We start from the raw sequence: 72,089 nt of genomic DNA, 5'->3' as shown, positions 1-72,089 counted from the left end.
TAGTTCCTTTGTAGACGATCTTGCTACTCCTAAAGTGTGGTCCTTTGCAACCTCATCTGCTGCTCATAATTCTACAAAAACTTCTTTCACATTGCTGAGGGGACAAGGGGCAGGACGTCACTAACCTCTCATCTACTTGGGGAGAAATCAACTGACAGATGCCCAACGTGGTCTGGGAGAAGGTCCCAGTGCACCACCTTGCCCCTTCCTGGTCATTCATTTTCACTTGACCTAGTTTCTGTTTCCCCAAGGGAAAAGGCAAAGTTAATTATATCCCATTTCTTAAGCAGAAGAGTGGTAGCCAACCCTTCCCGCTCTCCCCCAGGCTCTTGCAGACAGTGAAGAAGCTGGAAAGATACAGTGCTCCTGTAGGGGAAACACACAAGGACACAGACCTTGCATGAAACAGAGATCGAGCCTTTTCAACAACACATCAACTAGGAGCCATTTCCCATCGTTTGCTTTATAACAGGCTTCAGATAATGGCTTCTTTGTGCTGTGGATGCAGTTCTTTCCATAAGTACCTATTGTGTGCTGGCTCAGAGATTAGAAAGCATAGCTAACATTGAAACAATATTCTTCCTATTCTGGCCCCTCCACTGGTCCAGAGGAGGAGGAAGAAAACTGTGCTGGGGACATAGTCCTCAGGATAATACTGATGGAATCACCCCTGGAAAACAGGTAGTCTTCAGGCATGGATCTGCAAGCCATGGAGGACTGTTGACCAACTGAACTATATAAGGGTAGCATTTGCATTGCTTTTCTATTGTAATAACAAAACACCATAACCATAGCAACTATAGAAGAAAGACTTTATTGGATCTTTCAGTGTTATAGGGTGAGTCCATGACTGTCCGGGCAGGGAGCACGACAGCAGGCAAGTAAGCATGACACTGACACAGTAGCTGAGAGCTAACATCTTAGTAAGCATAAGACACAGAGAGAGCGACCTGGAAATACCCTGGCTTTTGAAACCTCAAAGTCCACCCCCCAGTGACACATCTCCTCCAACAAGGCCACACTTCTTGATCCTTCCCAAACAGTTCCACCAAAAGGGAAAGTATTCAATCATAACATCATTATCATATTGGGGCCAGTGGAGGAGGCCATTCTCATTCAAACTACCAGAGGTAGGGTCATAGGGTAGAAGAGGACAGTCTGAGAAGAGAGATTAGCATCTGTACAGGCTCTGAGGCTGCCAGGGTAAAGAAGCTTCTAACTCAAGGAACTGGGCTTTTACAGCGAAGAGAACAGAGGCTCCGGAGGTACAGGGATTTCTAGTTTCATGGCAAATGCAGGGAGAGTTCAGACTCACATGTTCTGCATGCTGGGTCAGAGTTCATCTGCCCATCCACCCTCCCATCCACTTGAATGTTTTTCTACATACCAAGAGACCCTAGGAGCTCAAATTGCCAACGAAGTGCCTCTCTGCTTGATGTGTCCCATATGGCCATCTCTGGATCCTGTATGTGACAGAACTGGAAGAGATGTTGGAAGCTGCCATGGTCTTACTTTATGTCCTGATGAAACTGATCTTCTTAAGCTCGTGAGAGCTTTGGATTCTGATGTGGCTAAAGTCTCAGATAATGAGAAAAGAGTGAGAGGAACACAGACTCTTGAGTTCTTTCCTTCCCTACTCATGAGCTGCACAAGGAGGAGGCAGCATGCTCAATTTCACAGAAAAGGAGGCCAAGGTTCTCAGAGGTAAACCCAATATGTTAAATCCAAGGGAGAACTGGTCCCACTGTGACTGTGTTCTTCTTTAGAACTTAAGTTCTATATGTGTCTATGTTGAAGGGTTGGAGGAAAAAGGTTTAGTTTGACACTCCCATCATGCGAACCACATACCCTCCTCTCTTTTGGTGATTAGAACCTTCCAGGAAATTTAAGATGTGGCCACATGTCCTTTTAGAAGGGACTTGATCCTTTCTTGTATAGGGATCAAAGTCAGAAAACATTGATACTCAAGAAATCAACTTAACAATAGGACCTTAACCCATACCTTTGCTTCAAAGGCTATGGCTAGCACTCTTGTTAGAGTCCAGGAACAATGATGGTGTCATAGACTGGGGCATTTCTGGTCCTTCTGTATCAGGAAAAACAGAGGCAGATGTGTTGGTGAGAGTGTAGCCCCAAAGCTAAGGGATGCCAGTGTCCTGGCCTTGTGTGAGGACAGCTTCCCAGATGATTCAGTGCATTTATAGGTCAGTACACTGGTCCAGAGCGAGTGTGGATTTGATTTGGCTGTGCTTGATAAGGTCTTATCATTCTAGCCCATGGTATCACTATCAAGGCACAGGGGACTTAGAGGGCAGTGAGAGTGTGAAGATTCTCATGGTTGAGGCAGATGGAACAGATCATCACTCCTGTCCATCTCAACCCTGCCTTGCCAAAGAGCTGGGCTTAGCCAGGGGCTGCTTTTTTTCCCACAGGCATCATCCCATTCTAGGACAGCTCCATCCCAAGAAGAGAGGAGAGGAGGAAAATGGAGAGAGGAAAGAAGTGGGCAAGGTACTGAAGGCAAGGGGCAATGCAACCAGTACCTAGAGGGATTCTGAGATTTCATGATGAAAATATAAGCCAGACTTGAATTTAAACATCTGTCTAAATAACAGACTTAAAATCAAGCTAAGGAAGATGCACTCCGATGATTCTCAAGCCATTATCACTAAAGTAATAACCGTACATTTTGTGCTGATGGGAAATAACAATCCCACAGCCCGTGGCCAGCACAGAGCTTCATCTCTCATTGTTATCTACCTCGGGAACCCACAATTCTCTGAATGTCAGGGTAAGCGTCATCCCAGCAGCACTGATCTACGGGATCCATGCCAGGCACTGGGCATGAGGACCTTGGGGCTGGCAGTTGACACAATTGCTCCCACTTGCCCAAGGCCCAGAGAGCTTATGGGGTTCAGAGAGCTGGGAAGGAGACAAATGATACAGGGTTTAGCTTTGTATTTGCTGGCTTTTTTCATACAATTTATCAAGCATTTGGCAGGAGAGAGAGAGAGAGAGAGAGAGAGAGAGAGAGAGAGAGAGAGAGAGAGAGACTTTGAAACATCAAAACAGGAAATGATGGCAAAGCTGGAATTTCTAGAAAGCAAGCTGGAGCAATGCTGAATTCTTCCAGCCTGGGGCAGTGTCCTATTTAGGGTCTCTGTTGCTGTGACAAAACACCATGACAAAAAAAAAAAAGCAATTTGGGGAGGAAAAGGTGTATTTGGCTTACACTTACATGCCTCTGTTCATCATCAAAGGAAATCAGGAAAGGAACTCAAACTAGGTAGGCGTCTGAAGGCAAGAGCTGATACAGGCCACAGAGGGGTGCTGCTCACTGGCTTGCTCATCGTGGCTTGTTTAGTCTGCTCTCATAGAACCCAGGACGATCAGCCCAGGGATGGCACCACCCACAATGGGTTGGGCTTTTCCACATTAATCACTAATAATAAAATGCCTTACAGGTGAATCTAATAGAGGCATTTTCTCAGATGAGGTTTCCTCCTTTCTAATAACTCTAGTTTGTATCGAGCTGATGTGAGGTTACTCAGCACAGGCAGGAGAAGCTATCAGGACTGAGTCTCTGAGACATGGACTGTAATCATCCTTGGTGGATTTGGACCCATGTTGCTGGGAGTCCCAAACAGCAGGGCTAACAAAATCACAGATGACCTGCAAATGGTTTCCTAGCCCACCTTCTGCTCTTAGACTCCTGTTCTGATGTTGGTTGTCTTTGGACAAGTATCAGTCACTCTCTCAGATGCCAAAAATTACTTGTATATGTTCTATTCAACCATGATTCTGAATGGAAGACTCTTGACTTCAGTGCTACAACCTTTGGTTTTGTCATACCCCTAGTAGGCCATAGTTTGGGTACTGCAGCTAGAGTACCCTCTGCTTCCAAGGGTCCCCTTTTCCTTGTTCTTGCTGGGCTCTGGTGCCTGCAGACTGCCCCCACAGCCTCACAGCAGATCCTACCACTGCACTGGCCTCCTCCCCAGAAAACTTTTATCACTGCCCGTCCAATCCCATGAAAGGCTCCTAAAGGAGGACCCTTATTACACTCTTGGTGGCCTTAGATTGTACCCTGCACAGGTTATTGAAGGAAAAGCCTGTGGAAGTGTTACTGTCTAGGTGTCTTGATCAGATTCATTTTCTCTGCCAGTTAAAGAATGAAAGGCAGGCAGCAGAGGAGAAGTCATGGACAGGGCACACAGAATGAGCAGTTGAAGAAAGGCATTTACTGGGGTGAGGAAATGCATGCACGCAGCAGGTATGCAGAGAAAAAGACCCTCCACGAACAGGAGGGGCAACTCAGGAACCGAAAGATCCAGTCTCATAAGGGCTGGTGTTTTGTTTTTTAAGTCTCTGAAGAGCCTTTCTTTCCTAATTTAGGTGTGGTCAGTTTGAAGAAAGGCAGTATGGTTGATTGGCTCCCAACTGTATGTAACATTCCCTGGTCCCATGTGGAACTCATCCAGCTAGTTCATCAGAGGCGGATTGCTGGCAGGCCTTAGGTTTAACCTGTCAAGCTGCTTTCTGTCTCAGGTCAGAGAGAGGAGGAAGAAGTCAGAAGCCGCCATCTTTACCACTTTCATTACTTCCCATGGACCTTCTCCCTGTTGATCTGCCTTTCAGAAAATTTGTTCAACTTTTAGTCCCCCAAGAAAAGAACACTGGAAAGGGAATTATACTATGAGGTGTCTTAGTCAGGGTTCTCTAGAGTCACAGAACTTATGGAATGTCTTTCTATATTGAGGGAATTTATTGTGATGACTTACAGTCTATAATCCAACTAACCCAATAATAGGCAGCGGTGGATGGGAAGTCCAAGAATCTAGTAGTTGCTCAGTCCCGTGAAGCTAGTTGATTGAGCTGGTCTTTTCTATAAGCAGGAATCCTGAAGGAGTAGGTTCCAACAAATGTGCTGCCAAGAGCAAACATGCAAGGAAGAGTCTTTCTCCCAGTGTCCTTATGCAGGCCTCCAGCAGAAGTGTGGCCCAGATAAAAGCTGTGTACCACCACTCCTGGATCTGTGATTTGCTTTGCCTGAGGCTGACCTTGAATTCAGAAATCTCCTTGCCTCAGTCTCTTGGGATTAAAGGCATGCACTACCTTGCCAGGGCCATATACTACCTTTACGGGGCCATTATAGCTCAAGATCTCCACGTCAAGATCCAGATCAGAAGTTTGTGTCTTCAGCCTCAAGATCTGGATCACAGGTGTGCCCTCCAATTCTGGATTGTAGTTCATTCCAGATATAGTCAAGTTGACAACCAGGAATAGCCATTACAAAGAGTGAGAATGTGAGAGAACTGGGAGCAAAGCAAAGGGCCCTCTAGGAAGCTGTGCAGCTTCTCTGCTGCTGTGTGCTAATTAAACAGTACTCGATCTTAGCGGTGCTCTTAGTGGCCTTGACTTCTTTGAGGTCACAAAGCAGACACTTACATTATGACTGATAACAATAGCAAAATTACAGGTATAGAGTAGTAAGAAAACAATTTTTTGGTTGGGGGCCATCAGAACACGAGGAACTGTATTAAAGGGTTACAGTATTAGGAAGGATGAGAATCACTTCTCTAGAGTAAAATGTCAATTTATGATAAAAGACTGTTAGGTGTGGTGGTGCATGTCCTTAATTCCAGCACTGGAAAGGTAGAAATGGTACTAGCAGGAGTTCAAAGTAGTCCCTGGCTATGTGGTAAGGTTGAGTCCAAACTTGGCTATGTGAAACATTATTTCAGAAAAAAAATAAAAGAAATATCAAATGAACCCAGGCAGTGGGATCGGGAGAGAATGACAGCCCAACAATGGCTCCTTTTCTAGTGTGAATAAAATTTCCTGGAAAGAAACTGTGTGCTAGGGCCGAGGGACTGGACTGGTTCAAACGTGAACAAATGAAAGCGGTTGGGATGCTGAAGTTTCAGAACCTAATTACAATTTATCTTGGGAAATCTTCAGCTTACCCAATAGCCATTCCTGGTCCACCTCTGTGTCAGATCTAACATCCTGTAAGTAGCAGATAAAGCTGGACCTAACAGCACAACAAACAGATAAAACCCCTTGCAATGTATTTACTTAACAAAAACCCATTCTCCACTCATCAAAGGGCTAAGAATGCTATCAGATAGTGTCTGAGGCCTGGCTGCCAGGCTTTAACCTGCTTCTCTGATGTACTCACCAATGTGGTTTAAAATTGCCTTGATTTATGACTTTCTTTGTTCTGTTTCTATAAACTCCAAGTACTCTAAACTTGCTCTTTGAAAGGCATGCATGTAGGATAATCCGAATCAGTGTTCCAAGGCTGTGGTTGCTCCAGAAAAAAAAAAATTACCTCTCATTCTCTGAGTTGTGTCTTTGTGTCAGTCAGACTTTGTGTCAACTAGACCGTCTGGTCTCTGTGTGGTTCAAGACATGTACCTCCAGTGTCTAATGGCTCCAATGAGAATCCACCATATTTACCTCACCTACTGTCCTTGCTGGGCCACTGGTTACTTCCTTGTGACTCAATACATACATATGTGCAAATACACACACACACACACACACACACACACACACCGAGAGAGAGACAGAGACAGAGAGACAGAGAGATAGAGAGACAGAGACAGACAGAGACAGAGACAGATAGAAAGAGACACAGACAGACAGAGACAGACAGAAACACACAAACAGACAGAAACAGACACACAGACAGAGACAGATAGACAGAAACAGACAGAGACAGACAATTCTCTTTGGATCTCCTAGTGGCAGCTTGTTTGGAATGCCTGTAGGCCAGCACCCAAGGCACTGGAAAGCCAAGTGATCTCAGGACTGCAATAAATGTACCCAAGGCACCATAGACTCGCACATATTGCTGAAGGCATCGAAGGTCAAGAGTCTCTAAGAAGTGAACTACATTTAGTGCCCTCACCTATGGAATGGAGGGAAAGATTATCTTGCTGACACAGTTGGCAACATGTTGTGGAAGTCAGAGTACAGATAAGGTTGACTTAAAGTAGCCCTAAACCAATTTCAGCTATGTCATGATAACGTGTGTGAAGACCAGAGGAGAGACTAAAGGCAATAAACAGCATTGCGGCTCCATCTAAACCTAGTTTCTACTTATGAGGATCCTGGCCCAAGATTATTACTTCCCGTCCCTGATGCTGATTAAGTAAAGCATTCTTAGCATTTCAGGGCCTTCTCAAAAGCTGCGTTGTAGCTGAGGGATGGCTGTATTTACAGAAAGTGACATTTTTGTTGCATGGTTCTTAAACCATGGATGTCTGATGGCACTAGAGCCAAGTAAACATGTGCATGCTTTGGTTTCTGCAGAGTGCCTGGACCAAATTAAAACTTTAGCTCTCACCTACAAAGATGCTCTTTCCTCTCTGTACGGACTTCTTTTGCCAAGAGAAGATGAAGTGGAACATCCTTCCTGTCCTCCTTCCTCACATGGAGAGCCAGACATCAAGATATACAGGCTTTATGTCATTGTAGGTATTGGGAGGAATTTCTGCACCCTTATAGATTCATATAAGATGGACAGCCCTCCTCGAAGTCATAGGAGAATGGGTTTGGCCTTTTGCTCACTGCAAGAAAAGTTGACACTCTGTCTGCTGAGTCAGGCAGATGGATGATACTAGCAGGATGATGTTGTCCAAGGTTTTAGGAACAGATTCTTTATTCCCACTCATTTAAACACTAAAAAGGCTAGAAAATCAAGGTACACACAAGCACATGCAAATGTGTGGGAGCATGACTCCCAGCGTGGGCAGTTAGCCTGAAGATGATGTTCCCATCTGCTCAGAAGGCTAGGGGTTTTTTATGTTTGAGAATAAGATGAGTTTCCTTTCTTCCTAGGTGTTGGCTGTTTGGGTTTTTGTAAGAAGTTCGATATCCAGACAAAGCAAGGGATGCTGATTTAGGCAGGTCACAGCCACACTTTCCTGGGAGGTTTGAAATTGCTGCTGAGAAAAGCCCATCAAGTTTCTGTCTCAAGGAGTGGAGTGGGGTAGAGAAGCGGGGGGAGAGGGAGAGATAGAGGGAGGGAGAGTGAGGAGGAGAGGGAAGAAAAAGATAAGGGAAGAGGGGGAGGGAGGGAGGGGAGAAAGGAAGCAAGGAAGGAAGTATGCCATCTTGAATGTATCTAGAACCTCTTTGCTGTCTGTCTGCAAGGAAGAAAAAAAAAAAGGAGCCTGCTTGTACCGGACTTATCAAATATGCAGATGATGCGGGAACACTGGTCAGCACCTCATCAGGGACTGATAAGATTCAAGGGGCGAAGAGACAGGATTGTGAGATGGGAAGTGGCTGTTCCTGTTCCTCTCTCAGACTGAGCAGAGGAGTCTCTTTCCCCTTGTCTACCATGCCAGAACTCCTGAAGGGGCCACCATCCTGAACCCCAATCCTGATCTTTATCTATTGAGGCTGACAGCCCCTATTCTCAACTCCATATCACATCTCTATATCTAGGCGATCTTGAGTTCACACCTAGGGAAGATGATTTTTCTACGTAGCAACACCAGAGGCCAATGGTGGCAGGTCTCTTCTGAGTCTCTAGTGGTGACTGGCACCTAAAATATAAATAAATAAAAATAAATAAAACAGGGAGAGAACAGAGCACTAAAATCTCTTGTCTGCAATCCCCAAATCAAAAGAACCAGTACTTCCATTTTTCTTCATTATGGCTCAAAATTCATTTGGCAGCAAACATACCTCCATCTCATGTGGAGCTGTTCAAAAGCGTCCATTCATCTTTCTTAGGCTGGCTCTTTTCCAGCAGCAATATGAACATGTGTGATTGTGGGTGGCTTTCCGGGCCCCAGTGAGTATTCACAACACAAAGAGCAGGTACTCTAGAGTTCCTAGACTCAACTGCTCCTCCCAATGTGTCTGCTGCACATCAGGCAAAGCCTCCATAGAGGGCTGGGATGGTCCTCTTTGTTCTTACACAGCTGCATGTAAGCAACACAATTGCCTTATGTTTCCCAGTAAGACGATTTTTTTAAAAGTTAGCCCAAGACAAAGATTGCACAACACACAGCAAGGGAGAATGGAAAATGCACCTGACTTTAAAGGAATCAAGGTCTTTGGGAGATTGATGTGCTCCCGGATGAAGCGAGAACGCCGCTGCAGACCTCTGGCTTGACTCTTGAACGTCAGGCCAGGAGCCTCTCTGCCCCCCTGAGGGGGAAGCTCAGGCTCTGCTGGCAAGGACTGAAGCGTGGATAATTAATTGCAGCTATTGGAGGAGCAAAAGGATCAGGCAGCGGAGAAACAGCAAGAGGGAGGGTGATTGATACTAGGCTTTCAGTAGTTTAACATCAAGAACCAATTTGCTAGGGAAAAAAATTATTGGATTATGTAGAACCAGCCTACAGCTCAACTCTCAGTGAGGAGCCTTTATTCTGTACAAACATAAACCAAAGTTTCTGCGTGTTCTCAAAATTACTTGTTTGACTTACAGCTTTCAACTTGACACGTGATCTCATTCATATATATATATATATATATATATATACACACACACACACACACATATATATATATATATATATATATATATATATATATATATATATGTAATTTGAAAGGCACCAAAACCCTACAGCTCAACAGCAGGAAAGAGGTGGATCCACAAAAAAAAAAAAAAAAAAAGCCCTCACTATACTGACAGTTTGAGAAACACTGTGGGGCCGTGTGATCTGAGGTTTGGAGGCAAGGCCAGCACACCCTGAATCTCAATCCCTGGTAGTGAAGCTCAGAATGTGTTTCTGAAAAGGAGGCTTCTCAGAAAAGCCAGTTCATTAACCAGAGAAGTCACAGCTGGGAGACAAACTTGATGGCTGGATTAGAATCTGTGCTGGGTTCTATGGCCTTTGTAAAGACAAGGCATTTGAGAACAGGGCAAGGACAGGCCATCACCATAGAGACCATGGGGAACATCAAGAAAGACCCCCATGCTCCTGTGTTCTGTTTTCTTATCCTTATTCTTATCTCTGTGGTGCAAGGGAATGGTCATCAATTTAGAACCATAAAACTATTGGTAGCACTGGGCGGTGGTGGCGCACGCCTTTAATCCCAGCACTTGGGAGGCAGAGGCAGACAGATTTCTTAGTTTGAGGCCAGTCTGGTCTACAGAGTGAGTTCCAGGACAGCCAGAGCTACACAGAGAAACCCTGTCTCTAAAAAGAAAGAAAGAAAGAAAGAAAGAAAGAAAGAAAGAAAGAAAGAAAGAAAGAAAGAAAGAAAGACTGACTATTGGTAGCTTACAAATAAATTCCAGATATTCTAAGACTCTTCCTACCTCTGTGGACACATTTGTGGGGATCATTACTGAAAGACACAGTTGCTTGCCCATCCCCCTAGCTCCAGTTATCCTCTCCGATATCTCTCTGCTCTCACTCCTGCTCTGTCTACTTTGCCACCTCCTTGAGAAGACAGCTGTGCTGGGCTTGGACCACAGACCATGTGACTGCATTTCAGGCATAGCCACAACCAAGGGCAGGGAAGACAGGAGGGACTCGTGGCAGGAGAGATGGAGTCACTGTGTGGAGAGTTCTCATACAGAGCTGACTCACTAGGAGTCACGGATGGCCCAACAGAGAGACTGTGCTTGCCACCCGTCCTTGCTCTGGGGGTTAGAGGGGCTAAGCTAGAGTACTCAGAAGCCAGGTCAACCCTCAGGCGAGGTGTCCTTCTCAGCACCTGTGTTGATGACAGATCTGCTGACTTGTCCTTTCCTGTTCCAGGCACTGATAGTGTTGAGTCTTTGGAGACTTGAGTCTCAGGTCCCAAGGTTTATGTGACAGGTACATCTTGAAGAAATTTCGCCCATTTACTTCTTGGAGTAATCTAACTTCCCCCAAGATTCCACTGTACTTATTTGATAAGAAATTTAGTATCGGCCATCTCTGGGTGTCCTTCAGAGAACTGCCACCCCAGTCATAAATGTTCAACCTGGTGAGTAGGTCAACCTGAGTCACATGAAGAAGATAGTCAAGGAGAAATCTTTAGGAAGGAGGACTTCCTCCACTGGTGAGCACTGTCTTCAGAGCTCTGCCCTCATCATGTTAACTGGCTGAGACGTCACTTGATCTTCTGGATGCTCCATCAAGCCTTATTCATCCACTGCATGTGCCTTGGGCAAGGGATGAGTGGAGGGGGGGGGGTCCTGCAATTTCTACAGCCAGATTCTGGGTTTGGTAGACTACTCTTTGCACGTTCCATTCCAAGGCACTGAAGTTTGAAAGGCAACTGAGGCCCATGCAGAGAGCAGGTGACTCTCTAAGTGAGTCTTCCCCTAGACTTCTCAATATCCTGTCTCATCTACTTGTGTCTGCTGCACTCAAGAACACTGCCTGTGTTGGGGAGCTCAGGCTGTGTGGGCAAGTAGAGGTTTTTCTCACTGTCTAGCTCTACCTGAGCACGAGTAGGTGTAGCCTGCCTCTGGAAAAACTCTATGGCAGTCCTGAGGACCTGATGGGTTTCAATTCCCTACAATAATAACTCCTGGTGATTTGCCCATAGTAATGGAAAGTTTCTGTGTTTAAAGGTGAGACGGTGAGAGCAAAAATGACTCTTTGATTGACTGTTAGATTACAAAAAAAGACAAAACTCTTTTAGTGCTGTGTCATCCTGAGTGAGGCCCCTCTGAGGACTTCTAGGCTCCAGACAGCTTCAGTTTTATCAAAAGGCAAGCTCAGGAGCCCTGGAACACTGAAGCTTACTCCAAAAGAGAGGAGAAAGCCTGCAGGTCTGACTTAAGAAGGGCTTTCAGCTCGTCTACACATCAAGTAGTCTATGAGGCTATGAAGAGATACCAAGAAGCCTGAGCCAAGCCCTGCTCTGAGTCAAATGGTCCCTTGATGGGAGGCCAGAATATCAGGAAGTTTCTGATGTTCTCAGTTCATTCCCAGTTTAGTTCGGCTTTAGTACCTGGCTCAAGGACAGAACCTACCTCACTCCGAGGGGAAGCCAGGCAGAGCAGGAAGACAGTTCCTATGCACAGTCTGCACTCTTGAAGCTGGGGGCAGGCAAAGTGTAAAAGGGCTTCTCAGGAGTTACTTGGAATATTACAAGCTCCTAGAGACTGCCCAGAACAATAAGGCATGTATAAAGTGTTCTAAGATAGTGAAGACACACTTCAGGCAGAAATGACTTCTCATCTGGCCAGGCTAGGAAGAGAGGGCTGCTGGATGTCAACTGATACTGACATAAACTGGGCAAATGTGGCAGACTGACCATTGCTTGCACCGAAGAGAAAAGGTATGGGAGAGAGAAGGAGGGACCCTTGAGACCCTGGCCATTCAGTGTCTGGGATCCATGAGAAGCTCAGCTAGCTGCAATCAGATGATTCCCTGACCTGGGAGAGATGCTGGCCCAGGTCTCTCTCATGGGTTCTAATTCCTTGGTCTGCCATGGCTTAGGCTATGGTTTTGCACAATGAAGTTGAACAGTAGGGCCTTATATGGCTGAATTACTAGGTACAGTATCATTGAGCATCTTCTCTGAGACACTGTTATAGCTGTCCTGGAAGCCATCATAATACCAAAAGTGGGCCTATCCTCATAAAAGGTCAAAGGCCAGAGACTGAATCACAGTTTATGGATGATGTCTAGGCTCCCAATCTATGGCATTGATACAACAGAAGTTGGCCAGCCTGTTTTTTTGTGTGGTGTAATTGACCATTGACTTAAGAATGGTCACAATTGGGACCAGAACAAGCCAATTGCATTTCTTCCCATTTTTCTGTTCTTAACTTCTCAAGGTATGAGTTCATGTTTCTGTCTCAGAACTCAGCTCAAAGCTTCCACACTTTTGTTGTGATTCTGTCCATCTACCACCATCTTTGGGACCTTCCCTCACCATGTGGCTTACTTGGTAGGCTTACTTGTCACTCATGCTCCCTGGGTTCCACACTGGGTGAACCTCACCCCATGTGCTGCCCATGCAGAACCCAGCTACTTTGTTAGAAATCCAGAAAGAAGTGTGCTATGTCATCCTTGACCCCAGGCTGAGATTTTCTGAGAACAGACTCATTTTGGCACTTAACCAATACGGTCAAGCCAGGACCACGGGAAGATCCAGGACAATATCTCAAGATCCAGATAAAAGGACCCCTTCATCCATCTCTCACAGAGCCACTCAAGCTTCCTGGAGGGGCATTTTTGAACAAACTATTAGAACAAAGAAGAGGTGGGGAAAATCAGATGTTTTGTTTTCTTGAAGATATATTCTATTAACTGTGGGCTCAAATACTAGCCCATGAGCCAAATGAACTTACTCAGGTAAGAGGTCTCCTATGAAACCCAAGTACTGCAGATTATAAATACACTGGTTACATTGGGTTGATGGCTAGATGCCTCCTCCTCCCTAGTGCTTAAAAGCTGGAACCTATCCCACCCCAGACTTGGTAGTTAATGGCTTCCCTAGAGATCTGTCAGTGTGTGGCTTCCTCTGTGTTCCCTTATCATTGATCTCTACAGGACATCAAAGCCATTTAGGAGTGGCTGTGGCCCAACTGCTCTCACCTCTGATTTACAGTATATAAGTGAAGCTACTCTCCCATCCCTGGGAGTTGGGAAAGTGAATGTCTTCCTCCCACTGTGATGCAGGGCTATGGATCTCAGACACATATACGACTTTTAAATTCTGGGGAACTCCGGGAAGGACAGAGAGCCTTGGTAGCCTGTATGGAGCCAGCTGCTGGAGGAGGCTTGCGTTCCCCTTCTTGGCCACTCTGGGCCCCTCTTGGAGCCTCTAAGTATTTCTTACAGCTAGAAGTTCATCCAAGTCTCCTTCAGGACTTCCACCTGAGAACTGCAGATTAAGGAGGAGTCTACAGCACTTCACCATGGGCACTGCCTGAGGCTTTCCAGACCCGCAGGTCACAAAGCCACAGGGCCACAGGAAGTGATGCAATATTTACCACTGTTTTTCCTCAGCTTTAGAAATCTTTCAAGAGGTGGGGCAGAGCCTGCTGCTTTCTTGGGACGGAACTCTTAGAGCCCAGGCTGATAATCACAGCTAGGGATCCCAGGGCACCAGAGCAGGGAAGTCAGTGACCTTCTCTGGGAGAACACATCCAAGGACACAGACTGTTCACCACCAAGTCCTCACTGTCTGTTTGGAAGCTTCTGGCAAGCCTCAGCAGCTCACTGGGTAAAACCTTGACTTCTCTAGGCAACTGGAACTGTGCACACCAGGAGGAGATGCAAACACGTCATTCACAGATGACGTGTTTGTGCAGTTTTCCTGGATTGGCAAAAAGATTCAAAACAACACAGAGAACAATGCCTTAGTAATATAAGGAATGCAGTGGGGTAGACTAAACTGTTTCCACCTTAAGTGACAGGTTCGTGACACCTGGCTTTACCAGCTGTGCCTTCTAAATGAAAACATGCTGACAGCCTCTCCTCAGGCAGAGGGAAGCATAAGCATCCCCCAGTGACCTTGGTCCCTCTCCTGTGTTATCTACTTCCCTAGCCCAGGGCTTTGATTCACTTAGGGTCTAGAATTTAGCTAGCGTTTCTCACACTTTCTCAACTCTACATGAGTCAGGAACATGTACTCCCCATCTTGAGCACCCACCGAGCCCCCAGGAGTTCTCCAAAATTAATTTAGTGTAGGATTTGTGCATCAGGAGACAGCTCTGAGGCATAACCATTGAGACGTATGTGGGCTTTACAGTCCAAAGAGCTGTTTGTCTGAGCTTGTGTCAGTGTCTGGGTTGTACATCCGTTTCCAGTCACAGGTGGGTAAGACAAACTTGTAATAGTTTCCTCTAATCCTTTAGTCAACTAAATGGGAAGGACATTTGTCTACCGAGCAAGCTTTTAAAGTGACATTTCACATAACACAACGGCTTGACTGAGCTGTCAATTTCCTTGGGTAAGAAATAATCCTGATTATTCTCTAGCCTGTCTTGGTGGCTGGGCAGAGGCCAAGACCTTTTGAGACACTGGATCTGAGACCATATGCTGGGGAGCCCAGTTTCTCCACACCTGGGCTATGCGTGTTTTACTCTTCAGATCCTATAAGCCAGGGGACGCACCCATGCCTATTCTAGAAGACTAGAGATTTATAAAACAATCAAAACTTTGTAGCAACCCAAGCAAAGAAGTCTCCCCTTTAAACCCCAGTGCTCAGTATAAGGGCCTTGTGCCAAGCATCAGAGTCAGCCAGAGTCAGCCTCCGAGGTGCCACACAGCAGCATTTGGGTCAGCACCATGGTCTTGCTCCTTTTATCCTTTGAAGTCTGACTCTGAGCTTTTATTCTTTGCTCTGATGTTGTTCAGTCCCCCAGGAAGACTTCAAGCCTTTCAGCCTAAAGCTGGGGGGAACTTTATTCTACTTCTTCAAAGCCTCAAAATAAAAAGGCCATTAATACAGGAGACAGGAGTAAAGCAGAAGTGCTGCTCTGCTCTATTCCTCCACTGCTGTCGTCTATTCCTCCACACCAGAATAGGAATAGTGGTGTCCAGCCTTGGACCAGGCATCTCTTGTACCAGCAAAACTACATCAGAGCATCTTCTGTTCAGATTCTGATGAGCTGATGGTCTGGGGTTACCGGTGCTCTGAGACAAGTAGTTCCAAGGTACCGTTTTTTGGACCCAAGTAATGTCTCCCAAGCACCTACTCACTGGTCTTTGGAGTCCATAATAGATAGTTCATGTAGACAGAGCTGCATAGATGGCACCAGTGAAATGTCTTGATGGCAGGTGACCCGCAAATAAGAATGCCCCTTGGTGTCCTAATAGAAAGAGTCTTCTGCACCCTGGTCTGGGTGCTTCTCCCACTGGCACCCACCTTTTCTCCACACAACTGAAGCATGCTTCTGTCCTCTGGCCCTGCCAAGGGAATGACGTGACTTGGTCCAGCAAGCCATTCTTCAGTGATAGACTCATGAGAAGAAGGACTGGAGATGAGCAAATAAAGAAGATAGGAAACTTGGGATCAGAAGTTGCATGAGCTGATGCCCAGTGTTAAGCAAGCTTATTAAGAAGTACAGCATCTTATACACTATTAGCAGGGGAAGAAGAGGGCAGAGTTGGACCAAAACTAATCAATCAACGTAGCAAAAGGAAACAGGATATCTCAAGTGTATCACAGACCTAGCACTCAGTGATCTGAGCCTGATAATCACAGTCCTTCTAGGCAGGGAAGGGACCGTTTGAGTTAGCAGGATCTGAAATCTCCAAAAAGGACCTGGCCCTGGGCTATTATTGGTCTTGACCAGCTGTTCTTGGTTGTAGACAAGGAACTAAGTTCTTTCCCCATATAGCATGGCCTTAGGAAAAGTCCAGGATAAGTTTGTCTCCCAACACAAACAGATTGATAGTATCTCATGCTTGTCCCCATGCTCATCTTCTTGGCTCCACAGCTCTTCACAAGGGTACCTGGCTATCTCTGCACAGGTAGGCAGAACTAAGGGATTTATACATATAAGGGACAGCCAGTTTCTGCAAGGGAACTGATCAGGATGGAGTACTCCAGCCTCCAATGCTACCCAGTCACTACACACTATACATCGGAGTATACATACATAGTCTATACATCGGAGACCAGGTGATGAGGTGGCTGACACAGCCAAATGACCCAGGTGGTTAGGTGGCTTATGTGGTCAGGTGGCTTATATGACCATGTGGCTCATGCAGTCAGGTGGCCTAGGAGATTCTAGGGGTCAGGGGCCCTTGGCTATGGAGATTGCGTAGTCAGCTGACCCATACAGCTGAGTGGGTTATGTAGTCAAGTGTGGCTAGGTGACTCTAATGACCAAGTAGCCTATTGTCTTCACAGAGTTTCATTTCTGTGAAGAGACATCATGACCACAGCAACTCTTATAAAGGAAGAACATTTACTTGGGGCTGGCTTAAAGTTTCAGAGGTTTAGTCCATTATCACCATGGAAAACGTGATAGTGTGCAGGCAGACATGGTGCTGGAGTTGCTGAGAGCTCTACATCTTGATCCACAGAGAGCAAAAGGAGACTATACCCCAAACCTCACCCTAACAGTGACATGCTTTCTCCAACAAGGCCATACCCCCGAATAGTGCCACTGCCTATGGGTCAAGCATTTACACACGTGAGTCTAGGGGAGCCATATCTATTCAAACCACCATAGTTACGTAATCATGCGGATCAGGTGGCCAGGTAGTTCTTGTGGTCAGGTGGCTTTGAGGCCAGAGGTTTGCATGACCATGTAGCTCGTGGGTCCTCATGATTCATGTGGCTAGGTAGCTCACAAGGCCAGGTGGTTTCTATGATCCAATTTCCAGGTGTCCATGTTGACCTGTGACAAAGCAGTTGGTGTAGCACTGTAGTTCCAGGCATCGGAGGACCACACTCACCAGAAACTAGGCATCTGTAAGGTTTTCTCCTTTTTCTTAGCTTGAACCTATAACCATATCCATGATTACTGAATCAGTGGTCATGCAAGGGTCTCTCCTCCCTATCCTTCTCTGAAAACTCACAATCGTCTGGAGATGATTCAAGTCGATTCCTGCTTAGTTTGGTTTCTGTTGATCTGGTAAGACACTGACCAAAACCAACTTGGTGGTGGAGTGACTATTTGGCTTGCATGTTATAGTCTATCATCGAGAGAAGCCAAGGCAGGAACTCAAGACAGGAACTGAAGCGGAGACCATGGTAGAACACTACTGGCTTGCTTCCTCTGGCTTCTTTGACTAGTTTTTTTTTTTTTTTTTTTTTTAAACACAGTCCAGGCTTACATGTCTAGGGATGGCACTGTCCATAGTGAGCCAGTCCCTTCTGTTTCAACTAACATTTGAGGATGTGCATCACAAACAGAGCCAGAGGCCAATCCAGATGAGCCAATTCTTTAGTTGAAATTTCTTCTTCTCAGGTGACTCAAGATTTGCAACAGTTAACAGCTGAAGCTAATGATGACAACCCCTCATCCCGCTCCTAAGCAGCCATACCACCTTTAGCTCAGGTCTGAATCAGGGCACCCTAACATTCCAATCCAATGGCCACAGCAGGTGTCCTAACACCCTGTTGCCTGCCACAGCTGGACTACCTCAAATGGGAAGAGAGAAGTGACCTGAAGGAACAGTCCAGAGCCGACAATAAATTCACCTCATTCTCTCCTCTCATCCTACCCCAGACTCGGTCTCTACTGTCATTCTTTGCCAGTCCTGGATGTGTCCCTTTACATACATGCAAAGCATCTTGAGCACTAAACTCATGAGTCATCCCAGCATCACTTTCATGGTCTCTGACTGAGCCTGCCCTGCCCCACATCCCTGCTTCATGGTGAGGGGCCAAGATACCCCGCTCCTTGGTCTTTGCCCTTGATTCTACACATGTTTCTAGGACACCGGTCCTATTTGTGGCAGGCTCTCCCTGGACTGGCTTTGTAAGTGAGTGAGCAATGGAATAATAAAGGGCTTTCTATGCTGTGGGCTCTTTTGCAGAACCAGGATGCTTCTCAGGGTCACCTTTACTAAGTACCTGCATCTGCCCCTGCCAGTTCTTGATAACACCTCCATGAATCACGAAAGACATACAAGTCCCAGTTGTCAGATGTCTTCGTCTTCCGGTACCATTCAGGGCAGTCTGCAAGTCCCAGCTTCAGCTGAGACCTTTAGTGGTTGAGAACATGCCCGGCAGTAGGAGTACCTTCTGCCAGGTACTCCCTGATGTCTTGCAGTAGAGGAATATGGGCTTGTCCTGTGTGGTTTAAATAAGATGAGTCCAGAGGCTGCACAGCCTATAGGATGGTCCTGGAATTCCTTTCTCTCACCTTCTTTGGCTCAGAAGAATAAGATTGTGAAATTTTAAAAAGCATCAAAAATTGGGGAGATACAGACCAAGCCTAAGCCTTTCCCATTTGGTGCATACCTTGGAGCAGGTTACCTCAGATCCCCGAGTGAGCTTTCTCACCTGTTCAAATGAACAAAGTTGTATCTCAGGTCTTGCAGTTTCCTGAATATTGGCTGAGATGAAATGCCCAAACCTAGCATCTTAGTGTGCCGACTAAGTGCTGAACTGAGTGAATTCCATCTCTGCCCTTCAAATGCGGTGGTGATGGGAAGCTGGTGCTCAAAGAACCCAGCCTGCAGGCACATCTGAGGCCCACTCTGGCCTGTGGCAATTCGTGAAAGAGAGTGTTCCCTGTGCATTCCAATGAGGCTCCAAGCTCTGCACCTTTTATTTCAGGACACAGGTGCCCAGGGGCTTCTTGTGAAGTCCACCAATTTGCCTTTCTAATCAGACCCTTTTGGGTCAGCCTGCACCTCCATCAATCAGACACAGAGCCCAGGGATTTCTCCTTGGTTCACCTGGGTGGGCAGGGCACCCAACTGCAGTTCGGGAAATGAATTTTTCAGAGAGTGTGACCCTAAGACACAAGGCCAGCTTCCTCATACCTCCACCTTAACTCCCCTCTATGAGCCGTGGTTTTCTTTTGCCTGTTTGACGGAAGAAAAGAATGGTATTTTAAAGGCGATTTTATAGTGGATTTCTTGTATTTGCTTTTGTTTATCAGAGTTTCTAAGTCTTCATATTATGACATCCACCTTTTCATTAATATAATTTCTCTTAGAGTTTTACTGCTGTAAACAAACACCATGACCAGTGTATCTCTTATAAGTAAAACATTTAATTGGGACTGGCTTACAAGCTCAGAGGTTCAGTCCATTATCATCAAGGCTGGAGCATGGCAGCATCCAGACAGGCATGATGCAAGAGAACCTGAGAGCTCTACATCTTCATCTGAAAACCACTAGGAGAAGAAGACTGGCTTCCAGGCAGCTAGGATGAGACTGTTAAAGCCCATGCCCACAGTGGCACACTTCCTCCAACAAGGTCACACCTAATCTAACAAGGCCACATCTCTAAATAATGCCACTCTCTGGGCCAAGCATAGTCAAACCACCACAGCATCATTTAGTGGTATTTAATGAAATCACACTGTCATCTGACATTTTACCAGCAAAGTCATGGTCCTCCATGAGAACACCTGCAGCCTACCCCAAACCCATCACATACATTTAGTCCATCTAGTACCTGTCGCTAGAATCTTGCTTTCTGCTCCCCTAACTCCTCTCTCAAATGGCCTGTAAATAGAACCCTTGCCTGTGCAACCTTTTGTGCTTGGCTTCTTTCACATAGCAAAGCATGTTTGCAATCCACTCATGCACTGGGTGAATGGTCACCCCTTGCAACCATTGTAAGGATGAGCCTCAGTTTCTACCTGCTTGCCGGCTGGGGAGCATTTGTATTCTTTCCACCCATGGAGAACTATTATTCATGGAGTTATTATGAATGAATAACTTGGAACAAGTATTTGGTGAATATAAATCTTTATTAATCTTGAATGAAAACCCAGCAGTGCCATTTCTGGTCACATGATTAGTGTATGGTTAAATATGCTAGCAATTGCCATTAAACTTTTTCATTTCGGCATTTATACAAACATCAAATTAGATGCACACACCTAGTAACAAATACAAAAATGAATCCATAAAGTATTAAATGTGGGAAGAATAACTTGACCGACATTCAAGTTCTACCTTGAAGCTGCTTTGGACTCTGAGATCTGTCTCCCGCAGGTGACACCAACGCTTGGTGCATCCACAACTGTACTAAGATGTAGCTCAGCTCTGAGGAGTGACACGGAGTGTGCATGTCTCTTGATCATCATTCTGAATCATCAGCAACTCACCCTGACCATCTCCTGTTTCTCATCTGACCACCATAAAGAGAAAGAGAGAGAGAGAGAGAGAGAGAGAGAGAGAGAGAGAGAGAGAGAGAGAGAGAGAGAGAGTATGTATGTGTGTGAGTGTGTGTGTGTGTGTGTGTGTGTGTGTGTGTGTGTGCAAAGTTCATCATTACTGCTTTATGGGGACATAATTCCCATTATATACAATTCACTCAGAATGCTCAATCTGTTTTCTCTGTCAATCTACTTAAGGTAGGAAATATCATCATAACTTAATTTTACATTCTAGAACTTCAAGTAAAAGTGGTGCCTTCCTCATCCAGACACCTCCCCAGCCTGAACCCCATACAGTCTGGAAAGTTTGCTCATGGTTGACATTTTACCGAAGGAGTATCAAACCATGTTCTGTCTTATGACTAATCCTTTCCTACTCTGATGCCCTCGGGCTATTTGGCATTGCCCTCTATTGGTGTTTCTGCCCTCTCCACTGTGTGGAATCACATGGTTAGCACAGAGCATCTTTCATCCTCCTATCCTCAAGTGGTGGGCAGCTAGTCTGCCTTTATATTTACATAACTGCTATATATATGCAGTTATGATTAATGTTCAGTAAACACTTATGTACAAGGCCCGTGAAGTGTATTGTTATTATTATTATTGTTGTTATTAATTAAATATTATTATTATTAATTAAACATTATTATTATTTTACTCAGCTAGATCTTTAATCATGGATTTACTGAATCAAATAACTATATATTTAAACTTTAAAAGTTTTCAAAGTATCACCAAAATGAACTCATTTCACTTTATCTACCAGTTGTGGTTGTTTTCAATGGGGAGGCTCCCTCATGTTTCTCTGTACACTTTGTGGCTCTTTGTTAGTCTTGCCTTAAACCTTCCTGGGTTCCCCATCACTTACAACACCTGACCATGGGTTTGATATTTTTGCTGGCTGCATTAAATGTTCTTTGCTTCCAGGTCCCTGGGGCTCATGAACCCTGATCTGCATCTACTACGTCTGTTTTGTTTGTTTGTTTGTTTGTTGTTTGGTTTTCCTCATGCATAGCTTGGAATCTGCCCTAACAGATTCCAAGTGGAAGGTGACTTGTGGCAGGCAAACTCCATTTTGCAGGTGAGTGCAGTGGTTCTTGGCCTGTGAGCAGCACCTCATTTCCTGCTTCATACAATTAAATCTGATCTTGCTCTCCAGGCAGCCCAGAAGGACTGAAACACTGCTGGACTGGGTTTAGGGGTAATTGCATTGCAGTCTTGGGTATTCTCTCTAAATCCATATATCTATCCCACCTCTTCTTCCCATCAGAATGCAGCTTCCCTAAGGAAATGATTCATCTTTCTTGTTTCCTTAGCAACTGTCAGTATGGGACACCAGACACCATCCTCCTAGTTACACTTGAGCCTCACAGGTACCAGAGCCCAGCAGAGCAAATATAACAATATCCTCTTGTCCTTCTGTGTCTAGTCACCCTGTGGATTGGTGGTTATAGAGTTCAGCTTGGGTCTAGACCGTGAGTTGTACGATCCCCTGGTGTGTCAGTGTGGTCACCTTTCCACTAGTGACGTGTGATTAAATTTCTCACCGAGGATTTCACAGTGTAAGATCTTGGAAATTTGGTGCTTAGTTGGCTGATTCTGAATTGGGTTTCCCTTTGTTTCCATGGTATCCCTCTCTTAGCTGCCCCCTTTTCTTTCTTAGCTGCCCCCTTTCCTTGTGTATGGAAGTAGGATGAAGGCACTGCCAAGGGGCTGCTCAGCATTGTACAAGCACCACGTTTCAACACAGAAGATGAAACCCCGCAGTGTTTCCAGACATCATGGTAGCATGCCTGTGGGATTTGGCTTTGGTGAGGTTCCTCAACTCCCACTGACCATTTCCCACTGAGAAACTCAGTCACCCTCACACAGCTTCCTTTTCTCCCAGATTCCCAGGTCACGTGGAATGAAACAGAAGTGGAAGGGTTTACCCTGGATTTCTTCTGTGTTTTATCAGCACTCAGTTAAAGCATTCTTTTTTTTTCTTTTCTTTTCTTTTTTTTTTTTTTTTTTTTTTTTGCTTGATGCCAAATAATGCATTTCAGGCCCCAGTGACCCAGTGACCATAAAGACTTAGAAGTGTAGTTTTTCTCACCCTTACTCATGGCTTAGCTGTCTCACTATGCCCCCTTCCTGGTCAGTGCTCCCTACAAATTATTTCAGACACTGAAGCTGTGCACTCACTCTGTTTATGAGATGGATTCTTCCCATTCACTTCATACTTTCCCAAAGAAGTTCCCCACCCCCATCAGAAGGGTATGGTTGAGGCAAGCTTGCTCTGATGCCCTCTCCACACCAGCTCAGAGAAGCAGCTGAAGCTTAGCAATGTGCACATCAGGGCTACGAAGCCAAACAGCTACAAGATGCATGGTTGCAGAAACTGGGTGTTGTGTGTGTCTGAGCCAGGGAGGCAGAGGGTTGACAAAGCGACTTCAAATTACCTGCTGAGAATGGATGAGAAGATTTGAAACGCAAGTCTCCTTAGTAATATGGATGCTAAAACGGTCCTTATGAAATGCCCAGTGGCACAAACTGCCCAAGGGTGCACTTGCTCAGTGACCTGTGGGATCGGAGCTTGGAAAAGACACTGATGTGTAGGGTGGTGTTCTTTGATCACTCCTTCCTGAGATGGGATGGACGCCTTCAGCCCATGAGACCCTCCCTAAGTAGCTACCTCAGCCCATTCTGCTGCTGCAACAGCACACACTCAAGAGCAGTTAATTCACAAACAGCAAAGGCATGTGGCTTCGTCCTCTGGAGGCTGCAAAGCTTCACAGCAAGGCAGCTGTAGAGTTGATATCTGACGCACTGGCTTCCTACCTTGAAGGTTATATTGAGTTGTCATGTCCCCATGAGGGTGGAGTCCTTCCAACCTAATCACGCCCTAAAGCCCCATGTTTTGGTACTGTTGCCCTAGTAATTAAACATCAGTACTGATTTCGGGGGGAATGTCAAGATCAAGGCTGCAATAGGTGACGAAGCCTGAAGCCACAGAGATACTTCTGTGTTCTGTCTATGGGTAGCTCTGTGGAACGCTGTCCTCCCCGTTTCAGAAAGTACAACTGCTAGACCAAAACTTATGAAGAAAAGGTGGGACCAGATCGTGAGGAGGGTTTGTGGGTACTGCACTGCCTGTAGGTCAGCAAGCTAGGGGAAACACAAGATCCTCACTGATCCACAGGTCACTATGGTCACCAGTGTGGTCAAAACCTGTGCTGCCGATTCCCCCAGATAAGGGCTTCTCCCTCTGAGCCTTTGAGCCTGTGTAAATGGAAATTCCTAGAGAGAAAATATTCACACCTGATTTTAAAAGATTCTCCAAGGCTGGGTGATTGATTAGAGTTTCATAGCTATGTGGAGTTAAGATGTTACCAGACTTAGAGCCAAATTATCTCTAGCTTTCTTCAGCACTCTTAACCATTCATGGCCCAAGTCTTTGTCTGACCTTCTATACTTGACTATTGGATGAAAACTTTGGAATGTGTTTTTTAGGAAACTACCAGCTGTAATCCCAGGGCTAAGAGTATCATCTGGTAGCATATGGGACCTATGGCAGAGATGTCCCTGCTTTACCGTCCCCACCAATGTGTTTGGTAAATGCATTGATGCACAGCTGTTTTGTTCTATAGCTAACAGACTCTTATCTCAGAGCTTCTGCAAGGCCACCTGCATCCACACTCCTAGCCATGGCCAGTCTCATTTAGCTCAAAATAAACTCTAGTGTTCCCTTTGAAGTGAGCGTTGTGCTTTGCATTTATACTTAAATACCCTGAAAAAGCCCCTCGGGTGCTGGCCTCAAACCTCCCAGGGAAAGATGTGTGCATCCTGCCCCAGGCTCCAATGTGCCACTTCCTTTAGAGACTAAGGAAAAGTCAGCAAATCCATCAAAAACTTTTTCATTGCTTTCCCGAGCCAGACACGTGAACGGAGAGACACGATCAATGTGATTTATGGGCTGGATCGGCGATGGACCCGAGTGCTTTCCATGTAGAAAGGTCTCTTTTGATCAATTACAATGTACCTACAGCACCATAAAAATACTGTATCTCTTGTGCACCAAGACGGTTCATCAAAACGTCAGAGTTATTGCGTTTCCCACCTGTGGCAGCCCTGTCTCTGCCTTACTGATTTTTCTCCCTATTCGACATCATTTTTTACCTATCCCATTGTGGGGATGGCAGCTGCCTTAGCTCAGGGGATAAGTATGGAACCGGATCATTGTCTTTGGTCCCTTTTCTGGAATTAACCCTCTCTAGACTTGTTGCTCCAACAGTATGCCATGCCCACTTCACTCAATCCAAGGGCTAGATGGATAGTTGTCTCCTCTGTGTCCTCCATGAGACCCTGCTACCCTGCAAGGTAAGGATATATCTGTGTGGTTGATCACTCCTGTTCCTCTTAGTCCCAGACATAGAGGCCTCAGTGAATGATTGACAGCTGGACAGAGAAGTCAGAGACCTAATGCACAGGTGGAGAAGGGACTGTGGACTAGGACAGAGGAGGCTGCACAGAGGAAAGCCTAAGTTGGACACCCCAGAGTGTGACACAAACAGGCTGGGGTCCCTGAGGGGAAGATAAAGAGGGGAAATTTGCTTTGCTAATAACCCTTGGGGAAGGGCTGCAGAGCCCTCTCCAGGAACAAGGATCCTTGTTCTTGCTGCTGGCTGGAGGGAAGCTTCAGAATGCATTCCAGTGGAAGGGAGGGATTGAATGAGGATGCAGCTTGGTGGGAGAGTGCTTTCCTGGGATGTACAAGGTCTTGGGTTCAAACCCTAGCATGGCATATAAAGTAAAAACTTTTCAAATGAATGTTCAAATGGACCTAAGCTGATCGATTATTTCATCTTCAGCTCCCCAACTGATCCACGTGCACATGCACAAAGAAAGACGCCATCATCTTCAGCAGGGAACTCCTAGGTTATCACGTTGGATAACGCAGAGGTCGGCAGTTAACCCAGAATTTAACTTCCACCCATCCAGCCTGCTCCACAGGGCAGTGTGCTGCTTGTGTGCCCTTGGGGCAGACACTGGACACATGTATTATTGTGCTCAAAACCATCCAGACAGCTGGTCCCTGCTAAGTGCCAAAGAAAACATCCTATTTTCACTGACTTCGCTCCCTGGCAGACTCTATCCATGCTTCATTTTCCTTTTAGTACAAAGCCATCCAAGATGGATTGAACCCCTAATATAAGCCCACATCTGTGCAGAGTTCTTTACTTAAATTAATTCTCATACAGATGCCATAAAGCAATATTTTATAAATGAGATGAATGAAATGAGGCTTAAAATAGTTAATAACTCAGTTTTTCTACAGCTTTCCCAAGCCAAGTACAGAGCACCCCTCTTTGAGGTCTGCACCAAGAGCCACAGACAACCTCTGGCCATCCATACAGGAACTCCCTTGCTGTTGTAGCCGGGAGATGCCTTTGAATAGAGATTCAGGGAGAGGAAGTCACGGCATGAATATGGATTGAGAGCCCAGAAGGCTGATTTAGATCAGACCTGTGGTGACAAGCCAACTCCAGTCTCCTCTGTAATGCCTGCTTGAAGGTTAACAGGTGATTTTGGAGTGCACAACTCAATTCTCAACACCTGAAAGTGATGAAGGCTTGTCAATTGGAGATGAGGGGTTCGCTAATCCTGCCTCAGGATCTGATGTGGATATGAAGCTACCCAGTGATAAATGGTCCCTCTCACTTCCCCCCACAGCGAGGACAGCTGTTAGATGTGTTCCAAACAGGAAACTGGTCAGCTTTCCAGCAATTTCTCTTCCAGCAACCAGCCCATTCATTTCAGGTAGGAATCCCTTTTCCTGCAAGACGCCCAAGATGACAGTGGGCAGTGTCTCTCAGTCTGTTCCGTGTGAAGGGTAGGTAGGTACGTCACAAAAAGCAGTGCATGGTAGCTTGCAATTTGCTGACAGGCTGTGTTGCTGGTGAGAGCCACAGACTCTATTATCATGCAAGAGATGGGCAAACAGAAGCAGCCATGTGTGGAAGCACCCAGAATATTAGGATCTGCCTCAACCCTTTATGAGGGAGGCTCTTCATGATTCAAAATGACTCTTCATAGTTCCCTCTCTTCTTACCATTTGTTATGTGAGGACTGGGTGGAGCCAAACCAAACCAAACCACAGCAAGGAGTTTCAGAACTAGCTTGCTCAAGCAGAAGCAGGGTAGGAGAATCTACCTTGAATCTATCAAAGAACATCTCACAATAGCCACCCATCTAGTCCCTGTTCTTCTTGAGATGACATGAGAACATGATGCATATTCTAGAGCAAAAAGCCATGATCCCAGGAGACCCCTCTTGTTCCTTATTTCTGTTCTGAATTGATTTAAAGAATAATTTTATGTTTAAAGAAAAATTGAAAAATATTTCAGAGTACCCATGTTCCAAATATTAGTTTTCCTTAATTATGGGCATCTTGTATCATAGGATACCTTAGTTTTAGATTAGGAAAGTTTGTAAAGAGCTATTATCTGTGATGGTTAGTCTAATTTTCAACCTAAAATCAGCTGGGAGCAGAGTCGCAGTGAGGGACTTTGTAGATGGGTTTGCCGTGTAGGCATGTCTGTAGGGGATTGTCTTGATTTGTTTTAATTAATGGGGAAGACCCAGTCTGAAAGACGACAGAACATTTACAATTTGGGAGCCTTGTACTGCATAAGAGTAGACAAATTTAGCTGAGCCCTAAGTGTGAATGAGTTCATTTGTCTCTCTGCTCTTGACTGTGGATGTCAGGTGACTTGTCTGCCTTGAATTCCTTTCAATGACAATCTGTAGCCTGGAATTGTGAGCTAAAATCAACTCTGTATCCCCCAAGTTGCCTTTATCCAGGTTACTTTATCACAGAAACATGAAATGGAATTAAGATATTATCTAATACCATATTTTTCTTGGCTAGTTAGAGCCTTTATTCCATGTCCTTTCTCTGTATCAGAACGCCACTTATATTTCCACATTCCACTTAACCCCTGCATCTCTCAGGCTTCTCCTGGCTTTGGCAGTCACCCACAATTTCAGATATGTTTCATATGGGTCTATACTGCAATGTTCCTGGTACATTTTGCACGAGAAACCAGAAAACTTTGAAGAACGACCACTCCCTCTCATCCCTGACTCAGTATTTTCTCTGGTGGCTTCTTTCTTAAAGCACTGCTTATTCTTCCAAAATGGTCTGTGTGTATTAGCAGCATGAATGACTAGACCATGTAGGGCTGTTGTTACATGACCTATTTCATGATAGCTAGGGAAGTCTTCCCTTTTTTACACTCATTTCCATGTTCTTAGGGCAACATGGCATCTGGCAGAGAGTTTGGACTCACCCTACCCTCTGAAAGTTTTGAAGACTTCTAGAAACTTCTAGGCCCTGAGGTAGTACAGGAAACTCAGCTTCTACTGTTGTTCAGAACCTCAAAGCTGCTCATGCTGTGCCTATGACTGCTCTTACAGAGCTCTCTTTCCATTTGTTGCATCTTGGACACCCACACAAACATTCCTCTTTAGATGGCTACTGCCTCAGCACTGTAGACAGAAGAACTGGAAGTATAGACAGCTATCAGCTGCCTTAGTTAAGGAAGCAGGAGCTCTTTGAAGAAGGCAGCAGTGATATCATGAGGGAAGAGAGCCCAGCACATCACAGCCACTTCTGTAAGCTATGTCCTTGTCTCCAAATGGTCAGTGCTACAATGTACGTATATCACTCGCAAGGTGCAAGTGATGTAGTGCAGACTGGAAGGCATACTAGTTATGCACAGGTAAGTGGCATGAGACTATTCTAGCTGTGTCTTCTATGCATTATTTACCCACTGCCTACTTCACACAAATGTGTGTGTGTGTGTGTGTGTGCGCGCACACACACACAGACACGCGTGCACAGCTGTGAACAGCAGAATTTATCATTAATGTCTTTCTCGATCATTCTCTATTTTATTTACTAAGGCAAGGTCTCTTGTTGAACCAGGAGCTTGCTGATTCAATGAATGCAGCTAGCTAGCTTGCTCCAGGGATTCACTGTCTCTGTCTACTAATCTTTAGGATTACAGATAGATTACCAAGTCCATCTGGCTTTTAGGTGGGTGCTGGGAATCCAAAGTCCAGTCCTTATACTTGTACAAGAGATTCACCCCCTTAACAAGATACCCAACCCCAACCATTCTTTTTTTTTTTTTTTTTTTTGGAGACAAAATCTTTTATTGGCCTGGAACTCACCAATTAGAACAGCAAATATATATGAAGGATCAACTCATTTCTGCCTTCCAAGCCTCGGGGTGACAAGTATGTACCATAATACCTGGCTTTGTTACACATGTGTTGGGGGTTTAACTCAAGCTCCCATGCTTGAGTGACAAGCAGTTTACCATGGAGCCCTCTCCCTGGAGAGAAGAGCTGAATTTAAGGCAAAGGTTTTCCCTTGAAATTTCACACAAAATGCTGGCTATCAATATACATATTTTATGTAAACTTTTTCTGAACTATTCAACCATTTCACTTTCCAAGAAGCTGTGACATTTCTTGTCCCCCCAGGGAGAATGAATCTTTTCATGAAGAAGAAGAAAATACCCCTTAGTTTGTGGATCTTCCCTTTATGTTGCTTTTCAGGTTCAGGTGGTGGGATATGTTTCTTATCATCTAATTTGGCCAGTGACAATACACACTATCTTCTTTTAGCCTAAAGTGTGATGAGAGGTTACTCTAGAGTCAAGGAGACGTTACTCTAAGGTGCATATGTCCAACTACTTAACAGTTAGTTCCCATTAGTGTCAGGGAGGCTCCTGGTACAGAGGCATGCCAACAGTAAAAAAAGAAGTCTGTCCTTGGTCTACAGAGTACTCTCATCATTTGAGTCTGCGAGATTTCAACACTACACACATATAGAAACCTGCACGTAGGAAGGAAGACAAGAATAGTCAGAAAAGTTTTCTTTTTTAAAAAAAGAAATGTTCCTTGCACATTAGCAGAGTGAGGTGCTAAGGACTTCGGCCATTTGAATAGCCTGGGACACAGCAATAATCATACCCTGTGACATCAGAGGCTACAGTACTCACCAATACTCCAGGACTGATAAAGCATCAGGCATAAAATCTCGATATAAGATCCCAGAAAAATAACCAAACTTGATTTTAGAGGGCTTCTGGCATAAGCACACTCTTCAAGTTTCCAGTAATTCCAGTCTCAGCTCTTTCAGATTGTGCGTACACAGTCTCCAACAAGTCACTGAGTAAATGAGCCTCAGCCCACTCTCCTCACGTATTCTGCCCTCTGCTTGAAGTCAGTATACCTGCCATATTGTATATGGTCATCTCTCAAAGAAGGAAGGGAGTTTCCTTCATCCATTTACCTGCTGGCATGCCTTGGCTTTGTTCCTACACTTCCAACAGATTCTGGCTGGTTTGGTTAGTCTTGGGCCGAGATAGGTGTCAGAAGTTCTGAAGTAAAAGTCTGCCCTGGTTCCCAGCGGATCCTGCACCTCCAGTTCTCTGCTTTTGAGCACATTCATAACAATGTGGTCTTTCCCAAAACCTGGAGGACAGGGAGATAGCTGCAGTGTGCCTTATGTTTGACTTATGTTGGTAGAAAGCATCAAAATCTTCATGGAAAATGCAGTCATGCAACCTAAAGGTTCCTGGCCCAGGGTCACCTGCAGTATCACTCTGCTTCTCAGACATGGTACCTCTGGCCGCCCCAATCCCAAACTGTAGAAAAGTCACAGGATCCTTTTAATTCCAGTCAGTTTTCATGAAGATTCTCCATTTCTTGCCTAGATCCAAGTCCCTTTCTTCCTTTTTCCTCTGTTTATTATCAGACAGAAGTCATACTGGGATTGTGTTTATAGTTTCAAGACTCTTACTCCTCTGTGTAAAGTCTGTTCTGTGCCCTCCCTGGAAGCTGCATTTGACTGAGGAGCAGCAGTCAGTGTCAGCACCTCAGCTCACAGACTAGCCAGAGTTCAGCATAGTAGACAGTCCAGCACCACAGACAACTCACTGTTGCCCAAAGGCCAGCCTTTAGGAGCACGGACGGCACCATGGAATTTGGGCTCCCCCACCCCACCCCACCCCACCCCCGCCGGCGAATCGCCTATAGATACCCATCTGCAGTTTTGTTAGCATGGCTGAAGTTCAGGACCACAGACAGCTCCACTCATGGACTGGGGCTCAGCATGAGCCTCCTGGCTGCAGGCCGTAGGGGCAGCTCTTCTCAGAACTGGAATTGATGCTTGTCAGGTTGTTGTTTTCCAGAAAGGCTGATGTCTGATTTCCTGGCAGACTCAACACTTGTGGAAAAAGGTGTTCTTGCCTGTGAGATGGGGACCTTACTCCATTTCCAGGAATCAGAAGTACACAGCCAGGTTCACCGTATTAAGAGAGGAGGCACTGAGTAAAGATCAGCACGCTGCCTCTCCATCTGACAGGAAGTAAAAAATGTCCCATTCCTCTCTAATATACGGACAGAAGGACGCACACAGAGCAGAGCTGGGTACCCAGGTCCCAGAAGGGCTCAGTCTATCTCACTCCGATTCTGTTGCCTCAATATTTTTCTGAGAAGCAGGCTGTAGGCATGAGGCACATACAACCTATTTAATGTGTCTAAGTGAGAGGAATATACTCCCATCTGCCTCAGTGTGTGCCAGCCATGCTCCAATAGGCTTTAGTGGACATATTCAGGGAACTCAGATGTCCTCCGCTTTGCAAAAAATATCACTACACTGGAGAGAGTCTGGGAAAAATCCTAAGCCCTGGTAGAAATATCCTACCATGTTCCCACAGATCAGCTGAAGTAGGAATTTTTCTAATCCAGCCAATAACATTTTATAATATGAGGCTCACTGTCTTGTATCTATATCTATGGAAAACTACAGGAGTCATTCATTAACAATGTCTAAGAAGCTAATGAATACAGTAGTCATTCCTTCTGACACCCAGCTATGAACTTGATTTGGAAACAATACTGGGAGAACATTCAGCAAGTTCAAGGTAGCTCTTCAGTCAATATGGTTCCCCAACACAGGAGGTACTATGTGGTTGTTTGGGTGGTGTTCCAACCCGTTCCCTTCTCATCACTGAGGCGATGGCACAGCAGTATCAGGGCCACCACTATCACCTTCATTGGGTTCTGTTTTCAAGAGAAGTTTGATTTGGTCATCACTGCAGCCTTGCCAGGGTTTGAAAGCTGTAAGTCAGCTTTCTATCTCTGACAAAACACCCATGAAAAACAACTGAAAAGAGAAATGACTTCCTTTGGCCGGTAGTATCAGAAGTTACAGTCCAGTGTTAGCTGGGGCCTCATTCCTAGGTGTATGGCAAATAACAGTATGGAGGAGAACAGGAATTCAACTTACGGGAACTATGAAAAAGAAAAGGAGAAAGAGAGCGACGGTGGACCAGACAGATCCTTAAAGACAGATATCTCAAGTGATGTGGTAATCGAAATGAGAATGGCTCCCAGAGGCTCATACTGGTCTCCAGTTGGTGGAACTCTTTGGGAAGAACTAGGAGATGTGGCATTGTTGGGGGAGATGTGTCACTGGGGGCAGGCTTTGAGAGTTCAATGTCTCACACTGTTCCCAGTTAGAATTCTCTGCCTCCTGCTTGTGGATAAAAATGTGAACTATCAGTTGCTGTTCAAGGAACCTATCACCATGCTTTTGCTCCATCATCATGGACTCTAACATTCTGGAATTATAAGCTTGGTTAAACTCCTTCTTTTCTAAGATGTTTTGGTCATGATGTCTTATCACAGCAATAGAAAATATGTTTAAACAAGTGACCTATTTTCTTTATGCAGGCCTTATCTCCTAATAGACTACCTACCTTTGAAGCCATCAGTGGAGTAACTCACTGTTAAGGTCTGTACATTCATAATCAAATCAGTTTTAGAGACAAAGCCTTTATCAAATGAGCATTTGTGGGGGGCATTCCCTATAAAAACCATAACAAAAGCCCAGAACTGAGGAGATCTGAGGCTAGAGGACTGGAGGGCTGAGGCAGAATAGATGCAGACAAGCACAAAGGGAGCACATATGCTATTGCAGGTGATTATCTCAGTGTTTGCAACATATGCGTAACTTTGACCTTCACAGGAACTTCTTGAGTGGGGACGGAAAAGCCCATCCTGCATCAAACAGGAAGACAGAAGCTCCTGACATGACTGCCTTCTGGTAGCTCATAGATATGACAGGACATGTTTCTATCTTCTGAGCCCAATAACCATTCACAGTTCCAGGGAAGAGATTTCAAGATGTAGATGATTCTTATGGAACCTGAAGGGGAGGCAGTAAGGCATGACTCCACAGCACTGGGCAACTTAGAGGAGGTGTGAAGTCTGCCTAAGGGACATCATATGGCATTGATGGGGGAAGTGTATCACTGGGGGCAGCTTCCTCAAAGAGGCTTGTCCATCATGTGTACATAGATGATAACTGTGTCGACATTGACTCAACATATAAAACTGTTGCATTTTCTGTAGTTACTCTGTAACTCAGGTTTTCTGGACACAAAGATGATGCTTATGCTAGCACTCAAGTCTGCTTCACTTACTGAGCATCTGTATTTCCCAGGCATCTTCACAGTTTGCCTTGATCTATTTATACTTGTTTTTTATAGCTCTGCATGTGAAACTTCTTGGAGATGCAAAGCCCTGTACAAGATAATTGTCAGCTTCTTCACTAGAAAACGATGCTCATTTAGTTTCCAGATGTAAGGAAAGGTTCAGTAATCCAGGTCTACATGCTCTGGACAAGAGGAGCACATCAGGTTAAGAGACTGTGAGAAAGTGGATGCCAGAAATAGGGGGTAGCTTCACCTAGAAACATAAACACATGAAAGGCCAGTTTCTGAGGGCTGGAGAGATGGCTCAATGGTTAAGAGCACTGACTGGTCTTCCATAGGTCCTGAGCTCCATTCTCAGCAACTACATGCCTGAAGACAGTGACAGTGTACTCATATATATATATATATATATTTTATATATATATATATATATATATATAATTTAAATTTTTTTTAAAAAGAAAGGCCAGTTTCCACAAACAAAGCTTGGGTGGTGACTAGAGAGAGTTCTAGAGTTGATTCCTTACAACTGCCAAGCATTCCAAAAGATTTAGTGAGTTTTAGAGGTCCTGGTCTAGAAAGCAAAGCAGTATACTAGCTTTCCTAAGAGGATAGAAAGGCCCAGAAGAAAGATTTTTAACGCTAGCTCTGGAGGATAGTGCTCAAGATACAAGGGAGTCCCAAGAAATCATGAAAACCAGAAAGTTACCATCTAAATGTATATGGAAACCATGTGTACACAGATTAGGCAGTAAGAGCCTCTATCCCCAGAAGCTGCTGGCCTTTCAGAGCTGATGTGGTGTAAGCCAAGCTGCTCTGTGGTCTGAGCCTTTGTTCATGGAGCAAACATAGACTGGTCATTTGCTCTACTCCACAGCATGTCCTGTGAACTTCAGCAAAAAGACAGGACTCTAGTATGGCAATGGCCTTTTCTACTGCTCCTGAGCTTAGAGCTGGGTGCTGGCCCTTGGGACTTTTCTGTACACTGGAGCTTGGTGGAAGAGTGAGTGCCTCAGCAGCATTGGTGTATACAGGAAGGGGTTCTGTGTGATACTCTCTATTCACCTGCAGACAGATGCAATCTACTTGGAGGTAGCAGAGATTGTAGGAAGAAGGTTGCAAGGCAAAATAGTGACTTTGCTCACTGGTGTGACAGAGTGCCTGACAATAAGTAACTTAAGAAGACCAGGGTGAACTTTAGATCCCGGTTCATGGTGATGTCATCACTCATAGTGGTATCCTGCTACACAAGGGTGTGTGGTCAGGACTCGTCACTTCATGTGGAAAAGGAAATTGAGAGAATGTGGGCCTGGAAATAAGGCTGGATACACCTCTTAGGTCCCATCTCTCCAGTGACCTACTTCCTCCAGATATGCTCAACCTCCTCATGGTTCTGTAGCTCCCCACTCAGCACCACCACTCTGTGGTGTTCAAACACAAGAGCCTGAAAAACTCGTTACTTCCAAACCTTAATACAAGGCTACTTGGACTCCCAATGCTGCTTATTAGATGGCCACTTGATCAAGAAAAAGAATGTGGCATTAAGCATGTAGGGCTTGGGGTATGCTTGTCACCACATTGACCTATCTGATGATGTGGGAATTCATAAATGCACAAAGGGGAACTTTCGTTTCTTCAATTCAATTAGAACTTTACTAGAGAGCCAACTGCACAGGGAATAGTGCTGTAGCCTCCATCACTCATGATGCCAATGAGGGCCACTGTTCTCAGATTGACAGATGTGATAGATATAGGCTATACTGAATGTTAAATAGAAGTTTTAATAGACCACTGGTAAAAGTTCTAAAATCATATTTCATTTAGTGATACACTAATAAGAGAGACAGACATTAGCCAAAATTAATTTAAATGTTAATTTTAAATTAAATACAACAAAATAATTAATATTTATAGCAAAGATCAAGGAAAGGATTGTTGCCCAAACTACACCACTACACATGTCTTAGTCTATTTAGTGCTACTATAACAAGACACCTGAGGCTGGACATTTCATCAAGAAAAAAAAAAGTCTTATTTCATTATACTTCTGGAGGCTGAAAGTTCAAGATGAATTGCCCCATTGATGGGCTTCTGTTCACTGATGCTTCCATGACCAGTTCATTCCTGCAAGATCTTATCCACTTGCTATGATGATAGGAACACACACACACACACACAGTGGCACTCATGATGACTCATTAACTTCTCTAAGTCCCACATCTTTAAGGTCTTATAGCCTCTTACATTGCTTTAATAGAGACCAAATCTCCAACCTATGAACTTTGGAAACAAGCCACATACAGTACCACAGTGGCCCAAGAACAGGGCCACACCATGAAGCCAAAGGAAGCACATTGAATTATTATATAAGTTGGATAGGGGAGGACTCTGCCATGATGAGCCCAAGGCAGAGGCTCTGCCTGTGGAGCAGAATTTCCTCTGGCCTAGGATGGCTACAGAGTGTCTGTTGCTGAAAACAACCACGACTTTTAACAGCAAGGTCTTCCAAAGCCTTGACAAATGCTTACTAGCAAAATAGATTACTGTTTGCTATGCACAGAGCTGCACCTCCGGGAACACAGCTTCTTGTTGCAGTGTCTCATTTGTTATGTGATTGAAATATGGAAATCATTTTCCCTGCCTACATTGCTTCTGTATATTGATATTAACTATAAACAACAAATTCCTTCCACAGGCCAAACAAGCAGATGGGTTTTAAACACTTTAGGAATATAAAGAGGTCACTTAGTGTGTGATAACTCAGCTAAGTATTGAGGCATCGTGGAGGATCCTCCTTCCCAGCCTGCCTTCCTGGGTATAACACCTGGAGCCATCCTGTAATCTGTCACATGTGCTCTCCTGGGGCAGTGGTTTTTATACTAGACCAAGCTTTCAGCTCCTGCTGAAACAGCCTGCTGCTTTGATCTGGAGGGTCTGAACCCTCAGGTCTAGTTGGGTCCATAAAGCTAAGTTTTGTGAGGACATGGTGAAACCACAGCAGCCCAGGCTTGATCTGCTGAAGCTCCAGCCATCCCTCCTTAAGAACCCCTGCCTTTGAATTGCATCTTTCTTCACAACTTGACTAAAGCCCATAGAGCAAGTTTGAGAGGTCTGCAGTCCTATAGTAATTAAAGCAATGCACACAGCCCCTTTGTTATATTCCTTTGTCAGATCTGGCATGCTGGACTATTTTGCCCCATAAATAAGGCTTCTTTGATATATTGACTTGTTTGCACCTGAGAATATCCTGTGAGCTTATGAGTAAAGAATTATACTGTTGGGACACATCTTATAGGTCATCCGAAACAGTGTGCCTTTGCTTTTGAAAAATCTGATGAAAGGGAGGAGTTTCTGTCTTCTCCTAGTAGACACATACCCATAGCCACTTACCCACACCGAGGTAAGGAATAAAAATACTCCTAGGTTTGAACAGTCATGTTCCCCAGGAAGAAAGAGTTCACTGAGCTTGCTTGCATCGTGAGGGCTCTGCTGTGGAGCCTGGCAGTAAATATGGACAGAAGTCTTCAGGTTGATAGATGGTCCAGAAGTGGGCCCTTAGTTGCTAGGACAAACAGGTATATCTGAAGGCTCAGGGACACTGCAGTTTGTGACATCAAGAGTAAAGAGCTATATTCCTTATTTTTCATTGTCTGTGTCCTGAGACCCTGTCTGTCCACTTCCAGCAATACCCTTGTTTTCAGGATATTCCCTTTTGCAGGTCAGGGGGATGACTTCTAGGGTAATCATAACTTGTCTAAAGTCACAAGGGAAAGTCCACACAAGACTCAACCTCTATGCCCTCAACCACATTTTTCCAGTCTGCCCAACTTATCAAAGCCATATGCTTCTCTATATGCCCCTCCCCCTCCATTTTGTTCTTAGCCCCCCCCCACCCCCCCTGAGAACACAGATGCCTGCTCCCTTGGCTTGAAAAAACGAAGTTGTCCTGCCTGCTCTCCTGTCCCAGATGGCCATAAGAGGCCCCAGTACACAGTTTTCTAGTTTCTGCCCTCTCCCATGCTTTTGAGGATAGATGGGCCATGTGCGTGGCCAGTTGTCTTTCTGCATGCCTGTCCTGTCCACCTTTGGAGAAAAGTAACAGTGTCTCTTCTGTGCACATGTAAAATCAGCCATGGCTTTGACAGGTTCCTCAAAAGGACCTGACTCTGCAAATCAGGAGCCATACAGAGCTGGGGAGTTACTTTTCCCTTGTAGGTGTGAGAAACTGGAACAAGCTCCTCCCCTCACTCCATGGGAATAGTTAGCATGATGAAACAAAAATTGCTCAGGTCACTGACCAAGGACACAGTAGGTACTTAATATATGCCCCCTATGCTATGTAGTTTTATGTCAACTTGACACGTGTGGAAGTCATCTGAGGAGGAAACCTCAATTAAGAAAATGCCTCTGGGTGTGGGTAGGAGGACTGGCCCTACCCATTGGTAACATCTCCAGTTCTGGTTGTGGCCTAGGCTGATCAACTCAGCTACCACCCAGGCCCACACCCAGGGCTTTAGGTTGGTCCACTCCAAGATCCAGTTCATTGATGCACTGCTGAGCATGTGGAAATAGAACTGAAGGCTCTCCATGACTCTGGGCAACACCAGGATACCCAAAAGGAGTCTTAGCAAGGACCAGGTCCAGTGTTGATTGTGTGGCAGAAGCCAGAGGTCCTGAACTAGACCAACATCTCATTGCCATGAACAATTGCATGTAAAGCTATTTGTGCAGGACATACTATGTAACGCGCTGCTGCTTCCAGTACTACTACAAGGAACTAATATGTGATAGAGAGGTGGAAGAGATGGAAGAGCAGAGCGGTGCAATGGAACTGGAGATGTGACAGCTGTGACCAGTGTGAGAGAAGGCTGTGGTTGATGGAGGAACCAACTATTACCCAGTAGGGGGAGCAGGATGGTGTGCAGCAGCTGGAGCTTGCATGGACTGAGCCACCAAACAAGTTTTCCAGCCACACAATAGCCCTGGTTCTGAATAGCAACAGGAAGTCAAGATGAGGAACAGTCTATATACTGGGTTGGACCTCCTTGAAAGACCTCCATGGTCCCTACTTCTCTCCTGGATGCCATGCTGATCCATGGCTTGTGCTCTGAAAGAAGGCCATGTTGATGTCACTCACTGGCCATAGTGTCAGCAGAGACCAAGCAGAGGTCCTTGGCACATGCTAATGTTGGAGATCATGTGGATGTTTGTGGTCTATGCTGCTGCCAGAAGCCACTTTATTCACATTCGTACTGACTGTAAAGGGCAAGGAAGCTATTCTGTTTGTTTGTTTGTTTGTTTGTTTGTTTGTTTGTTTGTTTGTTTTTGGTGTTTTCAAGACAGGGTTTCTCTGTGTAGCCTTGGCCGTCCTGGAACTCACTCGGTAGACTAGGCTGGCCTTGAACTCAGAAATCTGCCTGCCTCTGCCTCCCAAGTGTTGGGATTAAAGGCGTACGCCACCACGCCCAGCTCAAGGGAACAATTCTTGAGGAGGTATCAATGATTGCAGATTTACAGTTGAGAAAGACAAATGTGGAAGGCTTCTGTGACCTCCAACCTCACCCAAAAGTAACAGCTTAAAAAGCAAGTCATTAAAAGAACTTTTAAACTTTTTGATAAGGATCCTGAAGTGGAGCTCTCCACAGTTAATGGCTTCTGGTGTGGGTGCAGGTGGAGAAGGACTCAGCTTTCCTTAGGGGGCTGCCTACTTGGAGTTTGGCCATGTTCCAGTAAGTATACAGACAATACAAAATTGACATTTTCCCCTTCTTTCTTCTTTGTTCTTTGTAGGGGAGGTCACAAGGGCTTGGGCACAAACATGATAGTACTGGGAAGTAAGTGTGATTAGAGTGCATGATGTGAAATTTCCAAATAATAAATAAAAATATTATGTCTGGAAAATCAGAAAAGAGAGAGTGCTTCCATAAGATCAGGCTATAGGCAAGCCTGTCGGACTTTTTCTTAATTATTGATTGATGGGGAGGGCCAAGCCCATTGTAGGTGATGCCATCACTAGAGTGATGGTCCTGTGTTCTATAAGAAAGCAGGTTAAATAAGCCAGAGAGAGCAAGCCAATATGCAGCCCCCTGTGGCCTCTGCATCAGCATCTGCCTCCTGGTTCTGGCCCTGCTTAAGATACCCCCTTCACTGCCTTGTTTGATGATGAACTGTTATAAGGAAGTGTGAGCAACATAAACCCCTTCCTCTCCAAGTTGCTCTTGAACATCACAAGAGTAGTAACCCTAACTAGGACACCGCTTAACCCCTTTGCTTCCTCCCTCTTCCACTGCTTGGAATGAAGGGAAACCACTCAGCCCTTACCCGTAGCATATGGAGGCTCCAAGACCCATCATAAAACTGTCAACCAGGATGCATACAGTAGCTTGAATTAAAATATTTCCAGGCACTTGCATTCTTTGTGCCAGAGGCACACTTGGTTGACATATGTCCACAGCACATTTGCAAGTAGGAATGACACTTTAAAAAACTACGGAATGGATGTTTTGCTTTTTCATTACTACACAGGATGAATGGCCCGCTCTGCCGTCTGCTGTTCCTTCTTGCATTGGCCTGGGGCATGCCAGGGGCACCATTACACGGTGTGAGCCCTTGGGTTACTGTAGACAGTGCCTCATTCATCTCAAAGCAGGGAAGAGCATCCTGAGGGCCTCGAGATCACTTAGAGGGAGAGGAGGAGGTTGAACAGAGGAAAAAGAGCTGGGGTTCCTCAGAAGAGCCCATGTTAAGGGAACAGCTGCTGTAAGTTTGGCTCTGAGTACCACTGGGCCTGGTGTGACTCTGAGGTGACATAGTGTCTGGCCTTGAGTTCATAGTCCCTGTGGAAGAAAAAACCCAGATTAAGAGCCTGGCTCCTCATCCTCTCTCAGACTCCCACCGTTCTTTCAATTATACCTCTCTCCAGTTCACAACATTAGGGATATTCATGGAGGCCACTGTTTCTGTGAGCAGTTGCACCAGTTGGTGGTGGGAGTCCTAGAAGAGAATTGATGGTGTCGGCATGGATCAAGCAAAGCACAGTGAAGGTTAGAGGCCTCAGTTGTCACACAGGCAGCAGGCTGTGCAAGGCTGCCTGGATCTGCTCCAGGTTTGGGACCTGAAGTGCCTGGATGAGGACAGAGTTAAGTTGATACAAGAGAGCTGAGATTTACTAGAGGCCACCACAACAGACCTGAACTGACACTTCCAATACGTTCTCAATGTCACTGTCATGACTGAGCTACAGATCCTTTGTCATGGACCAGAGCTCTAATGTCACTCATTGGCCAACTCACTAGTTTTTTTCTTAACCATTTCATGGAGAGAGAAGACTTAGTGAGTCATAACTTCAAAAGTTTACAGCAAAATTAAGCAAACAAAGGAGAGCCATTTGACACAGGGAGGAAACAAGGGTAAAGAAAGTCTTTCTTAGGTAGAGACTGTATTGCAAAATTTGGGATGAAAAGCTAATATAAAGAGACTGAGTCTTGAAAACAGGCAAGAAATGAATAATGACCAGGATAACTGAAAGTGTGACAGTGGTAAAACAGGAAAACAAATGAGTGTACATCCAACTGTAGAGCCCAGTGAGAGGATCACAAGATAAGTGCAAGATTGATCTGTCTGTCTGTCTCTTTTTATATATATAAATATGTATAGTTATATGATATATAATTATGTTACATAATATATTAATATTATGACACATTGTATATAGATATACATATATAAATTGTATAAAATTACATATAGAGATTCATGCATATATTCATTTTGACACAGATAGTATATTATATACCTAGGCTAGCCTCAAATTCATGATGTAGTTAAGAATGATCTTAAACATATGATTCCCATGCCTCCATCTCCTGAATGCTGGGAGTGCTGACATGCAGCACAATACCTGGTCTAAGCAATGCTGAAGATCAACCCCAGATGATTTCACACCTGTTGGTTCAGCACTCTACCAACTGAGCTATCTCTCTATCTCGGTTAATAGTTTTAATAGTTAAAGATACAATCCTCGGGCTGGTGAGATGGCTCAGTGGGTAAGAGCACCCGACTGCTCTTCCAAAGGTCTGGAGTTCAAATCCCAGCAACCACATGGTGGTTCACAACCATCCGTAACAAGGTCTGACTCCCTCTTCTGGAGTGTCTGAAGACAGCTACAGTGTACTTACATATAATAAATAAATAAATCTTTAAAAAAAAAATACAATCCTCATCTCAGGGTAGGGCCTTGTGAGGCTTTGCCCATCTACACTGCCATGTCAACTGGTGTTGTTCTTGTGCTGGTCTTATCTAGGCAGCCATACTGTTGCAATTGCATGGATGCAAACTCCCTGTGGCATACAGTAAACAGTATCTTACAGCAGATGTCCTGCTTCTCTGGCTCTTACAGACTTCTAGTCTCATCTTTAGTGATGTTCGCTGAGCTACAGGTAATAGATGGCAGCTGAGAGAGGAACATCCAGTTTTCTCCAGGTACTAGACTCCTGACAGTATCAAGTGGTGAGCCCTAAACACATATGCATATGAGCAACACTAAGTGGACTCCTCGGGTTGTTTTTATATACACACATATGTGCATGTGACAATTATAATTTGAGAAAATGTCATGAATCTGAGAGGCAGTGTGTGGGCTGCTCAGGAGGAGTTTGATTGGGAAGGAGAGGGTGGAAATTATATAAACCTAGTGCTCATGTATGAAATTTAAAATACCTGTTCTCTGTGCCCATTCTCCCACCTCTGGTTCAAGTTCCTTTCAAGGTAAAATCCCATGTCTAAAAGGCTCCTTGGGAAGGTTGGTGGGAGAAACATTTAATTTAAATTAAAATTTAAATTAAAACTAAAGGCATGATCTGAAAACATGTTTTCTATTAGGGAAAAAAAGGCTGCTGTGCTCCAAAACACTGTCCTGGGCTGTGCAGCTCTGTGGTGTATCAGTTAACACATGAGATTTTAAAAGAATTATCAAGCCATGGTAGAGACAGAAAACTAGAGAGAATCTTCAAGCACGACAAGGAGTCTTACAAGTAAAAATAACTCAACACTAGCAGATGCCTCAATAGGAAGACAGAAGAGGACGAGTGCCTTCAGAAGACCGGGCAGCTGAAGAACCAGCTCCACTCAAACGTGAAAATAGGAAGTGGGCAGGAGAACAGGTATCCACAGCCTTGAAACATTGCACAGCAAGAGCAATAATATACAAATGTCACATGTTCTGACAAGAACTAGGAATAACAGAGGTAGGGGCTGGGGCGATGGTGCAGTAGATAACATGCTTGCTAAATAAGTTCTAGGGCCTGCCTGAGTACAGATAAAGCTGAGTGTAGTGGTGAAATCTACGACCCAACACACTTTAGAAAAATGACAGGTGGAAATGGGAGGAACCAGGAAGTGCTCGAATCAGCTAGCTTGGTCTCTGCACAATGGAGAACAGCAAAGAGCCTTTGTCTCAAACAAGTGACTCCAAACTGCAATACCCTGGAAGTCACTACCCAGGCAGGGCACAGGTGTCCACATGTAATCCCATAACTTGGGAGACAGAGACAGGGGAATGCTGGGTTTCATGTCAGCTTGGGTGATAGAGTGAGGGAGGTTTCTGTGAAAGGAAGGAAGGAAGGAAGGAAGGAAGGAAGGAAGGAAGGAAGGAAGGAAGGAAGGAAGGAAGGAAGGGAGGGAGGGAGGGAGGGAGGGAGGGAGGGAGGGAGGGAGGGAGGGAAGGAAGGAAGGAAGGAAGGAAGGAAGGAAGGAAAGAAGAGAGAGAGGAAGGAAGGAAGGAAGGAAGGAAATAAGGAAGGAAATAAGGAAGGAAATAAGGAAGGAAATAAGGAAGGAAATAAGGAAGGACAGAGGAAAGAAAGGACTGATATGCCTTTATGAATCACATAACTATGTACAATGAATACATGCTGATCGAAATTTATATTAAAAATAAATTTAGAACAATGAGGACTAGGTAGGGATGTGCCCACCACGGGGTAACAAGCATGGAGAAACCAATCATTTTAGGGAAATTCCATATGTCATCCTTACTCTGAGAAATCAGATGGATAAAGGGCAAGTGAGAACTTTAAACGGAAACGAGACTCACATGGAAGAGTTCATAACACTCAACACAAGCTTCAACTGAGTAGCACCTGGGACAGTCATTAAAACCAGCCATGTGGGGCTGGAGAGGTGGCTCGGAGGTTAAGAGGTCCTCCTGCTCTGGGGATCCAAGTAGTGCAGTTCCCAGCACCCGTGTTGGCTGGCTCAAAACTGCCTGTAATTCCAGCCCCAGGTGATCAGATATTCTCTTCTAGCCTCTCAGGTAAGTACACACATGTGTACAAAGTCCAACACATGCACATCCACATCAATGAAAATAATTAGTCATGTGTTAGGTTCCAAAGAGAGCGGCAAATATTTCCTTAGAAAGAAAATCAAGCCCAGACACTATTGCTGATGCCAAGAAGTGCTCAAAGACAGGAGCCTGGTATAGCTGCCAGAACCTGACCAATACAGATACGGATATACACAGCCAAATATTGGACTAAGTGTGAGGACCCCAGTGGGGAAGTTAGGGCAAGGACTGTAGGAGCTGAAGGGGTTTGCAACCTCATAGGAAGAACAACAATATCAACCAACCAGACCTCTAAAAGCTCCCAGGGACTAAATCACCAACCAAAGAGTTCACATGTAGGGACCCATGGCCAGCTGGATATGTAACAGAGGATGGCCTTATTTGGCATCGCTGGGAACAGAGCCCCTTGGTCCTGTGGAGGCTTGATGACCCAGGATAGGGGAATGCTAGGCTGCTAAGGTAGGAATGGGTAGGTGGTTGGGGAAGCACCCTCATAGAGGCAGTGGAGGGAGGAGGCAATAGAAGGCTTGTGGAGGGGAAACTGGGAAGTGGGATAACATTTGAAATGTAAATAACTAAAATAGCCAATAAAAAATAAAAACTAAAAAATCTATTTTCAATAAAAATAACATTCTAAAATAAAACATTCCAATACACACAAAAAGAAAATAACATGAATATTTACTGACCACAGAGCAATCACAGTAGTAGTTTATGATCCACCTGATGGACAGATGCTTGCTTCCAGGGGCTGAAGTGTGTCTATAAAACAGCTCTTCATGCAAGGGAACTATAGTCCCAAAATTAGAGAAATTCTGAACAATAAGGATTGAAATATAATATTGTGACAGTGCCGAGTTTCCTCCAGCTTGTAGTCTTCCTGAAGCTATTTTAGGTTTAACTAAAATGTAATCTCCTTGATGGAGAATCCCATGGAAAATTACCCAGCTGCCTCTTGCTCTAAATGCCTGGGACTGCATTTAGGTTCTCAGTCCCTGAGTATATTCTCAGCTGGCTATAAACTAACTGTGTCTGAGTGGTCATCTCTAGTGGGCTCCCTGGAATGGTATGTTGAACTATATACAACTTAAAACAGTTTGATGCAATGAAGCACATGATCAAAAGCAAATTCACATTCCCTGATATGAATAAAAACTCAAGAGGCTGTAAAAAAGAGCATAAGATTTGCATAAGAAGGAAATGGAGATAAAAGGAGAGATCAATGAGAAATTTTAAAAGTGTGAAATAAAATTAATAAGTAAAATTCTAAATAATCAAAATAAACAGGCAAACCAACTAGATGAAATACATATTAGCACTACTTGGTATGAAAACATTTGAAGGTTTTTAATGAAAAAGCCAAAGTCTTAGGAAACTAATTCACCAAAACTGACTTCAGAAGAAAAAGAAAAATTAAGCAGATCATTTTTACCAAACACAGAGAAACTTGCCAGGCCCTAGCCACAGAGGCTCGGGAAACTTCTTTAAACTCCTCAAAGAGTAAAGAGTAAATTTTTTTTTTTTTTTTTGTATTTCGAGGCAAGGTTTCTCTGTATAGCCCTGGCTGTCCTGGAACTCAATTTGTAGACCAGGCTGGCCTCTAACTCAGAAATCTGCCTGCCTCTGCCTCCTGAGTGCTGGGATTAAAAGCACCACCATGCCTGGCAAGAGTAAATTAATAAAAGAAAAGCTAAAACAGAAAAAGGAAATCTTCTAAATCATGTTCACTGGAGAAAACATGCCAGGGGGTAGTCACGCCTGGTAAAAACAGAACAAGACATAAATCAGTAGAGTGAGATCATGGAAGCCAAATGAAAACCATGAGATGGTAACTGACACACTCAAAACTTCTTTTTATTTTTTCTCCAATTTTTTATTAGGTATTTACTTCACTTACATTTCAAATGCTATCCCGAAAGTCCCCTATACACCCCACCTCTGCTCTCCTACCCACCCACTCCCACTTCTTGGCCCTGGCATTCCCCTGTACTGGGGCATATAAAGTTTGCAAGACCAAGGGGCCATCTACTAGGCCATCTTCTGCTACAAATGCAGCTAGAGATGCAAGCTCTGGGGGTACTGGTTAGTTCATATTGTTGTTCCACCTATAGGGTTGCAGACCCCTTCAGCTCCTTGGGTACTTTCTCTAGCTCCTCCATTGGGGGCCCTGTGATCCATCCAATAGATGACTGTGAGCATCCATTTCTGTGTTTGCTAGGCACTGGCATAGCCTCAGAAGAGACAGCTACATCAGGGTCCTTTCAGCAAAATCTTGCTGGTGTATGCAATAGTGCCTGCGTTTGGTGGCTGATTATGGGATGGACCCCTGGGTGGGGCAGTCTCTGGATGTCCATCCTTTCATCTCAGCTCCAAACTTTGTCTCTGTAACTCCTTCCATGGGTGTTTTGTTCCCAATTCTTAGAAGGGGCAAAGTGTCCACACTTTGCTCTTCCTTTTTCTTGAGTTTCATGTGATTTGCAAATTGTATCTTGGGTATTCTAAGTTTGTGGGCTAATATTTACTTATCAGTGAGTGCATATCATGTGAGTTCTTTTGTGATTGGGTTACTTCACTCAGGATGATACCTTCCAGATCCATCCATTTGCCTAGGAATTTCATAAATTCATTGTTTTTAATAGCTGAGTAGTACTCCATTGTGTAAATGTACCACATGTATCCATTCTTGTTGAGGGGCATCTGGGTTATTTCCAGCTTCTGACTATTATAAATAAGGCTGCTATGAACATAGTGGAGCATGTGTTCTTATTACCAGTTGGAACATCTTCTGGATATATGCCCAGGAGAGGTATTGCTGGATCCTCCAGTAGTACTATGTCCAGTTTTCTGAGGAACCACCAGACTGATTTCCAGAGTGGTTGTACAAGCTTGCAATCCCACCAACAATGGAGGAGTATTCCTCTTTCTCTACATCCTTGCCAGGATCTGCTGTCACCTGAATTTTTGATCTTAGCCATTCTGACTGGTGTGAGGTGGAATCTCAGGGTTGTTTTGATTTGCATTTCCCTGATGATTAAGGATGTTGAACATTTTTTTAGGTGCTTCTCAGCCATTCGATATTCTTCAGTTGAGAATTCTTTGTTTAGCTCTGTGCCCCATTTTTAATGGGGTTATTTGGTTTTCTGGAATCCATCTTCTTGAGTTCTTTATATATCTTGGATGTTAGTCCCCTATCTGATTTAGGATTGGTACAGATCCTTTCCCAATCTGTTGGTGGCCTTTTTGTCTTATTGACAGTGTCTTTTGCCTTACAGAAGCTTTGCAATTTTATGAGGTCCCATGTGTCAACTCTCAATCTTACAGCACAAGCTATTGCTGTTCTATTCAGGAATTTTTCCCCTGTGCCCATATCTTCAAGGTTTTTCCCCACTTTCTCCTCTATAAGTTTCAGTGTCTCTAGTTTTATGTGGAGTTCCTTGATCCACTTAGACTTGACCTTAGTACAAGGAGATAAGAATAGATCAATTCGCATGTTAACCGCCAGTTGTGCCAGCACCATTTGTTGAAAATGCTGTCTTTTTTCCACTGGATGGGTTTAGCTCCCTTGTCAAAGATCAATTGACCATAGGTGTGTGGGTTCTTTTCTGGGTCTTCAATTCTATTCCATTGGTCTACCTGTCTGTCGCTATACCAGTACCATGCAGTTTTTATCACAATTGCTCTGTAGTACATCTTTAGGTCAGGCATGGTGATTCCACCAGAGGTTCTTTTATCCTTGAGAAGAATTTTTGCTATCCTAGGTTTTATATTATTCCAGATGAATTTACAAATTGCCCTTTCTAACTCAGTGAAGAGTTGAGTTGGAATTTTGATGGGGATTGCATTGAATCTGTAGATTGCTTTCAGCAAGATAGCCATTTTCACTATATTGATCCTGCCAATCCATGAGCATGGGAGATCTTTCCATCTTCTGAGATCTTCTCTGATTTCTTTCTTCAGAGACTTGAAGTTCTTATCATACAGATCTTTCACTTCCTTAGTTAGAGTCATGCCAAGATATTTTATATTATTTGTGACTATTGTGAAAGATGTTGTTTCCCTAATTTCTTTCTCAGCCTGTTTATCCTTTGTGTAGAGAAAGGCCACTGATTTGTTTGAGTTAATTTTATATCCAGCTACTTCACTGAAGCTGTTTATCAGGATTAGGAGTTCTCTGGTGGAGTTTTAAGGTCACTAATATATACTATCATATCATCTGCAAAAAGTGATATTTTAACTTCTTCCTTTCCAATTTGTATCCCCTTGACCTCCTTTTGTTGTCAAATTGCTCTGGCTAGGACTTCAAGTGCTATATTGAATAGCACTTGAAGAGGGTAGGATAGAAAGTGGGCAGTCTTGTCTAGTCCCTGATTTTAGTGGGATTGCTTACAGCTTCTCTCCATTTACTTTGATGTTGGCTACTGGTTTTCTGTAAATTGCTTATATCATGTTTAGGTATGGGCCATGAATTCCTGATCTTTCCAAGACTTTTATCATGAATGGATATTGGATTTTGTCAAATGCTTTCTCTGCCTCTAGCGAGATGATCATGTGGTTTTTGTCTTTGAGTTTGTTTATATAGTGGGTTACATTGAAAAATATGGAACGCTTCACGAATTTGCGTGTCATCCTTGCACAGGAGCCATGCTAATCTTCTCTGTATCATTCTAATTTTAGTATATGTGCTGCCGAAGCGAGCACCAAAACTTCTATTCATAACCTATTTTAACTATGGGGAATTTCTTCCAACAGTACAATGAGGGTTCAAGCTTGGGAAACCTAGTAACATGTTCTTCATATGGACCCAGAGAGAAAAAATGTCCTTGCTGTCTGTCTTCCCAGGTCTGTGATAGCTTTTGAGTAACTGAAGCACCCTCAGTCCCAGTGCTGTCCTCAGTGAAGGGCAGGTACTCACTGGATCAACCCTGAGTCCTAGGGTGAACATGAGGGCACCAAGGGCTTAGCCCCAAGGACAGGAAACCACCAAGGGCTCTTAGACCATGTATTATGATGTGCAGGACACAAAGCAATCCCACCACAAAGAGAAAGAGCTTAAATATAAGTTTAAGAGAAAAGAAGTAAAGCCCCACTTGGAGACCTGGGGAAAACAAGACCCAAGGAAACAAATCCAGGGTCTTAGTTCACTGGCATAGCAGGGCCCAGTGGATACCCAAAGTAAGACCCTTCATATGGAATGATAATATGAGAACAATGGAAGCCTCTACCACCCACAATGAGGAAAACAGGCGAGATTATCGAGATTGCTGCTAAGAATCTGTAACAAGAGATGGATGAATAGTAACGGTGCAATAATGAAAAGCAACAGAAAGAACGGCCGTAAGCTTTGCCTGGGGGAAGACATTGATAATCACACCTAGGGTCACAGAGTAGACCTGTGCAATGGAATGCACAGCCACATGCTGGTGTGGATGTGGGTGGGAGCACTGCCTTTAGTTAATTTTATTTGTTTATCCTGCGGTTTCCATTTTGAAGTTTACACAGAAAAGTTGAACATGTTATCACAGCAAGGAAAGCCTGCAAAGTAACAGCTAGAGAAGCCATCTGTGACTCTAGTTAGAATACACTGGGGGTAGGGAGGCTGAGAAGATGGCTCAGATGTTAAGTGTGCATACTGCATTTGCAGGTTTGTAGAGGATCCAGCTGTTTGGTGTAGAGCACCTATATCTGGTGGTTCACAACTACCTGTAACTCCAGCCCCAGGGGATCCAGTGTCCTCTAGTCTCTGAGGGTACCTGAGCAAACATAGCATACATCCACACTTACATAATGTAAAAATATGTTTTCTCAAAAATGATTAGGACTGACTCAATGACAGATGAGTGGGGCACAGAGAAATCCAGGATGGGAGCTATCCTTGGGGATTAGAGGTACTGCCTGTGACACACAGTATCTTTGTCCATGAGCCCCAACATCTCTGTCCACCAGGGAAAGAAGGGGCATTTTGTAGATGCTGTAGATCAATGGAAGAGCCACTGGATAAGCTGAAACATTGCATGCACACACCACTAAGTGTGCACAAGAAATGTTATCGAATACTACACAAAGCCTAGAAGCTTGCTAGCCACACTTTCAAATGCAGATGCAGTAAAACCCAAAGGACGTGACAGTGCAATAGTAAAAGCTACAGCAAGAACGGCCATAAATCTTGCCTGAAGGAAGGCATTTCTTAGCCATATAGTTGGCTTATTTTTTTTATTTAAAGTTTGTTAGAGATAAATGGTTAGTTTTCCATAGAACTCTTGGTACTTGGAGAAAATGAAGACCAAGTATCTGAAATAATAGAAGCAGGAGCAGAGAGCATGGTTTCGACTGATCCTCAGCATACAAAGAATGCTTGCCTTTCCTTCTGATCACAGGAGCACAAAGGGAGATGCCCATCCTGCCAGGTGGCCACTGTGGTCCAGGTGATTCTCTTCGCAGCAGAGCAGTGTGTCTGCACCTTCGTCCTGGAAGAACCAAAGCTCCCCATGAAGGACCAAGGTGGAAGCACTGAGAACTGATCAGTGATGGGACAGTTGGAATATCAATAAGGTAATCCTGACTACACCTAGTTAGACATGAATAACCTAGGGAGCAACTGGTTCCAACCCAGCAACAAAGGAAGAAGGGAGGAAGCCACACAGTAGGCACGCAGCTACTGTCTAGAAAGAGTTAGAAAGACTCTCCAGCAGTGGAGAGTGAGATCAACTCATACAACCACATCAGTGGTCACTCCCAAGTTACGGAGTAATTTGAAATTATGAAGAAAATCCTCCTCCAAACCCAATGATGGAACACACATGGCCAACAAAGCTGCACTATGAATGGTGGTGTTATTTTCAGGAAAATCATGACATCACCACCCTGTACATTTGTGCACCCTCAATCTACTTCTGAGATAAAGATCAGACAAACCTAGGGTACTGCAAAGTCTACAGGATGACCATACAGATAGGTCTTCAAAACCCAATGCCACCACCTCCACCAAGAGGAACTATGGGATGTCATGGTGATACTCTAGAGTTGATGCTCTAAAGGAAATCACAACACATGGTACCTAAACTCATATCTAAAATAGGAATTTTAAATTTTAAAAGGCATGCAGCAAGACAAAAACAAACAAGTTAGACCAAAGCATATTGTCTACCACAGCATAAAATTGAGAATGAAGTTCAGATCTTTGTACTACAAACAAGCTCAATACTTGCTTTCCAGAAATCCACCTAGACCTCATGAGACCATGTGCCTCAGCTCCTGACCAATATCCAGCTTCTAGGCCCTATGCCCTGCTGTATTCTATGGATGAATCCCAGATGGCAGCCTCTGCACTTCTGCCTGGAGTATGATAAAGGGCACTGAGGTTAGAATGAGCCTGACCTTTTTCTTAAGATAAAACTATGTTCTCAAAAGCTAAAGTAGTGTGCTACATCGAAGTGTTGCTTTAAAATTATTCAGAAAATACCAAACATAAACTATGTTCAACAAAATTATATACTACGTGTCTACATGTACAAAGAGAGAAGAAAGGCTGGCCTGGTGGTGTAGATCTGTAATCTCAGCTACATGGGAGGCTGAGGCAGGAGAACTTCTAGTTTGATGCCTGTCTGGGCTACAGAATGAGCTGGATGCCATCCTGAATTCCTTAGGAACATCATGCCTGTGGAACTAAAGAGGACTGGCTACGAAATCCAGTATAGATTTCTTGTTTGTTATAGATTAGGTTGATGGGAAGAGAAGAGAAGAGAAGAGAAGAGAAGAGAAGAGAAGAGAAGAGAAGAGAAGAGAAGAGAAGAGAAGAGAAGAGAAGAGAAGAGAAGAGAAGAGAAGAGAAGAGAAGAGAAGGCAGGTCTAATCTAGTAAAATAGTCAAATATCAAGACTAGAAAACTATGTGTGAACTGTATATTATCACATGGTTTTTCTCAAGGTTTTCTGTAGACATAGAAGTTACTTGGACACAATTCCTTGTTCTTCTCTTCTTCTTCTGCAGCCTCAGATGCTTCAATGAATGGCTGACCATAACCAGCAGCTCTGGCATTGCCCCAGGAAGTATGAACTGGGTAGGCCAGCCCTCTGCTCCTGATTTGCATAGCCACACAGTGTCATCTCATACAGAAGAAGATAGTTCTCCACACACTTCATGTTTATAACAGCTATGCTTTAGAATAGACCATCAAGGACAGATCCTTGGCTCGGATGGGGGGATCTGTCTGTCCGTGTGTCTGTGTGCCTGTCTATCTATATGTCTGTGTGTCTATCTGTCTATCTTGTTTGTTTGTTTATTGTGAACATGTATGTACAACATGTCCTGGGGATGCCCTCAGAAGGCAGAAGAGCATCAGCTTCCCCTGAGACTGGAATTACAGGTAGTTGTGAACCTTTGAATACAGACGGGTGCTGGAAAGCAACCCAGGTTCTCTTCAGGGGCAGTAAGTGGTTGCGACACTGAGCCATTTTTCCCGGCTCCTATTGCTCCATTTTTAAAAGCGTTGCAATATTTTTGAAACTTTCATGGGATAAATGCAGCTAGCGTATGCACAGAGTGAGAGAAGGCTCTTTGATAAATTGCCCTTTAATATTTTCTTGGATTTCCTGGGATCATAGAAAGAGGCACTGCAATTATAGCTACTTGCTGGGTAACAACTGAATATTATCTTTCTACCAAAGAACCAATTAACCCACTCCAATAAGAACATGATCTTCAGGTTTTTGGTGTACAGCACTCTTTCTGTGTTTCTGGTCACTGGAGCATGTCGAGTCCCTGAGGGAAGTGGTGATGGCAGGCACATAGAAATGCCCCAAGCATTCTGATGTCAGAGGACAAATGTCAAATACAGCTCTACCAGTAATCAGCCAATTGGTATAAGGGACTGTGTCTAAACCGTCTATACTACAGCCCTGCAGTAAAAAGGACAGGGGGCTTTGTTCTCTAAATGTGTTTTTTCCCCTCTGGGCTTTTGGGACTCTTCAAACCTCACATCAGGTTTGGAGGAAGAGGTATGGGTCAGATTAAATTTTCTGTTTTGTAATTCCAAGATTTAAGCTTTGAGCTCAGCAGGCATCTATAGGACTTGAGGTTCCATTTGAAGTCTTCAGAGAGATGCACAGTTCAAGTTAGGATAGTTATAGCAATTAGCAAACTTCTTCCCAACAATAGTCTTAAGTGGAAATAGTCTTAATGCTTTAATTAAAAGTTGCAAACTAGCTGATTGAACTAAAAAACAGTTTCCTACTGTCAGAGGTATAGACTGTGAGTAAAAATATGGAGGCCAATTTTCCAAACAGTTCTAAATCAAGTCACATAGCTATTTTGATAGCTGGTCAGGAGAATTCAAACTAACATTAGTCAGGAGGGATAAAGAAGGCCACTATATATTAATAAAAGGGATAATCCATCAAGATGGTGGAACAGTTGACTACATGTGCGTCCTAAGCTTTGGAGCTTCTGACTTCAAACATGAGTAACACACACACACACACACACACACACACACACACACACACACACACAAATGGACATGAAGGACCAGATGGGCCCTGATACAGTAATAGTGGGTGAGTTCAACATTCCACTTCACTAAGACGTCAGTTGTCAAGACTAAAAGATCAGTGAAGAAACTTCTGCGTTAATCTGCACCATAGATCAAATGAACTTACAGATATTGACAGAGTATTACATCCTATGCCTATAGGATACACATTCTTCCCAGCAGCCCATAGAACCTTCTTTTAAAATTTTAGGTTATAAGACAAATCTTAACAAGTAAGCAAATAATGTAAATAATTTAGTGTGCCTTATATGGCTATCATGGAGTAAAACTAATTGAAATAATAACAAGAATACAATAGATGCATGCTGGACACTCCATGGCAATGACAACTTACATAAAAGACTAAGAGAAATCTCAAATCAATACCTTTGCTAAGGGTTGCTAAGGGTCAGCCCTCACACAAAACAAGCATCATGCCGAACCCAGTGGGGCTGAGAGGATCAAACAGTAACTACCTGGACGGCAAATAGTGTTACAGAGATTACAAATGGAGAGTATGAAGAATCAATGGGACAGAGTTGGTTCTTAAAAGAGAGAGAGAGAAGACTCAAATTAATAAAATTAGAGATGAAAAAGAACGCAGCAAATCCCAATGAAATCCACATTATCACTGGGTCATGTTTTTTTTAGGAGATATTTTGTAAACTTAAACTGTAAAATCCTGGAAATTTCAGAAGAAATGGATCCATTCCTAGATATGAGCGACTCATATTAAATCAAGAGGATCTGAACAACACACATGAACCAATGACAGGAAACAAGAGTGGATCATCAACAAATAGTCTCCCAACAAAGAAAAGCCTGAAACCAGATTCACTGCCAAACTCTGCCAGACCTTTAAAGAAGAGCTAACAGCCAAGCTCCTGGAAATTCTGCCCAGGAGTCCGGGCCCACACCAACCATGGTCTATTCACTATGCTCCTCTGTTCCCATTAGGATGGCCAAGCACACTGCTGTTTGAAGTCACCATTCTCCTTATCCTTATCTGAGCTCTGTATCAGATTCATGACTGCACTGGAATTCGGGACAGCAGAAGGCCTTCCTGTTTGCTTCAGGACTGGGAGAAGCCACCTCTGGGTGTTTCCCTGCAAGTCCTGAGTGGGATGCCTCATTGTCAATTTGAAACAGTGCATGCAGAACCTGAGAAATAAATCACGTGCCTTCTACCAGAAAGGTGAGGCCAGATGGTGGCATGAGGGGGGTGCTTGGTAAGGACCTGACCATGTGCTGCTAGAAGGATCTGCTCCTGGCTGCTTCCCAGACTTGTCCTTCCAGTCCTTCCAAGCCTTTCTGCCTTTCTGCTTCTGCATTTCCACCTCTCACACACCTGTCCCAGGGGCTTGGACTCCTCTGGATGCCATGTTTGTCACCAAAGAAACGTCTGATGCTTCCATCTGCCTCTCTTGTCAGACCTTCCAAATTTGCCTCCAGTTGCTTTATGCTGATTTAAAATTTTATTTATTCCTCGATTCTCTTCCTTGAGTTGTGGCTCCACCCACCATTCTCAAGGCTCCCGTCATACACATTCAGATTCGCAATGGCCTTCCTGCCTTAGCTATCCATGTGCTGCGATTGCAGACATTGGCCACTACACTTGGCTGAAAGGAGAGGCCAGTAAGTGAGCCAAAAGACAGTGTACTCTGGAGATCGAGGCAGGAGGATTACTGTGAACTGAAGACCAGTGTAGACTAGGTGCCAACCTGATTTTAGAGGGCAACATCCTGCCTCTAATTAATGAATGAATTAAAAACAGCAGCAGCAACAGTGAAAAGCAGCTGCTGCTGCATCCAGTGCTTGCCTTCAGTACAGAGCAGAGGCTCGCCATGAGGGAACATCCCAAGCCTTAGTCCAGGAGAGAACAGTTGAATTTATCACCCCAGCTTGGGCCATCCATGGGTGGGAGGGTAGTATTATGTTGTGGGCAGGAACGGAGGAAGCAGGTCCCTCACGTCCAGGCACTGATAAAAACAGAAGACAGAGCCCATGTCTGGGTGGGATGCCTGCGCAGACAGACTTCTCAGGTTTGAAGAGGTGATCTTGTTGGAATTTCTCTGCTGACACTTTGGCTTTGTCTCAGTGTTTGAACAGATGCTTTTCAATCAAAAGTGCTTTAATGAACTGTCTTCAGCACAGGCATGTTTCTGAGAAACATCAGAACTGGTTACACTGTTGTATTTATGCAAACGGCTTTACTTACAGAAAAACAGGAGAGACAAGATGAAGCACTCCATGATTTGGAAGGACGTACTTTGTTCACACCGTTAGCAGCAGAGCTCTTGTTTTTACATCCTCCTCCTCAAAAATAACTTCATCTTACTTTATGTGTAAGGAGAAGGAATTGACATTACCCAGTCCCAAAACACATTTGTGTTCTTGGAAAATCGGAAATAATGGTGACTCACACCTGTACCTCACGAAATGAGGAATATGAAGAATTTGTCTCTATACTCACATGGAGAATAACCAGGGACGAGGACCTGAGTTTCAGCCTCTGGCCTTGGCCTCACCAAGTCCTGTTTTTGCAGGAAGGAAGTGAAATCTGCCTGTGACTTATATTCATATCCCTCTCCTCTTCCTCCCTCAAACTCTCAGCCTTTTCCTCTTTCTATGTTGTCGCTCTGATGGGTACTGAAAAAGGATGCCCTGACCTGGGCGTGAGTCTTCTTTTTATTATTATTGGTTATTTTATTTATTTAAATTTCAAACGTTATCCCTCTTCCCGATTTCTCCTCTGCAAACTCCCTATCCCATTCTCCTGCCCCTGCTTCTGTGAGGATGCTATCCCACTCACCCACCCACTCCTGCCTCACTGCCGTAGCATTTCCCTATGCTGGGGCATCGAGCCTTCACAGGACCAAGGGGCCTCTCCTCTCACTGATGCCTGACAAGGCCATGCTCTGCTACATATTCAACTGGAGCCATGGAGTCCTCCATATCTTTGGTTTAGTCCTTGGGAGCTCTGGGGTGTCCAGTTGGTTGATATTGTTGTTCTTCCTATGGGGTTGCAGACACCTTCAGCTCCTTCAGTCCTTTTCCCTAACTCCTCCATTGTGGACCCTGTGCTCAATCTGATGGTTGGCTGTGAGCATCCACATCTATATTGGTCAGGGTCTGGCAGAGCCTCACAGGGGACACCTATACCAGGCTCCTGTCAGCAAGTGCTTCTTGGCATTAGCAATAGTGTCAGGATTTGGTGCCTGCAGATGGGATGGATCCCCAGGTGGGGCAGTCTCTGGATGGCCTTTCTAATCATTGCTCTAAGGAGCCGATCCTAGACTCCTGTGCAGACACAGATACACCAGCCACAGGCAAGACATTGCATAAAGCTTCGGGGAAGAATCACATTTGAGCTGTACTCAGTGGGACACATGGATTTGAGGAGGAGAAGGAGAAAGAGCCAACATACTAGTGAAGCTCAGGCATGCTAAGTGATCTGCAAGCCTGGCTCTAACAGTTGCTCCTTACCACAAGCATCAAGCCACACTGTCTGTCCAATCATTAATATCAGTGACAGTCATTCCTGGCTGTGGCTCATTTCCCAGCTGGGTTCCTTCAGGGCCCACTCCCACATACCACCAAGGTTACCCCACCATGTTCTATTTAAGGAGGCAGGCCTGGGCTATGAGGTATTATAGGAACAGAGATTTGGAACCTGGTGACCTTAGAGGAAAACCCACACCCTTTCTTTCCTCCAATGTAGCTGTGAGAAGTTAAGAAGCAGGAAAACTCTAAATTAGAGCACCCAGGATATGTAAAGGAAGCCTATCCTAGGGAGGGGCCTATCCTAGACACCGGGCTAGAACATCCAGTGTGTCCTGTTAGTACTCACACTGAACATTTTAGACTTTGCCATTCAAAGAGCCCTAGCAACTTCTGTACTGCCAAAGATGCTGAACTTAATTCCTTAATAGAGACTCTTCCTCATAGAAAGTCCACTGAGTATGAGCCAAATATGATGCCGTTTGTTTTCACCAGGGAAACAGGCATCCAAATCCTGGATCCCAGTGCCTACATGCAAGTCTATCCCCAGGCCGTGCCAGTCAGACACAGTATCCCCAGGGACCAGGAAGGAGCCACTGAAGGATAAAGAGCTCCAGAGAGACAGCCAAGGAAGCTCCAACCCTGTTTCTCAGCCCCACAGAGCTGAGAGGGGAGAGGAGGCTGTACTCTCCGGAGCCTGTGACTCCCAGTGGAAATGGCAGGGAAGAGACTGTCCCCTGAATTTGAGGAAGAATATTCTAGTAACTCTCAGCACTGTTTCTGTCAATCAAGGACTTGTCTACCACCCCAGGAAGCCAAACATAGAAGGGAAGGCCTCCTGTCTGCCAGGGTTGCCTGCCAGGAGCTGCCCTCTTCGTAGGAGGATAGCTCAACCAACCCGGAAGCTCGCTTCCTCAATGACCCTTGAGAGGAATCGGGATTAATGTTAAACATGTGCAAATGCTCACAAGTCACCAACAGAGAATTAGCAAAGCGTGAAGAGACTGAAGTGGCCTGGTCAGGCCTGATTGTAGCCTGGTCAACTTTATCAGTGCTGAGTCTTGGGTCTCCCACTCCTCAGTAACTTTCTGATGAAATGTTGAAAGTGATACCTCACAGTCCTCAGTGAATAAAGCCTTACCCAGTCTGGAATCACTGTGAATCCACCATGTACACTACTCCTAACAGCTGATGAGAACCCCAGAGCTGTCTCCATACTGGACAGTGAGAGGCACAAGTTGGTCCCACCTTCCGGTACTTTGTTCTCCTGTGCGACTGCAGGTAGAAGGATGGCCTTGTTTTACAAAGCTGAATACCTATATAAAATATGTGTGTGTGTGTGTGTGTGTGTGAGAGAGAGAGAGAGAGAGAGAGAGAGAGAGAGAGAGAGAGAGCCTCTTCGGGCAGGTTTCCTGTGAAGAACACATCCCTCAGTGGTAACTGCTTCTCATACTTCAGATTCTCCTCTGGCACACCTCCATCTGGCACAGTTGCAACCCTGACCTATGACCTGCATCTCTTTCCTACCCAATATCCACCATTCTGCATCCCGCTCCTCCGATTTATACATGGAAATCATATATAAGTGAGATCCTCGATATATTTTGAGCACCTCACGGAGGCAGCTGCCCTCCTGTATACTCCTTGATGCATTATTCACAGTAGCCGAGGTTCAGAAAGAGCCTCGTTGTTTTTGACAGGCAGCAGATAGAGAAATCATGATATAACTGTGCTGTCATGGCACCCAGTATGCATTTCTACATATTCAACACTTTGGCAGACACACACACACACACACACACACACACACACACACACACACCCCTACACACATGTGTACAAAAACATGCTATAAAAGTAGCTGTATTCACTTGCTTGTCTGTAATAGCCCCTTCATTATCCTCTTGTGCATCCAAGCATCATGTGGACACAAACTATTTCCAGTAAAAGTGAAATGATACATTCTTTTTAAAGGGCCTTCACAAATGTCTATCTACATACTGTACTTTGAAAGTAAAATGTCCCCACAGGCTCACATGTTTGAACTCTAGGCTCCTAGTTGGCAAGGAGGTTATAGAGCCCTTAGGAGGTGGAGCCCTGCTGGATAAAAAATGTGTCACTGGGATAGGATTTGAGGCTTTCTTGACCCATTCCCCTCTCTTTCCTTTGCTTCCTGGGTATGGATGCAACATGACCAGCCAGCCAGCAAGCTTCTGCTGCCACTCCTTCTCTGCCTGATGCTTGTCTTCTCTGCATGGTGGACCATATTCCCCTGGAATTGTGAGCCTAAATAGCCCTCTTCCCCTTGAGTGACCCCTCTCAGGGTATTTTAGTTAAAGCAAAAAGAAAAGGAAGTGTCTCAACACAGGTTTACTAACCCTATCATGAAAAATGCAAACTCCAAAATGTTCCAAAATCTAAAAGTATTTTAGCATTGATATAAAGCCATGATGGAAAATGCCACATCAAATCTTATGAGACAGGTCACAGTCAAAATATAAATATACCAAAAAAAATGTGCTATTGAATTACTCCCACCATGTGTATAAATGGTAGATAAAAACCAAGTGAATTCTATGTTGACCTCAAAAAGTCTCATTATATAAATTATATGCAGAATCTTAAAATGAATCAGGAATAAGACTATCTTGGGTGCCAAACTTTTTGGATAAGGAACACTCACCCTAGGCATGTTTTTGAGTTTTGACTGTGAGTTTATTTGAGTCTATGACTGTGTGAGTTGGGCTTCTAGCCATGGAACAAAATTATTAAGCCTATGGTGGCTGCAGTCAGACGCTTTAGTGCACGGTTACAGGACGTGGCCCCTTGGAGTTTGTTAAGGAAGAACATCATGGCAGAAGCATTTGGAGAAGGAGGTTGCTGTCTTGAGGTAGCCAAGGCGCAAAAAGAGAAGGGAAAGAAAGTCAGGGCCTCGCATCCTCTTCAAAGTCATTGTCCAAACCTCTTTCCACTAGGCTCCACCTCCTCAAACAGTGCCACAGGCTGGGGACCATGCCTTTAGTATACACATTCTTGTCACATGTACCTTTAAGGGCCATTTAAAATCTGGGCCACAACTGCCTCGCCACACTATCAACTTTGTTTTTAAAGTGGGGGAATAAATAAAGCTTGTTCCTGGTAGAATAATGATGCCAGTGTCATAAATCCGAGGTATTCTGTGATGATGCTGAATTTGACTTTGACCTTTGTTCTAGTTAGTTTGCTCTTGCTGTGGTAAACACCATAACCAAAAGCAACTTACAGAAAGAAAGAGCTTATTCCACCTTACAGTTCAGTCTATCAAAGAGGGGAGTCTGGGCAAGAACTCTGGATAGGAACTTGAAGTCAGAAACGGAAGCAGAGACCAAGGATAAATTGCTACCTAGTAGCTTGATCATTGGTTTGTGCTTAGCTGTCTTTCTTCTATAGCCCAGGCTTGCCTGCCTAGGAGTGCCACTCCCTCATCAATAATCAATCAAGACCACCTCTCACAGGCATGGCCACAGTTCACTCCCATCTGGGCAATTCTTCAATTGAGGGTCACTCTCCCCAAACGATTCTAGGATGTGTCAAGTTGGCAAAGCTTAACCAATATAGTCTTCAAGCACTGCTTGTAGCAGCAAATAGGTTGCTTACCTTTTATTGTTGGGAGACAGCTCAGGCCTCATCCCACTCCCAATGGCTCCCAAGCCAAACATCATGATAGGGCTCTTGAAACCTTTCAGCTAGTTGTGACAATGAAGTCACAAGCTAATCTGTGTAAAAAGGTGTGTGCATCCTACTAAGTCTCACCAAGGTCTAGAGCCTCAGCACAATGTTCAGTGAAGCCTCATAATGTCCCCTGAACAAGTCTGAATACTCAGGTGCTCGAAGATGGCTCTGTCCACGTGGGTCCCAGGGGTATCCCACTTACTACTTGGGCGGTGAAGCAGTCAACTATAAAACAGGGAAACCTACAGAATATGTTGTGCCATAATTCCAGCATTTTGAGGTGCTCTCTGTTACAACTTCCAAATAAAACCAAACTTGGATCAAAATTTATTTTGTGTCAGAATTTTATCCTAGTTATAAACCCTATCAGGGCTTGAAAGCACCACGACATTGAATTTATTCGCACCGCCAGACAGAACATCAGGGAGGGACTGCCCCACATTTGTTGGTTTTTATTTTACCACCACTGCATGGAAAAGTTAAATGGCCCCTGCTTCCTAAGTATGCCAGAATACATGTTTAATTGGGTCCATTGCCTGGGACCACCACTGAAGCTAAGCATCTTCCTCCAGGCTCTTTTTAGAATGTCACTGTGGGACAGAGAATGGAAAGGGTAAGTCCCCACCTGGCTCTCAGGCCCTGCATCTGTTCCCTGCATACAATGTATGCTACTGAACCTTCCAGCTTCCGGTCAGCTAGGGTGCACGCATGCCTAGAGCCTGAGGCAGGTGCAGGATGTGGCACAAATGGATGCTGCCCCCAGTCACACTGTATGTGTGCACACACTGCCCTCAGTTCATGCCCAACATAAGCACCTCACAGAGACTGTCACACTCCACACAAAGGAAGCTTTCTAGGCTAATGAGCACCTAGAAGGCCAGCCTTGAGCCTGTGATAAGAAAATTACATCCTAGAACACTTTGCCCAGCACACAATTACAGTGTATTTAACAACTCAGTGGTGTCGAAACAAGCTAGAGCCAGGAAGCCAGTTAAACCAACCCGTAAGGGTGAAGATGCCAGGTACCATTGCAGAAAGAAAGAGAATGCTTTGCAGCCTCACATTGCCTTCAACCCTTAGAACATTAAATGGTCTCAGGGATATGCCCTGTGAGATGGAGAGGGGGCGCTAAGAGTGGGGCACATCCTAGGTGCCTTCTCACACCTGCTGACCAAAAGACAGAATGGTACTGGAGATGAGGTGGACTCTGTGTGGGGTTATCTCCAGCCCCAATTAACTAAGGAGCTTGTATGTGAGACTACCCCACTGTCACAACTCTGGTCACAGTTCAAAGTGACTTTCCTGATGCTCCAGCCTGTGGGGCTTCTAAAATAAGGAGACTTTTATGGTCATATAGGGTCCCCACAGCTTCCTTTTATCAGTAAAAAAAAAAAAAAAAACTCCAGTCAGAGACTCTAAAGGCACATTGATGCTTAAGTTAGGGTCTTGTAAATTAGGGCTGATTTAAGAGCTCCAAGTTGTTGTTGTTGAAGTATAGAATTGAGTTTATTTAGGGCATGGGAAGGAGAGGTAAGAGAGTAGCAGAGGAAGAGAGAAGGAGAGAGGAGAGAAGTAGGGTGTCGGCCATGGCCACGTGGAGAGATGGGGGAAGGGAATGGGAGCAAGGGGCAAAGAGGCAAGAGAGAGGCAAGAGAGTAAGAGGGTAAGAGCCCAAGTTTGTTTTAATTGAGAAAGTTTGCATTTTATTTCAATGTTGACAAATGATTACCAGAAATATAAATGAAATTTTAAAAAACTATCTATACACAAAGGTCACTGAAAAAATTATAGTTTTATTGCTTTCTTAATCAGAGACTAGGAAGACAGTGGCTGGCTGGCTTTTCTATTTCCCTGGCCCTTCCAAGATTCAGTATGCATGTGATTTGCGGTACATTCATAAGGGCAGCAACATAGGGGAGGCATGAAGACCAGCAGACTCCTCCCAGGTTTAGGGAAGGGTGAACTCATTGAAAGCAGCAGCAAGCACCAACCTTAAAGTCCGGAGTCAGCCCAGAGTGGCTGGTGCTCCAGTCATGCACAGAGAAATTTTTATAAGGTGAATGCAGGTCCCTTCCTCCCTTTCCTCACTGGCAAAGTAATCAGGAGGGTACAATCTTACAGGCCATTTGGGCCTCATCATTCCCTCCGCCACTTAACATTTGCCTACTTACGGAGACTACTTGTGAATTTTCTCTGTTTTACATCCTGTTTAGTTCAAGCGCACACCCTTGTCACATCTGCAGGTCGTCAGGCAAGCATGGCTATTGGTAATTTTCATCTCTTAAGGTTTTATTTTCAGTGTAGGAGGGAGAGTGTATCAGAGTTTACTAGCCAGTCAGGCTGTCCACAGCAGACTAGACTTTCCTATTCATATGTCCCTGGGCTGAATTGACTCAAGGTACATTTGTCTTGAAAATGAATCATTATATTTTAGTTCATACACAAATACCTAGAAGTAGAACTGATAGGCCAGTTGCGCTCTCTCTCTGTCTCTGTCTCTCTGTCTCTATCTGTCTCTCTATGTCTCTCTGTCTCTGTCTCTGTCTCTGTCTCTCTCTCTCTCTCTCTCTCTGTGTGTGTGTGTGTACATTAAGGAAAACTAGAAATGGTTTCCTGTGTGTCCCCAGCAATGATGGATGCTAGTTCTTCTTTTGAGGCAGTATCCCAGACTAAACTGACCTTAAACTTGAGCTTCTAATCCTCCTTCCTCTACAGCACAAGTGCTCTTATTAGAGATATGCATGGTCCCTTGCAGTGCTTGAGGTCAAACCCTGAGCTTTGAGCATTCTAGGCAAGCACTCTACCAACTGAGCCACATTCCCTAGCCCATGGTGTGATGGCTCTGATTGTTCCACACCCCATCCAACACATGTGATTGCCGATCTTTTAAATGTTATCTTTTCTGGTGGGAGTGTAGCATCTCAGTTCCATCTCCATTATGAGTGTTTTTAAAACTGCATGTGATCCCAGAACCACATTCACTAACTTCAAAACATCTCGGTGGCCAAGAAAAGCCAAGAGTTCCAGCAAACACACCTTGGGTGCACAAGATAAGCAGGCTTTGCCACCTGCTTGAGATCTAAGAACAAGGCAGGAGTTGGGTTGGCCTACAGACTGAGCTAGTACGACCTCTGTGAGAGATGCTAGGACCCATGCTCTCTATGTGGCTCTTGTTACTGGCAGCTACTCAGATCTGAGCTCTGGCCATTTTAGACAAAGCATAGATCTGGCAAACACAACCTGGGCTCAAGAAGCAGAGAACTTCCTCCCGTCTCTTGGCTATATTCCCTAAACCATTTGGATTTCCTCTACAGCTTTAGACATACTGGCCTTGCATGGATTGACTCTTACTACCACTCTATGTCTGTGAAGTCCTGTCACCAGGATGAATCACCACAGCTTCAACTGGTGACTGGACAGAAAGGCTGTTCAGTTGTGATGTGTAGAATCAATAACCAGATGGTGAGACGAGACTTGGCAATGCCAGCCGGTGAGCAGTGGCCTGCAAAAGCCATTGATCCAGGATCACCAGATTGTGCTAATGCCCAAAACAATCTTTAGTAGTCTAACCACAACACTAATGGAGTGAAACGCTAACCACAGAGTATACAGGGGATGGAGAAATCTTCAATCTCCTAGGCTGGGAATGGCTCTCATTGTCAACCTTCCACACGGTGCTCAAAGCTGCCTCCCACTCAAATACCACATCTTGGCTATTTGTAATCAACACTAAATACTGGTTGTATCCAAAGTTCAACTTCAGGAACCACACAATGCTCAGCAGGCATGCCCCAGAAGCTTTTCAGTTCCCACCCAAACGACTGGAGGCAAGAAAAAGACACATTCCCTTAAAAACAAATCAGTCAAAAGAAAATGGCAAGAGCTGTTTTGTATTCAGAGAGGATGCTGCTGGCTTTTAAAAATAGACTGTTTTCTGTAATAAGAACAATGACTATTTTACAAAGGTTAGTAACTCTAGGCCCATAAATCCAGGGAACATCTAAATGTACCAGGCAAGGGCTCCTCCTTCTAATTCAAGCCCTCCATTTCTCCATTAAGCTGCTAACTAGGTCATTAGCAAGGGACCTGCAGCAGCTCCCATCAGCCCACGCCTGCTTGCTTACCAGCTGGATCCGGAGTGGGAAGCTGGGAGTGATGGATAGCAGGCCTGCTGGGGACTCATCTTCTTTCCTGGGGCACGTCCTGAGGACAGCACTGCACGGGACTGTCTGGGATGACAGTAAATAAGCACTGGGTAATTTTCTTTGGAGAGATGGATGAAGTCTCTGCCCTTATAGTTATTGGGGTTTTACAGCATGTGATGCCACAGGAGTTAGTCACACCAGGAGCCCAGATCAAAGGATAGAGATTGTGCTAATGCCCAATTAGAGCAGCAAGGAGAAATTCGATTATTATGACAATTATTGAACACTGGCATATGTTCTAATCTGTATGTATGTTTACACACACACACACACACATGCCCTCGCTACAGTTGCCAGGGGAACAAAAGACATTGAAACTCACATCTCTGTGTTTCTGGGCTATGGTCTAAGGCAAGAAGCTGACAGGCATGAGGTGCTGTCAAAGAATCCAAGCTTGGCCATTAGCTGGGAAAACTAGGAGTGAACAGAGAGCTCCTTCTGAACAAGGATATTCAGCATCAGTGTGCATCAGCTGGGGTGGTATGCTCAGCAAGCCCCTCCTGCTGTGACCCCAAATCACTCCCTGCCTGGAGGTAGTGGGAGTGAGTGTCCGGGAGCCAGTTTTTCTGGTCAGACTTCACTTCTAGCTAGAGTGGATGACTCTCACTGACAACCTGCAAGCAGCTTAAACCCATCAAGACTAGCATTGATAGTCTTCCCCACTCTGTCTTCTTCCCTGCCCCCTGCCTATCTCTATGGCTGTTCCTACACCCTTCCTGCACTGTTCCTCACCCGAGGGGTCCCTCCACCCAGAGAGTGGTCCAGGACTCAAAGCTGGATTTTGCCTTTATCACTCCCTCCCTGCACTCACTTAAAATTAACCAGATACCAAGTTCTGCAAGTTCTACATTAGAAGAAAACATCAACCACTCCCTCTTCAAAATGGAATCCTGTCTTCTTAGTTACAGAAATCTGTTTTACTCAAGAGCCAGCATGACAGCACTAAAACAAGAGGCTGGAATTGCAGCCTCTCCAACAGGTTCCTGGTGAGTATCAGAGAAACAGAACGCCTGCGTATGGGTCATCATGTGGTTATTAGAGTAACTGGCAGCTTTGTAAGTCAGCTCAAATGTTGGTGCAGAAAGGTATGCACTGTTAGGCTGACAACCATGCAGTAAGATGTGTACTACTACGATGTCAATCCTCCAGTGGGGTGTGTACCACCAGTCTGACAACCCTCTAGCAGGATGGGAATCAGAATCTAAGGCTCAAAGGACATCATTGCTCCCCACATGAAGACTACTCTTTCCCCTATAGCCCACCTGGTTGGCCTGTTCACCTCTACCAATCTCAGTCCTTCCAATGGCCTGCTTCATGCTTGGCCTTAGGCCTCTGCATCCAAAGCCTTGAACCCTTTGTTCTGATATCTACCTCCGTTTGTTTCCAGAACTTACCCATGTGCTTTGGATCCTGACTTGACCACCTCTCCCTTCAGGAAGCCTTCCTGTATCTGGGCCAAGGGTACTACTTGGCATTTTCCTTCATTGATCTAGCCACTGTGTAGGATTCGTCATTTGTCTCCTTGTGGATAAAGAACACCTCATTAAAGCATTGTTTTAAAATGTTATCATTGCTGCATCTGTACCAGCTACTTTTATGTGATGAGCAGCCGTGGCATGTCTCCAGGGAAGACATGACCACGACTGAGAGTTAGAAGATTGGATATTCGTGAGAGACCAGCTAGTTCACATTCCTCCTTCCAGAAACTTCTACATTCTTGTGCTTAGAATGTGGGATTGTATCACCTACCTGAGAAGCAGCTGAGTCTGTTCACTAGGAGATGTTGGGCCACCTGGGACTATGGCTGTGGGTCTGTTCCTTGTCCCAGGGTGGAAACAGTGCAAGGTATGATATATCTACAACAAAAATCGACAGCCTATAAACGAAGACATTTTGCTATAGCTCAAGGTCTTGTTCTGATGTCTGTTTTTTATGCTGCATGATTCTTTGTGCCTTGTCCTCAGGGGACCTGCTTCCAGAGGTCAGGCATAGGAAGACATAGCTGTCCTTCTCCAGGAAGTCAGAACCAAACTTAAGCATTGCTAACTCCCTATGTGATGGCTGCTCTGACATTGATAGCAGGTCCAAATCACTAAAGTTGGCCTTCATCTGTAGCTCCCAACTCCTTCTCAGAAGGATGCTATACTGGGTGTTCATGTCCTTGAGGGAGATCACATAGAACATCATCCTTTTAAAGTTTAGAGGAGAGAAGTTGTCTCGCTACAGCTTGTCATTGAGCAGGGCATGCTTGACGAGTCTCATGCCCAGCATTTCAATACTCATAAAGTTGGGAGGCACACTGCATTTGCCCTTGGGCTTGGGCAGTCATTAAAAATGAGTTTGGTTTCTCTCTAGCCTTCACCCTTGCCCATATCCTGCATCTGCCCAAAGCCCAGTCAGCATGTTTTCCACAGAAGTGGTCTACGCTGACCATCAAAACCTGTTGGACTCTCTGTCTCTATTCTATTCCTGCCCTTAAGGTATTTGGTGGGGTCAGCAAGGGCTTCTTTCCTGGATCTGACACCAGCTGTGCGTCTAACTTTTTTCCTGAGTCAGCAAGTAGGGTTAGAGATGTAAGAGATACATGAGATCAACTTAAAGTTTCCTAGCCATACAAGTCCAGAGGTTTTGGTGAGCAAGAGTCTGCAGAGGAAGCTACAGATTTTTCTCTTGCATCATGGAAAATGTGGACTAAACCCAGGTATTTAGATGCTCTTGGCAGAAGATTACCCACAGTGATATTTGGAAGACATGTCACAACATCAACAGTAGATCCTGGTCATTTGCAATCTGTCTAGGGGAACTCAGCTCAGAAAAGAAATGAAAACATGTCCAGGAGTAGATGATTGAGTCCACAGATTTCCCCAAAGAAGATTGATTATGTGTGCCTGGGGAACACTGGGCAGGGACAAGAGAGACCCCTGGAGGAGCAGAGCTCAGAGGCAGGAAGCTAAGCCATCTACAGCCATCACAAAACTGGTGGAGACTCCTGGCAATCATCTTCATCAGCTACCATCTTCAGCATGAGATGCTAAGACAAAGCTACCCACCTTAGATGGAAATTCTGATTTAGAAACAGAAAGCAGGCTGATTCCTTTTTCCGTGTCCTGCCCACTCTGTATGTCTCCACGCCTCCCTGTCTCCTCCCTGTCTTCCATTTTCTACTCACAGGCTGACTAGCTGTGCTTTTTATCCTGGCTCATCCACTAGTACTCTATCATTTGTGCAAATGAAGAACCTGTTTGACTTCTTCCAACCCTCCTGCTGTCCCTCACCCATGCTGCTTTGTCTAGACTAGAGTCCCCTTGATCTCTAGCACTGGGTCTCTCTTTCTTAGTATTGTAGGACGAAGAGGAACCAGCAAGCTATGTGGTCAGGAATAAGATAGACAGCAAGGTCATACTCTGAAGGAGCCACAGCCCCCACACATGCATTTCTTCCTGCAGATTCACAGCCAGGGTGAGGGGCATGTGGAGAGGCAGAGGACCAAACATCACTGCACCACCATCCAGCCGTTCCTCTGTGGCTGTTTCATGCTGGGGAAGCTTCAGTAAGCAATGCCATAGGGGGAAAGAAGATGCTGCAGTCACACATGCTTTGGAAATCATAGTCACATCAATGTAATGAGCTTGCATGATTTCAAGGCAGAATTTATTTCAGAACACTGTCAGATACTCTGGGATGCCGGATACGCCACTGTGGTGCGTCATCTTTGTGATGTGTTTGTCATTTGAATGGGTCTGTCGCTGTTTCCCCTAGGCTGGGCAGGCCCAGGAGGAGACAGAAATAAATCAGCAGGACATTATATATTTTCTACAATGTCAAGTGATGTTCCCCATGGTGGATCTGGGAGGAAATTGATTTGCCTCCTTTCTCAAGCAGCAGATGGAAAAGTGTGCCTCTGAGCTTTCTGGGAGACCAGTACTCAGGTTGTGGCGATGCCTCCTGTCCTGGGGCTCTTACTTGAGGGGTGCCTTCTCCCAGCTCCTCCCTGGCCCAGAGAACTTCTGAGGAAATGGCTTGAAGTTCATGCCACACCATGAAAAAAATATATGGGAACCTCAGAGACCCCCTGATGAACCCCATAATTAAACCCCAAGTGCCACCAGCCGTCCTTTGCCCTTTCTGTAAACCACGTGACTAGATCTTTTCTTTATTCACCCTTATTATATGACTTGATTCAGCCCTCTCTTTTCAATTTTAAGCACAATGATATAGAGATATGTCACCAAAGGAGGATTTTACATCCTTTAGTAAAGTCGCTTAGGTCTGAGCTTAGGAAGGTCATGCCTAGAGCCAGTGGATCCCCTGGAAGAGATAATTTGGAAGCATTTGCCCTGGTCACCTTGTACATGTGGAATCAGAGATGGTTTGGTTGAATCTACAGCAAACCATAAGGGTAATGTCACCTTCTATAAGTTGAAATAACTCCTGCATGTACCGCATCTTTCAAAGGGTAGATCATCTGGTTGCCCTGCTTGAACTCTATTGATAGCTGCCAACATGATCTACAGCATCTGAACCCACTGGCCCTGAGTTGCCTCATCCACTTTTAAACTACGTGTCTGGGTCATGCTTTATTTTGGCCCTTATTGTTAGTGTCTTGGACACCAAGGGACCTGAAGAAGTCCTGAACTATAAAAGGCTTAATCTTCTTTTGAAAATCTCCCTTCACTCCATGGAATTAATGTATCTAGTGATCAAATAGCAGCCATTGCCTGATGGTATGGAGTCCTCAAGGAGGTATGTAGCCATTTTATGTCTCTACTTGGCTTTATTTAGATGATATTCAAGAACAATTTTCACATTAGCTTATCTTGGCTATGGCTATGGAGACTAGAGGCATGGCCAGGCAAGTAGAAGTTCCTGCTGTGGCAGCATGAAGACTGGAGTTTGAACCTCAGCATCCAGGTAAGATCTGGGCATTCATGTGGCCTTGGGGCCAAAGGAGGGGAGAAAGGAAGAAGAAGATTATTGAAGTTCCCAGCTGCCAGCCTAGCTGAAAAAAACATAAGCTCGATGATCATGTAGAAACCCCACCTCAAAGAATAACAGTAAAAAATGATCAAGGAAGACACCCAACACCCACCTGCCTTTGACTTCCACATGCATGTACAGGCGTGCACATCTGTGAACTTACATGCTCATACAGCTTTCTCTCTCTATATATATATATGTATGTGTATATATGTGTGTATGTACATATTAATATGTGTTTTTGTCTGTGTACACAATAATCCCAACACCTCCTCCATTCTTCTGCACCTGTGAAGTGCTGTGGGACAGACAGAATAGCATGGGAACTGTCAAGTTACCATTTTCTGCTTCTCAGCCAGAACTGCCTGTGAACACAAACTTTCCTTTAGTGTGGACACTGGGTTTCTCCTTTGACCTTCTTGCCTTGAAGTGTTACACACATTTGGGAAATTACACTGAAAGCATCAATGATCAAATAAGCATTGTCATAAGCAGCACATACATGACCTTGATCATAGAACAGAAGCTCAGATGACACCTAGGCTTTCTACCCTTGAACTGTTCTCCCTCTCTCTGGCCCTTGGATTTCCTCCATACATGTTGTATTATGTGTTGCACTTCTGTTGCTGTAAATGACTTTTTAATAAAACCATAACCAGCACCACTAACAGAAGGGAGGGTTAATTTGAGCCTATGGTTCTACAGGGATAAGATTCCATAGGGGTAGGGAAATACAGCAGCAGGCATGACTGCTGAATCAAGAAACTGAATTCTTGCAACCTTTATCATAAGCACAAAGCAGAGAGAGTGAGCTGGAAATGACATAAGCCTTCAAACTCTTAAAGCCCACCTCCAGTGACACCCTCTCTCAAACAGGCCATACTTCCCAAAGCTCCCCAAACAGCACCAACAACTGGGGACTAACTACATGAATCTATGAGGGACATTCTCATGCGAGCCACTATATTCATCTAGAAGGAAAGCAGTATTGATAATTTTATGGTTTAAAATAACACTGAATAGAGAGCCAGTCTCAGACTATGTAGGCTTTGTATAAGACCATAGACCTTGAGGCCAATAAATAAGAGTCCCTCACTGCTCATCCTCTACTTGCTTCAAAAGGTGTCCTCCTCCCTGATCGGCCACAGAGGATGTCCCTGTGCCCCATACGTACTAGAGTGTCTCCCCCTGTCCACTGAATGCTGTAGAGTATGCCCCCTGTTCCCTTAATGCTACAGAGGGTGTCCTTCCTGCCTCCTTCCCCACATACCACAGAGGGTGTCCTGCCTGCGCCCCATGCTCCAGAGCATGTTTCTGGATGCAGGGCTGGGACTCTGCTGGCTATTCCTGCTGGAGCAGTGTTCTTGCCTGCACTGGAGTTTTACAACTGTGATATTTCATTCTCCTAATGTGGCTCGAGCACTTTTTTTGTGCTTGGTTCTTTCTCAAGAGTGGATTAGCTATTCTTAGCCCCTCTGTTTTTCTGTATTAATTTTAGATTTATCTTGTAAAGTTCCATGAAAAACCCTGTTGAGATTTTGATTAGAATTGTATTGAAGAATTAGACCAATCTGGGGAGCATTCTTGGGTTTGCAATATTTAGTTTTATGGTCTATGAGCCTGACATCTCTCTCCACTTAATTCTGCCTCATCTAATGCCTTCAATGAAGCGTAATAATTTTCTCATAACAGATGATTCACTTCTTTGGTGAAATGTTACTTTGTTAGTGACATTGTAAATAGTGTGTGCATCAGTCAGGGAAGGACCTGTCATGCCGTAGTAACAAATAGCTCCCTAAACCTCTGGAGTTAAAATACTCGCTTGGCACTTCAGGCTGCAGAATACTTTGGGGCTTTCCTTTCTGAAGTCATGAGGTGAACCTGCAGTTCTCTAGAGGACTCCTGGGCCTCTTAATCCTGGTGTTCCGTCATGGGATGACACCACACTCATTCTGACTCAAAGCTTCAGAAGTTGGAATAATAACAGCAGTGGGGATTTGATGCTGAGGTCCTGAGAAGCCAGCCACTTCTGTAGACTTTTGTCTCCAGAGCACTAAAGGAGAAGGTACCTCATCTCCTGTGTGTCAGAGAGAGTGTTCCTGGGGTCTGGTGCTGGACAGGTATTCCTTACTGTGTGTCTACGCTAAAACTGCTATCACTGTGGGTGAAACTTGTTTGAGTAGAAGGTCTCTCCTGCTTTTTTGTGTGGACACAAGGTCTAGATATTCCACGGGAAACAAAAACAGAAGGATGGGGCTTGACTGTGCTGTGAGAAGACAGAGTGAAGGTCTCACCCCAACACCAATGCAAGGTTCCTAGAACACCTGCTGAGAAGCCTACGGACCCTGGTCTGTCATGGGCTTATTTAGAAGGACTGGCAAAGACCCTTAGGGTCTCCTAGAAAGGGATGGGACACTGGTCTGAGGAGGGAACAGTCTCCAGAGACACCAGTTTGTCCTGAAAGGGTTAGGATGCTTGTTCTGTCCCTGATACCAGTGGGCCTTGACTAAAACCCACAGAAACCCAAAGATACACAATT

The 72,089-nt window shown here is 44.7% G+C and overlaps 1 non-coding gene across 1 annotated transcript; it reads right to left on the bottom strand.

The window, feature by feature from the left end:
• Positions 1–48,221: 48,221 nt before the first annotated feature.
• On the bottom strand, positions 48,222–48,328 carry LOC115031693 (U6 spliceosomal RNA). Its single transcript, XR_003837352.1, has one exon. It is a non-coding gene; the product is annotated as a U6 spliceosomal RNA (small nuclear RNA).
• Between the last annotated feature and the right edge of the window lie 23,761 nt (positions 48,329–72,089).

This window comes from Mus caroli, unplaced genomic scaffold, assembly GCF_978045245.1.
Source record: "Mus caroli unplaced genomic scaffold, Mus_caroli_1 scaffold_8, whole genome shotgun sequence".
NCBI lineage: Eukaryota > Metazoa > Chordata > Mammalia > Rodentia > Muridae > Mus > Mus caroli.
This window is presented reverse-complemented; position numbering and strand designations above follow the sequence as displayed.